Genomic DNA, 72089 nt, shown 5'->3' on the forward strand with positions numbered 1-72089 from the left:
TTGCTTAGGCAAAAGAAGGCACCATGTTCTCCAAACAATCACACACTGGAGTCTAATTACTGGGATAGGCAGGATTTACTTTATTTTCCTAGCTATATTCATCCCAGCACAGAAATAGTTGCCTTTGCAATAATCATCTCATAATTGCTGATGTAATGATAGTGAGGGGCCTTGTGATGGTATCTCAAAGATTGACAGGTTCTTGTTTTGCGAAAACTAAAAGCCGCTGCAGCAGGATGTATGATGTGCAGCTCTCAGTGGCATAGAATCATACACAGTGATCATGCTAATTTAACATTTGGAGGGGAAAGAAAGTCATTGTACTCCCAACTGAATCCAAACAAAATAGAATCAGTTTGGTTGAAACATTTTAATTTAATGCATAATGCATGTTGGAAGTTTCCTTTTCAATTTTTCAGTCATCAAATGCTTAGTTTTTAAGAAACTAAAATGTTCTCTCATAACTATCTTGCCATTTTGTTCTCTTTGTTTCTCTTTCAAAGCTTGGGAATAAGAGCCTCAGTATTCAGAAACTAACGGATTGGCTACCAGCAGTTAGAAAAAGTAATAAACATTACTTCCGTTAGTTTCCTGAGAAGGATTCAGAATTTTTGGGAAAAACCTGAAATAAAAAAAATATCACTGAATCACAGGTGTTCTATTGCCATGTCAATGAACACCTGAAAGTTCCCTTCTCACCCTTATGGGTGGTCTGTGTCTTCCTTTATCTTGGATGCTCTACTAGAGCAAAGGTCCCCAACCTTTTGGGCAACAGGGACTGGTGCCATGGAGAAAGGTTTTTCCGCAGACCAGAGGGGGTGTGGTTTTGAATACTGCCTGCATCCCGAGGATGGTGCTTTGCTTGTTTGTGCGGCCCGCTTGATGGCATGCTGAGGACCGGTGCCGGTTCCGTGGACCGGGGGTTGGGGACCCCTGTACTAAAGGGCTGGTAGTTTGAAGGTTCTGCACAGGATCTTAGTTAATCCTAGCATTTCACTCTTCTGGACAGAGACCTCCAATGCTGTTCCTGGGATCTATTGGAGCTTCTTTCCCAGCTTAGGAGTCATAGTCCCAAGTGCTCTTACCACGAATGGGACCAATTTGGCTTTTGTTTTCCATATATATATATTTCTTTCATTCAATCAGGTCTGATTCTTGGTCAGTGCCTGCACAGGTTCCCACAGTTTTCTTTGCAAGGTTTTTCAGAAGACTTTGCCATTGCCTTCTTCCTATTCCCTAGCTTGCTCAAGGCAGGACTAGAACTCACCATCTCCAAGCTTCTAGCTTGATGCCTTAACCACTACACCAAGCTGGCTCTAATTTCTTATATAGGCAGAGCTATATCAGAAATGTATGAACAGAACTTAAAAGAAGAAATATATCTCTAAAATGGAAGTTGGGATTTTAGGGCCTATTATGTTCAATGGACAATCTGCAGTTGAAATTTTTCACTTCTTACTGTTAAAACCCAGAGCCATCAGTTAAGCAACGTCTCTTTTTGTTAGGAAAAACCATTATAAATTGTTGAACATCTTTTATGCTCATGACTTTGAAGATTAAATGAAGTAAAATGCATTTAACTGAAAAAATATGAAATTGTATAAGAAAGGAACAGCAATTAGAGAAATAATCTTGCTTGAAAGAAATTGTTTAATAATACAATCTAGGAGTCCTACTACAACTAATAGGGCTTAATCCAGGTTAAATAAATTAAAGAATGTACTGCAGAATTAAATGTAGGGAGTCAATTGGATCCTGAATTCTCCAACTGTTGAACCACAGTTTCCAGCATTCTTCACTTTGTGCCATGCAGATTAGGGCTGTTGAAAGCTGGGTTTCAGCAATATGTGAAAGTTAGAGATTCCATGTGTTAATATTTTTAGATTGTTGATAGAAATATTGCAAATGTAAACTAAGTTAGGATGGACTTTCCCATAGTTACTTGCAATCCATTTTCAAAGTTCTGACATTCCTCCCCCCACATTGCATCACATGATTAGAATAGAATAGAATAGAATAGAGCTGGAAGGGACCTTGGAGGTCTTCTAGTCCAGCCCCTTGCTCAAGCAGGAGAACCTATACCATCTCAGAAAGTGACTGCCAGTCTCTTCTTAAAAACCTCCAGTGATGGAGCAACCACGATTTCTAAAGGCAAGCTGTTCCACTGGTTAATTGTCCTTACTGTCAGGAAGTTTCTCCTTAATTCCAAGTTGCTTCTCTCTTTGATCAGTTTCCAGCCATTGTTTCTTGTCCTGCCCCCTGGTGCTTTGGTGAATAACGTGACCCCTCTTCTTTGTGACAGCTCCTCAAATACTGGAACACTGCTAGCATGTCACCCCTATTTCTTCTTTTCTTTAGACTATCCAAACCCAAATCCTGCAGCTGTTCTTCATATGCTTTAGTCTCCAGACCTTTCACCATCTTAGTTGCTCTTCTCTGAATTTTTTTTCCAAACTCTCAACATCTTTTTTGTGATATGGTAACCAAAATTGGCTGCACTATGCCAGGTGTGGTCTTAATAGGGTTTTATAAAGCGGCACTAATACCTTGTGTGATCTTGATTCTATGCCTCTGTTTATACAATCCAGGATTGTATTAGCTTTTTTGGCTGCTGCTGCACACTGCTGGCTCATGGTTAAGTGATCGTCCACTAGGATTCCAAGGTCCTTCTCACAGTTACTGTTTTTAAGCCAGGTCTTGCCCAATCTGTACCTGTACCTTTGATTTTTCCTGCCTAAATGTAAAACTTTGCTGTTTTTCACATTGAAACTCATTTTGTTGGATAGGGCCCATTGTTCAAGTTTGTCAAGACCTTTTTGGATCCTGAGTTTGATCACATTTTGAGCACTTGGCAACCGACTAGCATTTATTTGCAGCATCCCATGGTCACATGACCACAAATTTCAGCATTTTTTTTTGCCAGTTTGTGATATTTACTTCCTGTTTCTGGTAAAAAAAAACCCAACAACCTCCCATTGGGGAAAAAAGATTTGCTTAAAAATTGCGGCATTCGCTTAATGACCATGGCATTTGCTTAACAACTGCCACAAAAATGTTTGTAAAATCAGGAAAAAGTCAAATGGTAGTATGCTTAATGACCACCAAGACTTACACACATAATTTACAAACATAATTATAAACATATGTAGTAAATCAAGGACTCCCGTACATCCAGCAGTATTTGCTTGCTTGGTATGCTCTGGAAGATAAGCCTTTCTTTGAGTATTTCAGTAAGAATGACGCGATCAGAGTTCTAAGTAATGGACCGTCTCTTTAGAATACCTCTTTAGCCCCAGTTCTATCCAAACTGGCCAAATGTATCAAGATTTGGCTTTTCCAGAAGATCTTGGGAAATATTGTAAGTTGTCGTCTCCTGGAGGGGAATTTTTGCATTAACTTCTTTCCATTGTTCCTTAACACTTGTGCCGATAATTATACTGTTATTGTTCATTATGTTATTATTTGTTTTAGCTGAGTGCAAGCCATTCATAAATGTTCTGATTTGTTGTTGTTGTTGTATTCTTCCAATCCTGAATGTGCAAAAAGAATGAGAAAACAGGTGGGCAGAGAAAGCAGGGGACTGGGCACTATGGGGTGAGGGCATTTGTAGAGACTTAAATGGAAGATAATAATATCAAAGGCATTCAATAAATAAATTCTAAGTTCTTAGAACTTAGAATGATGGTCAGAGCAAGGTGTGCCAACCGGAGCTTTGAAATGAAAATTTGAGCAAAAGAGAGATATAGTAATAGTACAAAGGTATTTCATGGAGCATATGGTATAGACATTATAGCAACACCAAAAGAGAGGAAGAGTTAAATTAAATACAGTAGATATTAAAAAAATAATGAAATGGAAAGGTAACCATATAGTTACAGGTAAGCCACTTGATGCTAAACAAAATGCCTATTACACATTTTTGTGGTCATTTTGTAACATTTAAAAAAATGTGAGTTGCTTGCAGCCCATATGGAAAAGATCTGTTTATGTTAATTGATAAGTAAACCTTTAAGATTTAAGAAGGCTCTGTGTAGATGTGTAGAAGGTCATGATGTTCCACACTAGATGTGATTCATATGTTTTTGAAGAAGAATGGGTGCTATTACTCCATTTCACTCCCACATCATTCCAGGAAGCTTCCATAGCAAAGAACTACACATGTAAGGTACATCGCCTGGTTCCTGTCCCTAAACAACAATTTCTGTGAAATGGAATTATTCATCCTTGCCTATAGAGCTTTCTGACAAAGACTTTGCTGGACCAACATGGGAACTGATAGGAAAGCAACCCCGTCAATTGCTCTGATAATGCATGAATCAACATTGAATCTACAGTGTGTCTGTTAAACAAAATACAGCGAGAAAGCCTGATTTGTGCTTGCAACATGGTACAAAACACTCTACTCAGTTCCTTAGAACAGAAAACATTTTGATACATTCCTTTCACTGTTGTTTGGTCAATGAGTTCAATGTGTATTGTTTCCTACAAACTTTTAAGGATAACATTTAACCTATTTCTGTAATATCTGGAGCTTCTAAGATCAATAAGCCATAATGGGTTTAGTTTGGGTCTGCCTTTTTTTTTTAAAAAAACACCCATAATGTTTTCTGCAGCTTCAGCTATAGGCAATGATTTCTTTTGAGCCGCATAGTTGATTTCATGGCTATATAAAAATAGATTATTAGGTTTCCCACAGCTTAAAGTTGCTCTGCAGGATCTGATGGAAAGCAATTATATTATTGACAGGTAAAAATCTTCTTTCTTAAGCTGATAACTCTAAATACATTGGAGCTCTATTTCCTGAAATCTAGAACTAGAATCTAAAATCTGGGTTTGAATTTTTGGAACCTGTAGTTTTAATGCATCTGGAAGGCATCAGGATGTAAGTGCATGGACTGGTTGCTAGGAAAGCTGGAGTTACTGTATACAGCAATAAATATTTTCATTGAATTACATGTTCCAGAATATTTATTGTGTATGCCAAGCAGTTCTTAAGATTGTTTCATACATGCACATATTTCATGTGTTTTCAAGATACTTGTGAAGTGACTCCATGGAAAAGTATGATATTTGATTTCAACAGAGATGAAATAACAGTTTGATCAATGCTGTGATTGTCCATTCATCAGTATTTACTTTCAGCATAATTCTACTTTTCTACTTAGAAGTAATGACGTGGGATTTATTCTCAGATAAACAGAGCAGAATTTGGAAAACAAATCACCCATTATGTCAGAGGTGAAGGATGTTGGGACTCATAATTGAGGAACATTTAAGAACTTTTTTCCAGCAGGTTCTTTATTCTTATGATGTGTTTATGATATATATGTGAATCTATGGCTCAGTCAGAAGACTGTACATTTAAATTTAGACAATTTCTCTTTTGTCATAAATTTGAAGCCTACATGGATGTTTACACAAGTCCTCCCTGCTGGCCTGTGTGGCACAAAGGGTAAGAGACCTAGGTTTCTTAGCCAAACATTCACTATACACTGTATGATGAACAGTTAAGGGAATTAGGAATGTCTAGCCTAACAAAGAGAAGGATTAGGGGTGACATGATAGCGGTCTTCTAGTGCTTGAGAAAGTGTTACAGAGAAGAGGGGATTGACTTATTCTCCAAAGCACAGGACAAGAAGCTATGGGGAGAAGCTCCTTATAGAGAGATACAACCTGAAACTAAGGAGAAATTTCCTGACAGTGAGAAAAATTAATTAATGGAACAACTTGCCTCCCAGAATTGTGGCTGCATCATCACTGGAAATTTTCAGAAAAGATTAGACAGCAATTTGTCCCAGTTAAGGTCTTTTGCCTTGCACAAGAGTTGGACCAGAAAACCTCCAAGCTCCCTTCTAGCCCTATGATTCTATGATTCTCTGGACTAATTGATCTCAGCCCAACCTAACTCAAAGTTGCTGTTGTGGAGTGGGGGGGAGGGGACTGCTATGTACTCCTTTTGACCCCTTGAAAGAAAGTTGATATATAAATCCAATAAACATTTAAGGAAAATGCACATAAAACCCTCCTCTTAGGATACCCTAGGGCAGGGGTAGGCAACCTTGGCTCTTTTATGCCTCGTGGACTTCAACTCCCAGACAAGCTGGCTCAGGAATTCTGGGAATTGAAGTCCACGAATTATAAAAGAGCCAAGGTTGCCTACCCCTGCCCTAGGGCGAAGCCTCATTCCCAAAGTACAAATGTTTTGTAAATACAATTAAACTACCAGTATTTTCAGCCAGGAAAATATAGATGCATATTTTAATAATTTACAGAAATATTAGCACGAGGGAAGTGTGTGTGTTTATAACCACAGCTGAATGAAACAGGCTGAAGATTTGAAGGAAGAAAAGAGTTGTTGCAGAATGAGAAACAAAATGATGGATCCTGAAAATGCAGGAAAAATTGCTCTACAAGATTTCTTTCTCTACAAGAAAACCTGAAGAAAAAAAAGAAGATACAGGTATAGGTAGTCCTTAACTTACAACCATTCATTTAGTGACCATTTAAAGTTACAACGGCACTGAAAAAAGAGACTTTTGACCATTTTCACACCTACAACCATTGCAGCATCTCCATGGTCATGTGATTGAAATTCAGATGTTTGGCAACTGGTTCACATTTATGATGGTTGTAGAGTCCTGGGGTCATGTGATCACCTTTTGTGACCTTTTGACAAGCAAAGTCAATGGGGGAGCCAGATCCACTTAACAACCATGTTACTAACTGAACAATTGCAGTGATTCTTGTTAAAACAGTTAACATGTGACAGTTAACAACTGTCTAATTTAGCAACAGAAATTTTCGGCTCAACTGTAGCTGTAATTCAAGGTCTACCTGTAGTTAGTATGTCACTATTTTGAAGAACTAAAATAAATGGATGCCAATTGAACTCACTAGTCTGTGAGTTATATCTGCCAGTAACAAATTTCAAGGGCATGACAGAACCACTTCCAAGACTGAACAATCATCTCATCTTGCTGATACATTTGGGGACACACAGCACCACAAAGAATAGCTATGATTATATCACCATAGACTTCAAAAATCTCAGAAGGAAGCTCATGATGCTATGTGATCAGGTAGTATTATTGTTGATCTATCTAGGCAATGAAAGAAGAAAAAACATACTGATGGTATTTAACCCAATGCTGATGGATGTTCTCACAGAATGGATTCATGCAGATGTTGAAAAAAGTGGAAAGGGAATGAACCTGTGAAGCACCTCACAAAATAGAAGGCTAGGGATAGGGAAGAAAAAGGAGGAGAGACACTGCAACATTGCTTCCCATTACCAGTCCCCTGATACTGTGGTTGATGGTACTGAAGGCTGCTAAGAGATCTAGGAGGAAAGGCCAGGAATAATGCATTGGCCCTTGGCCACACCTTGCTTTATATCCCTTGCCCCTTCCAGGGGCCCTCTTAAATGTTCCCTGGTGAGTGCCCTCCCCTTCTGTCTCACTTGTAGCACCCCAGCCTGTACCATACTATCAGCCCTCATCCAAATACAATGAACTCCATCCCAATTAACTTCACTAAAAGTCACAATCTTCAGTAGATAACTTAAGGGATGCCCTCACCTTGCTTCTGTTTCCCACCAAAGTGGGGAGAGCAATCAACCAAAGTCCCAGCTTCCTCCCAAACCTCCAGCCACCACTTGAAACCAGTTTGGAGGTTCATTTCCTTCCTTTCCTTCTTTGGAATGTGCGAGTGAAAAAGTCTGGAGCTGGGTAGGAAAAAAACAGACCAGCCTCCAACAATTATTGTCCAACATATGTTCTGAATTGCAGATGGGCTGAAATGGCATCATTCCACAAGACAAATCCTGCACAGCTTACAGGACAAGGGCTGTTTTTCTTGTAAGATCACCAGCCAATTCCCACTCCCATTGCTGTGTAGCACGGGTGCTGAGTCATCAGGTCCTACACAATGCTGAGGCCAGGCAAGCCCAGACCACCATTCTGCCTTTGTGCATTAAAAAAAATGAAGTGAAGCCTTACTAAGGCTTACTCTTACTAAGGTTCAATGCAAGATCTGCTCCCAGTGCTATTCCAGTGCAAACCAGCCATCCTGCGAAGACATGGTTAATACAAAGTATTCCACAATCCTCACACACAGGGCTACTGAGGCTGCCACTATGGGTTCATGGTTGTGGAAATTGTTGATTACCATACAAAGAATCAATAATATTCTATGTAATCTCCACAATCCAACAACACTTCCATGAACCAACAATGCATAAAACTCACACTCATAGCAGATCCTCAAACAATCCACTAGTCTTGGTACCATAATAACATTTTTCCTCACGTAATATAATTTCGGAATCCTTTAGGAAACTAAGTTTAAAAACCATTTGAAGTCACTTTCTTTTTGAACAATGACTGACAAGTATGACTTTAAATGCACACATTTAGTGTTTCAAAAAACTCAAAACTAGGCTAATACCCCTTGTGCAGCAGTTTCATTTGCTTTGTTCTTTGAACCACTGGAACACCAACACCTCAACATCCTTTTCCTGTATCTGACTGAAAGCAGAAAAGTTTATATGAAAAAAGGGCTGGAGAACATTGCTGTAACTCTACATTAGTTGCAATAGAGCAAAAATATCTACTTTATTGAAGGAACTGAAAGAATGGAGTGGAATGTGATTTATGCTTTAATTTATTTGCTGGATTTTGATTTATGCATGAAATAGCTTGCCCTCTTACTTGGAAGGCTAATTCCATAGTTACCTAGCCACGCATCTTGATACCTACAGTATATATACAGTATTAGGTTTCAATTGAATGAGAAAACATGGTTTCAAATATATGCTATTAAAAAGAAATAAATTTGTGAGTTATTTGGTTATCATTAAATAAATCACAGGGAATTATTTATGTATTCTTCTCTACATAAATGAGGGAGTCAAACTATTTTACAAAGCATCAAAAGGCAAGACAAGAAACAATGGATGGAAAATAACCAAGGAGAGAAGCAATCTATAACTAAGGAGAAAATTCCTAACGGTGAGAGCAATCAACCAATGGAATAGCTTGCTTTCAGAAGTTGTGGGTGCTTCCTCACTGGAGAATGTAAAAAAGAGACTGGGTAACCATTTGTCTGAAATGGTATATGGTTTCCTGCTTGAGCAGGGGGGTTTGGACTAGAAGACTTCCATGGTCCCTTCCAGCTGTATCATTCTATGTTCTAAATGAGGCAAGGCTCAGGTAAAACTGCAAAATTATAGATCTGTACAACAATTGACTTTGTAGTAGCTACTTACGGAAATCTGACTGCAGCCAATGCAAACCATGGAAAATTAACAATGGCTTTATATCATGATTCGGTTGCCCTTTTAATTTATACCTGGAATGAAAATTACAGGAACTAGATCAACAATAAGCAGTATATTTACTTTTTACCCACTTTATTATTTTCATTATGCAATTTCTAATTTTTCAATGTATCAAATTTGCTGGAGTTTAGATGTATCATTTATACACAAGATCATATTCTGGATGTATCAGAATAATAAAATCAGACTATGTACTACACCATTTGTCAGATTATTCTAGTCTACCTTTCCTGTTTATTTTTTGGACCCCACAGGTACTGAGTATGTTCTTTCCTCATTAAGCTGTTTGGATGGTAGGTTTCACCACAATAAATTACAAAATAGTGTAAGTTTGTTATATGCATGGCATTTAATTCTTATCCAATGTCAACTCTGCAACAAACCTGAATGAAGCCATTTGGCTCGTTTTCAGTTGCCACCAGAATGGGAGGGGTGGTGGTGGAATTTTTCTGCTAGACTAAACAATTTTCTGTCCCATGAGAACCAAGGTCATTTCTGTTCGTTAGACTGCGGGGAGGGGAGCTGAGCCTTCTGTCCTGTTTTTATTCATAGATCAGGAAAAGAAATAAAAATATATCTGCAATATTGCAGTTGGGATCAATTTTATTGCAATCAAATGGGCGAGGGAGGGGCATCCTTCCTCTTCACTTTGCAACTTTCCCATGTGACAACAAGAGGAGGAAATAAAAAATTTAAAGGAGATAAAAATGCCCAGAAAAATCCTATTTCTGTGGTAGCTCTCTATGGCTTTCAGCAGCAGGAAAGAAATACAGGGAGTACTCAACTTACGACCACAATTAACCCCAAAATTTATGTTGCTAAGTGAAACATTTGTTAAGTTAATGTTGACTCATTTTATTACTTTTCTTGCTACAGTTGTTAAGTGAATCATTGCAGTTAGGTTAGTAACATGGTTGTTAAATGAACCTGGCTTCCCCTTTGAATTTGCTTATCAGAAGGTCACAAAAGCTGATCACATGAGCCCAGGACACTGCAACCGTCATAAATATGAACCACTTACCAAGCATCCGAATTTTGATCACATGACCGTAGGGATGCTGCAACAGTTGTGTGAAAAACGGTCGTACTGTGTAGATCACTTTTTTCACTGCTGTTGTGACTTTGAATGGTCATTGAATGAACAGTTGTAAGTCGAGAACGACCTTTATTTAACCAACGTTAAATAAGTTGACTGAAATTTTTGCTTAAACAAATCCCTTTGACCCTCAAAAGTTGATTGGGTTAGGTGTTTGTACAACACCCATTTCTCCCCATGATCCAGTTAAGTGTGCCATTCTAGTATATTCTCACACATATTTTCTTCAAAAGCAGGTCTCCCTCTCTTCACAAATAACTGGCTTTAGAATTGCAGGTCTCCATCAATCGACATGGTAAAAATCAACTAAAAAAATGATCCAGAAGCAAAGATGTTGCTAAGATAAAATCCTCACTTTCATAAATTATCTACTTGTTGCTCTAAGGAAGGCCTGCCATCTAGTGGAACTAATATGTAGATACATTTTATTGAACAAAATGCTTTTATTGTTGAACTATTTCTAGTCTTTCTCCTGAATCATTATAATCTTTTGTAGTAGTATTCGTGTTAAAAAGTAACTGATGTAATGTAGTTGTATAGCTCATCCAAAGAAAAATAGGCACATATTGAATGAGTTTAATATATGCCTCTTAGCAAGCATTATAAGAAAACTCTGAAGAAATAAGTACTATTTGTTTACAGAAGATAAAAGGTAAAGGTAAAGATTCCCCCGCACATGCGTGCTAGTCGTTTCTGACTCTAGGGGCCAGTGCTCATCTCTGTTTCAAAGCTGAAGAGCCAGCGCTTGTCTGAGGACGTCTCTGTGGTCATGTAGCCGGCATGACTAGAAGCCAAAGGCGCACGGAACGCTGTTACCTTCCCACCGTAGTGGTCCCTATTTTTCTACTTGCATTTTTACGTGCTTTCGAACTGCTAGGTTGGCAGAAGCTGGGACGAGTAACTGGCGCTCACTCTGTTACGCGGCACTCGGGATTCGACTCGCCAAACTGCCGACCTTCTGATCGACAAGCTCAGCATCCTAACCCACTGAGCCACTGTGTCAAGATACCATGACATTATTATAAACTTTTGAAATACTAATATATGATAGTACCCAGTGATGAAAATGTGTGTTTTCAGAGTGCTATATTATTGGATATTTTCAATAGTACTATATATGAATAAAATGTACTTGGTAAATTGTATTTATCTGAAGGAATTGATCCAGATGCAGTCACTAATCCATTAGAGATTGCAGGCAACATATGGGAACAACTGTATCAAGATACAGTTCGGAATATGCCTTTGCTATATTAAGCAGGAAAGTTTTAGCATGGAAAAAAATTAAACCACAGAACATGGTTTCAAAATACTTCTATCATTCAAAGGATGTATTTAATTGTGCAGCTATAATTATTAGCAGATTACATTAGAATAAGATAATAAAAAGTGATTTAACATTCTGTAAAATAATCTCCAGTAAATATTATTTTAATCCCAAATCTTTTCTCAAATAATTCCTTTATTTATTTATTTAGCTTTATAAGTATTTACAGATACTTGTGCATATTTGACAAATAAAAGTTAAAGTTGTCTTTGAAATAAAATTATGGCAATTATTTCCAAGATTTGACATAGTGTTCTAGAAGAAAATGAAGAATTATATATTAGAATGTGTTTGCATCAATCTTTTTTCATGATTTCTGCTTTAGTTCAAGTTGGAATCTTGCATATTGTAGTTCATGTTGACCAGTTCTCTTCCTCCATATTTGTTATTGTTGTTATTTTGTCAAGAAACGTAGCATTATATGTTCCTGCCATTCTCCACATAGCCAACCATGACTTTTAACAGGATGTGGTATTCCCCGATTGCCAATTCAGTTGTTGGAGGTATTAAGTGGCAAGGAATTTTCATTGGATTTCAGCTGTGAATGCATTTCGTTTTTACATAGGCAGATCACTCTTCACCCAAAACCTCAACAGTGAGTTTTACAGAATTCTCATTTATTTTCTTTAGCCTGTTAATTTCAAGGCTAGATTCTGATGTACAGCTCACAATGACAACCCAAACTATGATTTATGTCCCTTCAGCCACTGTTTTATTGAGCAGACCACACATATTTTCACAATATACCAAGCCATGAATTATTGTTCATAAGTCTCAGTATCTGGGTTTACACAAACTAAACCAAATCAATCCATTTTATGGTTTAGCTATGTAGAAAAAATAGTTTATATTTGTGATTGCACAGCACATAATAATGAAGGCTGGAAACTTATTTGCGAGATGGACTAACTGGAGCATTTACCACTTGTTGAAAAATTAGAAATCAAGGTTTGGTGTAATGGGCATATATATTAGAAATTAAGTAACAGTTTTTTATTCCACTTTTCATTATCAGCTTCTCCTTTACACAGAGGCTAACCATTGGCTCACTGAGACAGAAGGCAAATGCAGTTCATGCACTGTGCTAACGTATAATATGATTTATTTAGTTTTGGCTTAGCATGTGATAAGGATTCACTTAAGCTTCCTTCAAAGGGAAAAAGATTCACTTTTTAATTTATGTTTATAGTAACTATAGGTGGTGAGATACATTTAGCAGTAGTTAGATATGAATGCCTGGGAGTGATACACGCAGTTGATCTGGGGGTCCCAAAAATTGTTTTCCCATGGAGCTGTTCCTAGATAGAAGAACACAGAACTGTTCAAAAAGGAAGACTGAATCAAATCAAAGCTGCTATTCTCCACCAGCAAGGAATTTCTTTCCTCATATGATAAGAGATAAAGAGTACTTTGGGGAGAGGAAAGCCCATGTTTCCTTATGTTTGATTAATTTCCTTGATGAAAACCAATCAAGGAGAGAAGCAAACTAAAATTAAGAAGAAATTTCCTAACAGTGAAAAACAAAACAAAACAACCAGTGGAAGGCTTGCCTTCAGATGTTGTGGGTGCTTCATCACCAGAGGCTTTTAAGAAGACACTGGACAGCCATCTCCAAGATCCCTTCCAGCTCCATTCTTCTGCATGTTTATACATGAATACTAGTGTAATAAACTATCAGTTTTAGTTTAAGCTGTAGAGCACCATTCATAAGATTAACCTCTGGCACGTTTAGGCGTATAGGGGCATTTCAAAGAAACCTTGCACTAGAAAAACGTCAGCAGCAGGCAATGGTCGCAAACTCAATGGGGACAAAACCCATTCCAAGTCCCGATCTTTATTCCCTGTACGCCTAATTCCGGCCTGAGGTAGGACTGGGGAACAAGGACTAGGAAATCAGCCTCCCTTCCGCCTTACCGGGGCAAACCAGGCCCCAAAACACACTTGCCCAAGACAACCGGCCAGTTCAAAGAAGGGGCACTTTCCGCGGAAGCTGGATTCCCGGTTTTGCCACGTGTGAATCTTGCAGGTGCGAAGATTTAGATTTTTTTTTAGATTTTAGATTTTATTAGATTTATATAATAAATAAAGGAAAAAAAGAAGAAGCAGCAGCAAGGACAGCGCAATAGCATCTGAAGCTGATTAAAGACGAGTAGGTCGAACAAGCCGCCGCCTTCTCGTCCTGCCTCTGCGGCTGACGGGATCCGAGCGCGACGGGGAGGAGCCACTGGCTGCTTTTCCTCTGACAAGGCAGCCGGCGAGGGAAGGAAAAGAGGTCGGAGGGACCGGAGAGTCGTTTCGCATGGGCGCGGAGGATGGCGGGACGGTGCCGGGGAAGATGGGCTCCCAGGACGTGCTCAGGGATACTGCCAAGCTGGCTTCCTCCAACGCCCTCTTGCAGGTACCCGCCCCAGAAGATGGGAAGGCGGGGATGGAGATCAGAGGGCTAGCAGCCGCCGCCTTTCGCTCTCTTTCCGCCTCTTTTCCCGACTGCCGGCCTCTCCTTTCTCGGACTGGCTCTTTCCAGGAGAGGTGGTGAATCTCAAGCTCCCGTCGAAGTGGAGAGAAGCCGTTTAACGTGTCCAGACACGTCAATAAGCTGCTGGCGGAGCCGGGAGGCAAAGTGACTTCAGTAGGCAAAAATCCAGTGGAGTTTCAAAAATCGATCGTAGCATATGTGGCCGAAATCTTTCCCTCAAGTTCTGAGGCTCGTGAATCATAAGAATCCCAAATGCTGGAAATGACTTTTCCTATTGCAACCTGCTGTCCACTGCAGGAATCCAACGCTCCAGCATCCCAGATAAATGGCTGTCCAGCCTTTGTTTAAACACTGCCAGGAAAGGCGAGTCCAAAACCTATAGGGCAGTCTGTTCCATTGTTGAACAGCTCTAAAAAATTTTCTTGAGGTTCAGCTGAAATTTACTTTGTAATCTAAGCCTAGTGTTACCTGTGTCCTGGAACAACTCTGAACAATTCTGCCCCGTCTTCTATGGGACAGCCTCTGAGAGACTTAAAAACAGATAATATGCCTTCCCAGATCTTTTCTCCAGAATAAACATATTGAGCACTTCCCACTGTTCCAGGACATAATGCCCTTCACATAACAGGATATATGTCTATGGAGATTCTCAATCACAGGTCATGGTAGTTCCAAAGGTGCTTTTTCCAAAAGAGAACTGGATTCACTCGGTTATTTTATTTATCCATCCAGCCATCCATCTATCAATCTCATATCCATACAACTCTGGGCAGCTTACAACAATCATTTCCCACCATTCAGTTAGAACTGAAGAAGCTTCTTGGATGAAAAGCGAAACATTTTCAAAGGAAAACACCCCAAGAAATTCCAGTTGTCTTTGGAAATAGCACCCTTAGGTCTCCTCTGGATACATTCCAGTTTTAAATATTCCTAAAATGATTCCTGGCTCATATTCTTGAGATTCATCAAGACACCAACTCCTTTTTTTCTATACTGCTGGCCTATATAGTCTCTGCATTTACTATATTTGTGCCTTTGAGGTTTTTACTTCCTGTTCAGCGTTGTTTTTCTATTGAAATTCATCTTGTTGGTTTCTGCCTCTTGAATCTTGATATTGTCCTCTAAGATGCTTTGTTTTCCCTCATCTCTTTGCCGTCTGTATATTTGACATTTGTCAGAAATTACCAGCATTTAATCTGAGAAAGTACTTCATAAAAACTATTTGTAGATCCAGTTATTTCAAGACATTTTTGGCAAGTGGCAGAATAAGCCTAAAAAAGAATGTATGCCTAAGAGAGATTTGCTTATCAGCATCACATTCTTTTAATAAATACTTACTATTGGATTTAGATCTCTTCCTGTCATATCTCTTCTTATACTCTTGTTTTCTCTATTTCTCACATTGAATAAATAATTCATTTAATCTTCAATTCTATGCAAAGAGTCAGATGGTTCGCATTTCAGAGAATTGGATAAAGTTCTTATATTACTCTCATATTACCATTTTATTCACAGTTCACAATGAGATAGGTACCATAAGTGGATTTGGTGATGCATTCAAAGGCTAAACTTTTCCCCTGATGATCTTCCTAGTGGTTCATTTAATGTCAAGAAATGTAGAGTGTATGTGCGAGTGTGTGTGTGTATACACACACACATATACATAAGGGCCTTCCAGTCACAGATAAATGTAGTTATTGATTTTACTTTAAGTAAGCATTTTAACAAGATAAAAGTGCAAATATTAGAAAAGAAACAAGAATAGTGGGAAAGAAAGAAAAGAATATAAAGATTATCTCATGATCTTTTTACAGTGGTATAAATGCCTTTATATTTACCCTCTCTAAGGTTACATCATAATTTCCTTTTTTCCATAAGCTATCCTTTCTCATCCTCAGTCCCATAAATCACAAGTTCATTCTTTTCTTTTTATAGCAGAAAGGCCAGAAGGGGTTTCCAGTCACTGATAAATGTAGTTATTGATTTTCCTTTAATTAAGCAAGTTGTTTTGCTGTCTCTGCAAGTTTTATCGTCTTCATCAGGCATTCCTCCATTGAGGTTATTTCAGAGTCTTTTCTTTTTTGTGCATTTAGTAGACTTGCAGCTATAATAGTCCTACAGCTACATTGTTGAGCTTCCATGTCTGGAATAATTAAATTGAGCAAAGACACTTGCATTTCCCTAAAACAACTGCTGCCTATAATTTGTAGTGTTAACCCAAAGGAATCTTGTTATGTAGAAGAATTCTTTGATACAAGTAATAGAGACAGACTCAGGATTGAAAGTGTTACTTGCGCTTTAAACAACTGATGGAGGATCATTCTGAAAAGGCTACAAGCATTGCCCTACAGATTAGTTAGGCTGTAATTGAAACAAACAATAACTATATGGCAATCAATAACTATATGGCAATTAAGACTCATTACAGCCAAGTTGTAATTACAATATGATGTGTACTTATTTTCTATTGCCATATATAGAATCTTATATAAAAATTAACAATAATGCTGATACCTTTTTGGAAAAACTTTTCATTATGCTCAGATTTTTACCATTCTGTTCTACAACCTACAATACAGTAGGATTGCTCTTTTCCATGCTGAAAGGTTTATTTGGTAATGCAAGCTAATGTTTTTATTTTGTAATGAATGTTAGTAATATTACAAATTAAACTAATAAAAGTTCTATACATTCCAAGTGTTTCATATGCTGTGAGTGTGATTGAATCTGAAGGTGAGAGAATGTAATTTAGACTTAATCCCTTAAAAGGGCTTGGTCTTGCATGTATAATCAATACATTAAATTTAAGTATCTGTAGAATTATTACTAAGTTTATAGCAAAAGTTTATAGGCAGCATTTTTGGAGTATCCAACTTCAACTACTGATATTAGAACAAGCGAATAATCCCTACATGTGTGTTGAGTAATAACGAATTGAAGGGTTTATTATTATTTAGTGGAGATAAGTTCATAGTGTTAAAATGAAGTCCTGAAACAAACAAATGTTGAAGTCTGAGTTTATTTACAGTTTGAAAGTTAGTGTTATATTAATTTAACTTTTCTTTTTGCAGGTGCTGTTCCGGCTAATTACGTTTGGCTTAAATGCTTTTACTTTACGTTACGTATCAAAAGAAATAATTGGTGTTGTGAATGTAAGGTAATACATCATAGTTATTTAATAAAAACATGAAATATTAATGGTTCCAAGTTATAATAGCTTTATCTCTACTTTCTGTCTGGAAGAAATATGGATAAATTACTTAACTTTCTGCTGTTTGGCATGTCTCTGCAAGGAGATATTCTGAACTGTATAGATGAATCAATGTCTGCACTGATGGTTAAATGCAAATTTGAGTTTGTGATTTAGTTTCTTGAATAAATGCCTTTTCCTCTAAATTATGTAAATATCTAGTGGCTTTGAAAATTGCTGTATTTCCAAAGTCGTTCCTGATTTTAATAGATATGCAGTAGTTCTGTGTCATTCTTGAAATGACAGTTTTGCTGCTCCTTTATTATTTCAAAATGTGAAATATACTGGGTTTAATTGTACACCAGGTATTGCCAAATGTACTAGTTTTTCTACCTTCCCTTAATTAACAAAAACTTTGTCTGAAAAATAATATGTCCAAAACTACACTTCTATCTTTCAAAGAGAGCTGTTGTGTAGCTTTGATGCCTTAATGTGATACCTTAATGTAATATTCTTTTACCTATGGTTATTCTAGAGCAAAATTACTTCTGACAGAATTTGACATTTAAAATTGATCCACTAAAAGCAATAGAACTCTATGAGAGACCTAAGAAAACCTTGAATAATATTTTCAGTGTGCTTTTGTTTTATGATTTTCATTTTGTGAATTTCTTGGTTTCAACTTTTATTATGAAACCCTCAAGAAACTTGTTTTCAGACAGATGAAAAATAAGCAATAGATAAATCTGTGGTATAAATTAATAAAAATCATTTCCACTTTTCTTGATATGATGTATACTCAGTGAGTTACAATTGCATACAAAATGGTAAAATATTGTAAGATTATTATGTTTTCTGTAATTAATAGTGTTACTAAGAAACTTAGTATAACATTTAAATATATATAACTTAGATAGGGTCCAGAGAAAAGAAACTTAAAGCTAAAACCTGGGGATCATTACCAAGCATGAATATATCTTCTATTATATTCTGCAGAAATGAGAGTTCTGTCCATTTAAATTGCATTATCTCCCCAATTTGCAAACTATATGTAATCAGGGTAAAGTAGAAAAAGTTTCACTGAAATTTTTGATATTACCGAAGATTTTCAACAACTAAATTTAAGAATTTTTAAAAAGCTATGTATTTATAAAAGGTTAATTAAAATAAGACTAAAATTAAATATTTTGAAACTTAAGTAATTTGAAGATACATATTGGGGCACTTCATATTTTCTCTGTTACAAAAGGGGAGCAGGTGGTAAATGATTTATAAGCTTATTAATATTCAAATGCCTAGTTTGTGTCTGGCACAACTTCTGTAAGATGTTATGACTGCCCCCGGTTGCATGTGTCCCTGGGTGAATGCAATTCACAATTGAGAACCCTAAGGTAATCAAATATTCTTTGATACATATTATTGATAGTTATAATGGTTATATAGTTAATATAACTATATTAATAACAATATAATAAAATTATATATAGTGGAAATTACCTTTTTAAAATGAAACTTCCTTTTTCTTTCTTTTTCTTCCCTTTTCCTCCCAAAATATTAGACTGATGCTGCTTTATACAACAATAGTTTTCTTAGCCAGAGAAGCATTCCGTAAAGCTTGTTTGAGTGGTAGTTCAAGAAGAAACTGGACACAAACATTTAATCTATTATGGCTAACGTAAGTTTAAATTACTCATTTGAACATTTTAGTTATTGAGTTCTGCAATTTTGCTTGCACTTTTGAAAAGGTAGAGGGGCTTGTTTTTGAAGTCATGATTGCATTGAGAAACAGGCAGTTGAGTTCCTCAAGATAGGATATGAAATTGTCAAGTCACTTGATACTTACCCAAATTACATCTTAGTTTACTTGTAATAGTTTCATTCTTATTGCATATATTTAATTACCTAACATTTAATTAGGTAATTTAATTTGCCTAATTCTAATTTAATTCTAATTGCATATATTAATTACCACATCACCATAAACCACATTTGAGAAATTGAGAAAAGCTGCTATTCAGGTCTTGGATGAGAATAATTTTCTTTGGAATAATTCTTGTCCCACTGCCTGGAATAGGAAAGCAATCTCCAATTTTCAATGCTAATGTTCCGAAGTTAAATAAACTTTGGAAAGTCAATGCTGATAGGAAAAACTGTGGATTTTTTATATAATACTGTACTCTGCTTTAGTTGAAGAAATGCAAGTGCCTTGCTTTTTTTAGTGAGTGAAGGAGCAAATAAAAGCTCTCTTTCTGTGTGTGTGTTTGTGTGTGTGTGTCTTTATTTGCACCCATGCATATTTGCATATAACACCTGCAAAATTTGCTGTTTGTGCTGTTCCTTTTTTGCTTTTAGCATTAGGTTATTAATTTCCAAAGAGCATTCCTACCCTGAAGCACTGGATGAAAAGTATAGATTTCTCAAATAAATATGTATGCAAAAAGCTTATAAGTTGTAATGCATTCCAAGAAAAAGTGTAATTAAACTACCGAGATAATTTATTCCTACAGATGTAGGAAAAACAGATACACACACTTTTGAAGTGTATTGTACTGACTCATGTTTTGCAGACGTTTCTAAGAATTCACATTGAAGATGGGAGAGAAAAGAGCAAGTTATTAATTTTGGCTTAATGGTTTATCTTAACTTTTGTAGAGTTCCGTTGGGCGTATGTTGGTGTGCGTTCTTCGGCTGGATCTGGCTAGATATACTTGAAGTTCCTAATGAAAATGCAATTCCTTACTATAATTTTGGAGTACTTGCTTTTTGCCTTTCTGCTGTGATTGAACTCCTGGGTGAACCTTTTTGGGTTTTAGCTCAAGTACATTTACTTATACGGCTAAAGGTTAGTGAAATTATATGAAATTGTATTTCTTGCTTCTTTTAAAGTTTTTTTTATTACATTTATATCCCGCCCTTCTCCGAAGACTCAGGGCGGCTTACAAGCTTAGCAGTAGCCTTCATTCTATGTATATGCCTGCTTGTTAGGGCTTTCACCCCCCCCCCAATTATTACAAAGTCAGCTTATTGCCCCCAACAATCTGTTATAATAATGAACAGATGTCTGAAGTTAAAATTTTTATTCTGGCATATATTCTGACATTTTCTTATTGGTAAAGTATTGATTTACTGATTAATCTAAATACATTAACCTAAATGCATTAATCTTATTGAATAACAACAACAACAACAACAGACAAGCACCTGCCACATAACACCCCAGACTTAACAATTGTCAATAAGAAAGACAGCAAAGTCTGGATAGTGGGCATGGCAGTGCCTGGAGAAAGCAGAATAGAAGAGAAAGAACTGGAGAAGATAACAAAATACAAAGACCTACAAATAGAAATAATACGACTCTGAAAAAGGCAAGCAAGGGTAGTAGCAATAGTAATAGGCGCCTTGGGTGCAATCCCAAAACAACTGGAGCACCACATGGATACCATTGGCATTGATAAATTCGCCATCAGGCAATTGCAAAAGGCGGCCTTACTAAGAACAGCTTCCTTCCTGCAACGATATCTGTAATACCATCAATTCAAACATGCACATCTGCCTATCACAAGTCCTTGGTAAGGACTCCATAGGTAGACAAAAATGTCAAATCCAGTCTGAACATCTGGCTGACTGTGGGATGAATAATAATAATAATAATAATAATAATAATAATAATAATAATAATAATAATAAATAATAATAATAATAATAATAATAATAATAATAATAATAATAATAATATATCTGAATATCTGGCTGTGAGTGAACCATAATACAAAGATACAAAATGATTACAAAGTACCACGATCTGAAAATTGAAGTTAAAGGATTATGGTATAAACTGCCAATGACGATCCCAGTGGTTATTGCACATTGGGTACCATACCAAAAAGTCTTACACTACATTCAGAAAATCTGCATAGAGATAAAATTTCCAAATGCCAGATACAAAAGCCACACTACTTGGATCTGTACATATAGATTATGATAGCCTAGGTTCTTGGGAAGAACATGATGCGAATGAAGGCCAACATCAGCTAAAGAACTGGCAGCTGTGATTTCACATGTATATGATAATACCACCTTTTATTTTTGCACAGTTCAAACCAATGTACATAACTGTTCTGTTCCTTATTTTCCCCACAACAATAACACTGTGAAATGTGTTGGGCCGAGAAAGTCACACCTCTAGACTCATGCTAAAACTCCTAGTCTCTTGGTTTCTAGCCAGCACATTAACCAGTGGTGGTATTCAGCCAGTTCGCACCAGTTCGGCAGAAACGGTAGCTAATTTTTTGTTGCCCAGGCCCAGGATGGACTTCCGGAAGCAGCATCCACACACAGAACCAGTTGTTCACATAGTTGAATCCCACCACTGACATTAACCACTACACTAGAACGGCTAAGCAGAAATGGTGGAAGTGCTATTACACTGACAAAATGAGGTTTACACAGAGGTAGTCTTATAGAAGCTACACCAAAGTATATAAAGATTCTTCTTTAGCAATTGTTTTTATTATTTTCCTTTCCCTTTCAAAGCTGATGATGGTGTTGTTTATAATACAGAGCCATCATGGCAGGCCTGGAAACATTTGGGACAAGATTTCTTCCATAGTATTGCTTTACTTCAGACATGTAAAACTCGTGACATCATGTGACATTGCGTGATTATATCAGGACCGTTTTGCCATTGCTGGCAATGGGGTGGGCGCGGCTTCTGCATGACGTGTCTGGCCCACAGGCAGGCAGTTCGACACCCCTGCTTTACTTGTTCATCACACTTGAGTTCACTGAAATCAATAGGCTTTTTAATCCTGATAACTACCTTATTTTCCTGAAACAAAGCAAGAATAATTTAACTGGGGTTCAGTTCATTATTTCTGGCACAGAGGATATGGATGCCCAAACAACGAAAAACAACTGAAAATATCATCCTAAAGAAAAATGGTTGTACTTTGAAAAGTTTCTGCTGTTGTAGAAAGTATTCATGGCTTTTCAGAGCTGCATATTTGTAGAAATGTTTCAAAATAAGATTTCTGGATTACATGCTTTTTGAATCTGACACATAAGTATTAGGAAGTTGTGTATCTGATAAGATCTTTGTGTGTTCTTTACAGGTGATAGCTGAGAGTTTGTCAATCCTTTGCAAATGCTTTTTAACAGTCCTTCTAGTAGTTTTGTATCCACACTGGGGACTCTATATCTTTTCTTTGGCTCAGGTACAGTTTTCTACCTGCTTTATTACCATTTATTGGATCTATCATATGAATTGATTGTAGAAACTGGAATGTTTTCTTTAAGCCACGTCACATTAATGGTGTTCCCAAGCAAATACATTTACATCCCAGTGCATGCTAGACACATATAACTTTTAATTTAGCATGATGGATAACTGTTATTGTCGGAAAACTAGTATATGCTTGTGTCTTGTGTAGAAGTGCCAGTGCTACTCTGCCAAGGAGGTGAGATGAACGTAAGGAGTGGGTTTCTCTTGAAAATAATTCAGCATTAAATTTCTTACTTATAGCATTTCCCTCATCATGTAAAATTTCTTGGCCCAAGTTAAGGTGAGTGCTCACAAATAGACCAGTACAAACTGAAAACTGAGGCTGACAGGTTCCCCCTAGAGAAAAGTCCTGTGCTCCTTGGCATCTGCCTCACCATGTTGATTCTTAAGCAGGATTGGAATGGATGTAATCCCATCACCGTTGAATGTTGCCGAGATTCCCTTTTGTTGCTGTTCAAATAAGAATGTTGCTGCACTGTCCTGTTGACTATAAAACCAATATGAATTATTTTTCCTTTGCAGCTTTTATACACTACCATTCTAGTATCATGTTATATAATATATTTCATGAAATTTTTGGGTTCTCCTGAAGCAACCAAAAAGTCATTTCCTATTACTAGAATGGTATCTTTTTTGCCTGCTTTTGGACAAAATGAGGTAAGTCCAACAACTTAAAAGAAAAATCCAGGTTACTTCTTGGCACAAGATGTTTGTTGTTGTTGTTGTTCATGAGTAGCCAAATTGTCCTAAGAAATTCGTAGACTAAGTATCATAGTTTAACCACTTAGCTGTTAATCAGTTTTAGTTTCACACTGTCATTTTTCAGGTTTTAGTTCATTACTTTCTTAATATTTACATGTTATTGTTTGAAAAAATAAGCACATAATACTTGATATTCTGTGTACACATTTTTTATGCAGTAAGATCATTTATAACTTGGATATTCAATATTAGTAAATAAAAAAATCAATATCTGAAATGGGCCGAGACATTTTTGCTCTTAGGCTTTTTGTGAGACCTAATTCCAATACTTAAAAAAAGTATGTATTTCTGTTTCCAACATAACAATCTTGCTACAAAAATAATATTTTTTATTAAGAAAACCTGACAGAATCTTGCAAGTCTGATCTGGCTGTACTTCCCCCTCTTCAGTAATTTAGGGAAGCATTTGCCTGATTCACTTCCATATGTTATCTGGCCATTCTGGATTTAAAAGTGTTTTGGCTAGGTAACATTTCCTGCAAATTTCTGTCAAGATCATCTTCCTTATTCTCTTCATGTGGCATATTTCTGTTGCATTAAGGTTTTTCTATATCTTAAGAAGTGACTCCCTCACAAGTAACCATCTGCTCAGCCTATACATATAAGATGGTAAAGAGGAAATATGAAGAAAATATTTTATTGGCTAGAATCAGAGGCCATTTGTTTATCAGCATTGAACTATTCTTGATTAGTTTTTGTAATAGTGGAGAAGTTATCTCATATCTCTGAGCTCTGTTTTTTTTAAAGTTTATTTTTATAATATAGATAGTCCTTGACATCTGATTGTTTAATGACTTTTCGAAGTTACATTGATCTTGTAAAGGGTATTTTATGGCCTGTAAAGCTCTTCAAAAAGTATTGCATACACCCCGCCTCTCCCCGCAGTTATGTGATCAGTATCTGGATATTTGGCAACTTGTACAATTTAGGATTAGTTGCCAAGTGCTTTGCAATCATGTGCTGCCTTCTCCAGAAAGTCAACGGATTTCCTCAGAAAGTCAGCGGACCCTCCAGACCTCCCTCAATGCCCAAGGCACCATGTACTCCTTTCCTGGGTTTCTGTCTGCTTAATGACCCAGGAGACTGCTTAATAACGGTAAAGGTAAAGGTTCCCCCGCACATGTGTGCTAGTCGTTTCCGACTCTAGGGGGCAGTGCTCATCTCTGTTTCAAAGCCGAAGAGGACGTCTTGTCCTCTTGTCCGAGGACGTCTCCGTGGTCATGTGGCCGGCATGACTAGATGCCAAAGGTGCACGGAACGCTGTTACCTTCCCACCATAGTGGTCCCTATTTTTCTACTTGCATTTTTACGTGCTTTCGAACTGCTAGGTTGGCAGAAGCTGGGACGAGTAACACGCTCATTCTGCTACACGGCACTCAGGATTTGACCCGCCAAACTGCTGACCATCTGATCGACAAGCTCAGTGTCCTAACCCACTGAGCCACCGCGTCCCTTATAACTGCAATATCTAACCCCATAAGCAAAAATCTTCCAATGATTTCTCTGAACTTAGATTTATTTTATAAAATGTGCTTCTAGTAGCCTGATACTTTAAATCCATAATGTATTCTTAATTATAAAAGAGTGTAACAAATTTATATGCTTAAATTAATATTCTTTATGCTTTGTATTTAAAGTTATACAAATATCATACATAATGCTTTTGTATTTAAAGTTATACAAATATCATACATAACGCTTTTGTATTTAAAGTTATACAAATATCATAAATGCGATGACTTCTGTGAATTCAAAATGACTTATCTAGTGCATAATGTGCTCAACAAAGTAGATATTAAATGTAAACAGAATTAAATGATGAAAATAAATGAAGGTCCATTGCTTTAATATTATTATCATTGAATTCATTCAGGTGCAAACTATTCTTTTGATTTTAATGAAACTCGACACTGACTGAAACTACTACTATTCAGAAATATCACTTCTGAAATGTTTCAGAGAAGAAAAGATTGGGGTTGCTGTAACCTTATTGAGCAAAATATGTATTGCTAATCATGTTGATATTAGATTTAAACTTCATCTAGTGGATTTTTATTTATGTAAGCAAACCTTTAGATCCAGAGATGATTGTAGCTTTTAGAAATAATATGTTACATTGTTCAGAAAATGGCTTTTGCTAATACTGTAGCTGTGCTAGCTCAATGATCTTATATGCACATCATTTTTCAGAAAAGTGTTAGTACACCTTATATTTTATCTAGCCTAGTTTATTTTACTGTGAAAACATATGGTTAATTCTAATACAAAAAACCTGAGTAAGGTAAAATGACCTCATTTTAATCTTCTGGTAAACAATTCAGATGTTATAATAGAAGACATTTCTATTAAAATATAGCTGTAAAAATAAAGAGTCTTCCACATTAATACTTGCAGAAAATATAACAGAAACTAAATCAGGAAGAGGCAAATATATGTGTGTGTTGTTGTTAGTTGCGAAGTCGTGTCCGACCCATCACGACCCTATGTGTGTATATATATTTAATTAAGACCTTATTTTCATTATATATTGTTTTTTAATTAGATTTTTAGAGGTTGTATCATGTATCATGTTGACTGGTTGTTGTTGTTAGTTGTGAAGCCGTGTCCAACCCATTGCGACCCCATGGACAACGTTCCTCCAGGCCTTCCTGTCCTTTACCATCTTCTGGAGTCCATTTAAGCTCACGCCTACTGCTTCAGTGACTCCATCCAGCCACCTCATTCTCTGTCGTCCCCTTCTTCTCTTGCCCTCAATCTTTCCCAGCATTAGGCTCTTCTCCAGTGAGTCCTTCCTTCTCATTAGGTGGCCAAAGTATTTGAGTTTTAGCTTCAGGATCTGGCCTTCTAAAGAGCAGTCAGGGTTGATCTCCTTGAGGACTGACCGGTTTGATTGCCTTGCAGTCCAAGGGACTTGCAGGAGTCTTCTCCAGCACCACAGTTCAAAGGCCTCAATTCTTTGGCGCTCAGCCTTTCTTATGGTCCAACTTTCACAGCCATACATTGCAACTGGAAAGACCATAGCCTTGACTATATGCACTTTTGTTGGCAGGGTGATATCTCTGCTTTTTAGTGTGCTGTCTAGATTTGCCATGGCTTTCGTCCCCAGAAGCAAGCGTCTTTTAATTTCTTGGCTGCAGTCCCCATCTGCGGTGATCTTGGAGCCCAGGAAAATAAAATCTGTCACTACCTCCATTTCTTCCCCATCTATTTGCTAGGAATTGAGAGAGCCGGATGCCATGATCTTGGTTTTCTTAATGTTTAGATTCAACCCAACTTTTGCACTCTCCTTCTTCACCCGCAACAAGAGGCTCTTTAGTTCCTCTTCCCTTTCTGCCATTAGAGTGTTGACTGGTATATCAGTGTAAAGTAAATTGAATCAAGGTTGACCCCTGGTGACTTCCTGGATATGGCCATGGAATTTTTCTGGATGGTGTATGAAGGTGCTTGCCACTGTTTTCTTCCAGGATTTCTTTTTAGCCTTCCTAGCCCTGGTATTCCAGAGAGGTATGAACTGGGGCCAACTGTGCTGTTTTTAAACCCAGACAAAGTGGAACAGGATATTTAATTATATGTAATTGTTTGTATATATTTCAGGATAGTGTTAACTGGAAGGAAGCAAGGCTGACTTGGAGTTTCTTTAAGCAGTCATTCCTCAAACAGGTTTTAACAGAGGGTGAGTATGAAACTTACTTCAACTTGAATTTTTTATTCTCAGTCCCCTTCTTCCAACAATAGCAAAAAGAATGTCATTGATTGACATTTCTACATTTTTTGGAATTGTTGGAATGGGTTTAGGCTAGAGGGCAATGAGAAGAAACATGCTGATTCCATGAAATTATTTTAATGGATCTGTTTAGTTCCTGTTCATTGCAAAAGGGAAGGTACAGAATTCTTTAAAGACTCTTTGATGAATCTTTGAAAAGTATTTGCTTACTACTTCAGCTTGCAGTCCCATATTTTTATCTATCTATGGATCAATCAAACAGCTGACTGATCTGCCTGGTTTAGATAGCCACCAATCTCTCAATAGTGATGCTATGTGGTGTATATAGGATTAAAATCAAACCAAAGGGGAAAAAAAGAAAAATAAGAAAAGTAATGGAGACTGAGGAAAAACCAGCTTCAATCATAAGAAAGATACTTAGTGAGGGGCATATCTTACTTACAGACCACCTGAAGAGGGAACCAAATCTTCAGGGACTTCTGAAATGCTAGCAGGGTCAGGATTCCACAAATCTTGGATTCGTGCTGAAGCAGAAAAGACATGCTGGATTCTGCCACATGGACATGCTCATCTGAATAGATTTAGGGACAGAAGGAACTAAAGAGAGGTAGCCCTACAAATAACCTTATCCCATGCCTGAGATATGTGGAATCGGGTTATTTATGGACATCTTGAATTGCACTTGGAGCTAATGCAGTTCATGGAGCAGTGGTGTAATTTTAGTTTCCAAGTGACTTTCAGGGGTAGCCCCTGTAAAGTGTGTTTCAATGGTCTACTCAGGAGGTACTGAGGCATGAATGACTGGGCAGTGCTCCCGATTCAGGAAAATATGCAGTTGGTGCACAAGTTGGATTAGTTGTCACCTGCTCTTTGAACAGGAGCTGCAAGTCCAGGAGGACCCCAAATTTGCACACAATTTTGATTAAGCAGTGCTACCCCATCAAGGACTAAAAATGGAAAACATCAGAGCTAATAACCCCAACCTCCTAGGATTGAACTGAACCTGTTCTTCCCTATTCAGTTTCTCTTAGCTTCTAGACATGAAAAATTAACCCCATCAATTGCTTGGGCTGGGATAGAGATATATGACTGAAAATTACCAACATATTGATGATAACGCTCATTGGAGACTTTGCAGACTATTTTGCTCAGCAGCTTCAGATAGATGTTGAATATAAATGGGGAGAGCATAGAACCCTGAGAGACCACACGAAGAAAGGAGCTTGGAAAAGATTTCTTCTCTCCATCAACACCAACCACAACTGGTCCTGAAATAAGGAGCAGAACCACTACAATGCTGTGTTCTTCTACTCCAACCCCAGAATGGTTTCAAGATCCAGAAGTATAGCATGAGTAATGGTTTTGAAGGCCACCGACAGTTCAAGGAAAGGAAGGGTGGACACATCTGCCTCCATCCTGCTCCAGAGGTCTTTCAGAAGGACAATCAATGTTGTCTTAGGCCCATGCCCTGGTCTGAAACCTGACTTAAAAGGGTCCAGATAGTTTGCTTCCTCCAGACTTCTCTCAACAACTTTCCCTAAAAGGGGGAAATAGGAAAGAGGATGAAAATTGTCTATATGTTTGGGTTCAAGTAAAATTTGTTAAGTAGAGTAGACCAGAGTTCTCTAACCTTTTCCGCTTTGTGGACTGGTGGGAGGGGGAGAGGGGATGATTCTGTGTGAGCAGCAGGCAAGCATGCGTGCACAGCTCTATTTGTACGAGTGCTGGGAATGTGCCTGCCACTCATACAGTTGGAGCATGCACACATGCAGTCCCCTGCTGCTCGCCCACCCCTTCTGCGGCCCAGTTCTGAAAGGCTCAAAATCCCGGTATTGGCTGAAGCTCGGGGATTGGGGACCCCTGGAGTAATTTAATTTTAATTTAATTTAATTTTTAATTTAATAATATTTCTATACCGCCCTTCTCCCTGAGGACTCAGGGCGGTGCACAGGGCAAAAGTGAAATACAAAATACAAACATTAAAAAGAAATTAAATGATTGCCCAAGTTAAAACAATTAATATATAATTATAAAACCCCAAGGATAAAATAAGAATGCAAAAAATAAAAAACCCCACCAATCCCCATCAGGCTAGTAGACCACTGGCTCCTTAAGCCTAGGCAGGATGACACTTTAGGAAAGAAATACTAATCTGAAATATTAATTTTATAGGTGAAAGATATGTGATGACTTTCCTGAATGTATTAAATTTTGGAGACCAAGGTAGGAAAGACTTTTTAACAAAATTCACATGCATGGAAGAAATATATTAACATCTAAAAATAGTCTAAAAGTATTTTCATCTGATTTTGACTTTTGATGATAAATAATAATAAGGGCTTGAGAGATTTTGTCAGTGTGTTTTCTAATATCAGCGAATCTGATTATGAGGCTAAGATTATAAAGTATCACAATGATCAGAAGTGTGCAGTACTTCAATTTTAAAATCAATGTTTTGGACTGACTAGATGCAAGTGGAGCACCTCTGTGCATCTCTTCAAAGTAATGATATCTTTTCTCTCCATAATGATATTCTGATATCAATATTTATTTATTTATTTATAAAATTATTTGCCACCCCTTTTCATCTCCAATGACTCCAGAGTCAGACCTGGGAATAAAAAAAATCCCTTTTTTTGGTGGCGGGTTGGGGAAGAAAAACCATTTAAAATGAACTAAAGGGAAGTGTCAAACTCCACTGCATGCATCATTCAACTTGCCTGCAATTGATACTGGAATATCTGGGTATATAGCAAATTAATAATATAGTTGTCAAGAAGGACTGTTAATGTCATATGGCATTAGGGAAGTATCTGTTATTAATCATAATAGTACAAGGTGTAAATTGAAGAAAAAAGGCTAACACCAAGCTAGGATATGGCTCTAATGTAATCACAGGAATATCAAATTTAGTGGGAGCAATTATTGTATACTCAGCCTCATGAGGGTCTCCTATTGTTTATTTATACCCAGTGATGCTCTAAGACACGGGTGTCAAACTCGCCACGTCATGTGACGTGTTGCGACGTATTGCGACTCTTTTTGCATTGCTGGCAATGGGGTGGGCACGGCTTCAGTATGATGAAACTGGTCCGTAGGCTGGCAGTTTTTTTTAAAATTCCATTTATATCCCGCCCTTCTCCGAAGACTCAGGGCGGCTTACAACCTTAGCAGTAGCCTTCATTCTATGTATATGCCTGCTTATTAGGGCTTTCACACACACACACCCCAAGCGGCATTTTTACAAAGTCAGCTTATTGCCCCCAACAATCTGGGTCCTCATTTTACCTACCTCGGAAGGATGGAAGGCTGAGTCAACCTTGAGTCTGGTGGGATGCGAACCTGCACTAATTGCAGGCAGCTGGTGTTACTTAAGGAGGCATTAGCCCACTGCTCCACCAAGTTTGACACCCCTGCTCTAAGAGTAGAGAAGTATAAATATATCACACATAGCTCAGGTTTCTTGGAAAAAGGAAATATGAAAAATAATAATGAAATTCAAGAGGGCTCCTCACTTATCATCTAGCTATGTTCCAGAAGAGGATGGAGATTAAATTGTGATAATGGAGGAATCAATATTAGGCATCTCAACTGATGGTCTGAGCAAACCATCTGGACCAGATAGGACTAATTGAATGGTGTGAGGATTAGGTGAACCAGCTGCTAAATAGTGGGAGGCAAAAGTTGTCCCTAAGTATTGATTTGTTTTGCTGTGGAATCTTCTGTGGATGCAGGTGAAAATGAGGCAGGAGTTTGTTTCCAAAAGAAAGAGAAAGAAAGAGAGAAAGAAAAAGAAAAAGAAAGAGAAAGAAAGAGAAAGAAAGGAAAAAAGAAAGAAAGAAAGAAAGAAAAAGAAAGTAAGAAAGAAAGAAAAAGAAAGAAAGAAAGAAAGAAAAAGAAAGAAAGAAAGAAAGAAAGAAAGAAAGAAAGAAAGAAAGAAAGAAAGAAAGAAAGAAAGAAAAAATCTAGCCAAGGGCCCAACTGGGGGACAACATCAATGGCTGTCAGTAAAGTAGCTGTTGATACTTCTGTGGAGACATCAGAATTGTGAGGAGTGATGTTCAGTATGAATCTATGAATAGGCGAGTGTGGCAATTTCTAATTGTCTCCTAGTGATGCCATATGTAAACATTAGTCATGCAGGGAACTGATTCTAAGTGTATACTTTCTCTTAATGATAATGTCATGTAGGCATATGATTCCATGTTAATGAAAGAACAAAATAAAATATGCTGTATTGGATAAATTGAGACAGCTGATTTTCTAACATGGCACCCTTTAAATATACTGGTCTTTATTGGTGAATAAGTTCACAGAACATTGAATTATAAAGATTTAATTCTAACACATCTGGAAAACATCACATTGGAGATTTCTGCTGTCGTTCAATGGATGTGAAACAAATGCAGAGTCTTAGTGTTTTTAAAATTTTGCACTTTCATTTTTCTTGGAATTCAAAATAATTTTCCATTTGTATGAACTAAGTTTGCCACAGTAATGGTTTGCTCCTTAGTGTGAAATGCAGTGAGTATTTCTGGCTGATTGTTAAGAAAATAAATTATATTATTTTTATTTTTAAACTGGGTTTAAAAATAGTCTGGGTTGCAAGTATTCACAATAATTTATGTGGACCATTGTAGAACATTATTTATAATACTTATAATACTTTTACTATCAGTGTAAAATGGAGAAATGTTTTTAGACAGAGACTAATTTATATTGTGAGCAGATAATAAGTTAATAATAAACATATTAACTGTATTTTTCTCCTCCTTTACTAAGGTGTATATGATATTATAAACAACCTTGGTTCTTTGACGGCTAGATTTATATTTTTACCAATAGAAGAGAGTTTTTATGTGTACTTTGCTAAAGTTCTAGAACGTGGGAAAGATACTAAGTTGCAAAAACAGGTAAGTTTAGTCGTCTCATTCATTAATTTAACATACTATAGAAGTAAAAAGGATGAAAGTACTGATCAGTGTTTTCTAAACCATTAATACACATTTTCACTAGAAATAGAGGAAAACTGATAATTAAGCATAGAATGGAGAATGTGTATAGGATTTTTTCTTCTCACGATGTAGAACCTCTATATCAGGGGTGTCAAACTGGCAACATCACGTGACGTGTCACGACATATCACAACTTTTTTTCCATTGCCAGCAATGGGGTGGGCGCAGTTTCGGCATGATGCATCCGGTCTGTGGGCCGGCAGTTTGAGACCCCTGCTCTATATTATCATAGAAAGCTATTTGGTGAAATTGAATGTAAGAAAATGAGTACTGGTAAGAGGAAGGAATATATTTGTTTCATTTTAGAAATGACTCTCTGAAGTTAATGGGAGGTCTAAAAGGCTGAGGGATAAGTGTATGGATGATATGGCCTCAGAGGCAGCTCCCTCCACCATTAGTCCCAGGGGAACAGCACCTGGGACTAATGAATGAATCGTTCAGTTTCTACTTTGGGAGTTCTCAGAAAGATTTGTTTGGCTGATTTCAGAACACAGTGCTGGTTTTCCATCCTTCCAAGAGACCTCTTTGTACGTTAATTAGTTCTAGAGTATTTTACAGAACTAAGAAAGAAAAATCTTGATGTATCATGGTTTTGAAAAAAAGTTAAAGGAGACACATTGTTCTATAAGGAATGTGTGTGCATATAAAGGTATATATACACAGAATATATATATAAATATGCTAAAATTATACTGGTATTTGTGATTTAAAACCAGGATGTTATTTTCAATTAATTTCACTGTAGTAAATAATTTTCAGTGAAAGTATTCAGAATTGGATTGCTAGCTCTTGAATAAGTATGAATATACATTTCATATAAGAGTTTGTGAGTAAAATGCAAAATGTCATGCACTGGAGACAAATTTCTTGTGCATCCAGTCACACTTCACCAATAAAGAACTGTTCTGTTCTATTCTGCTCTGCTCTGTTCTTGTTCTTGTTCCTATTTCCATTCCATTCCATTCCATGTAGAAGTAATATTAAATACACAGGACTCTTACTGTGCGGGAAAAAAATGACAGCGTGCTACATGTGCTGTATTAAATTCTGGAGAAAAGATCTAAATTTAAAACAAACAAAAAGTGCAGGATAATTAAGGTTTGGAAATCTAGGCCACAGAAATATGGAAGATCATTAAATGGCAACAAAGAGAATTTTCATCTGCAGTCATCTGGATTTTTGCAGCCTAGATAAAGTAGGCCTAAGTATCATGTTTATTTTAAGATCTGATAATTTGCTGTAAAAGTAAAAAAAGTCTGATATAGTTTACTAGGAATTTTGAATGTTCGTGCTTTCCCTATACTGCATTTGAAGATAGCTGTTAAATGTATTTATTTTCCATAGCAGATTTCCCAGTGAAATTAGGATATTTTTAATGAAGCAATTTGTACAGATCAATTTATATCTGTAACATTCAGCATATCATTACATTTAAATCGGTCTACTGTCAAATATATTCTATAAAAATGGTTTTTGCTTAGTAGTCATATCTTCACTGTGTCTAGAAAACTAAATGTAGCATATTATAAAGATGCCAAGAGTTCCCTAAACTTTCCGTCGTGACCTGAAGACCCACCTATTTGAAATAGCTGGTCTGGCCTGACGGGGATGGGTTTTAATAGTTGTTTTAGATTTGTTCACTGTTTTTAACTGGGCATGGGTTTAATCTTTTTTTAATTTTTGTATTGTCTTTTTTATATATGCCCTGTGAACCGCCCTGAGTCCCCACCAAGGAGAAGGGCGGTATATAAATTAAATAAAACTAAACTAAACTAAAACTAAACCTATTGCCCTATAAATTTAATACAAATAAATAAATGAATAAAATCTGATTATTCTGATTATACATTTAGCATAATAATCTGGAACATACAGTTTTGTTGTTTCCATTAAATAAATAATATTCCTTTTTAGGGTGAAATTTCTATGGCAGCTACTGTATTAGAATCACTGTTGAAACTAGTGCTTTTGATTGGCTTAACCATTACAGTATTTGGTTTTGCCTATTCGCAGTTGGCACTGGATCTTTATGGAGGATCAATGCTCAGTTCAGGATCAGGTAATACCTGTTTACTTTCTGAAAAGTACTTTCATAAATATCAAATTATGTTTTGAAAGCTTCATTGATACACTTTTATGTCCAAAAAAGATAGAGAAAATTTGGAAGAATTTATACATAGCAACTGTATTACAGTTAAATGTTATCAAGAAATGTGATAATTACAATAGGTCTATGGCAGGAGCTACCGGTTTTGGAATGGAAACACACAGATGTCACCATTAGATGTCAGCAAAAGAGTTTCCTGTATCTCTGCTGCCATCTCATAGTTGTCTAGATTTTTACTGCCCACATCTGGCAGCCTTGGATTTATTACATGTTGTTAGGACTGTGCAATGACCTGAATTCAAAGTAGAGAAATGACTCAGAGTGTGTGTAGACATACATTTTACACTTATCTGCATTTCTTTAAATCAACCATCTATTTTCTACAAGATCAGGAAAAGGTGCACACTCTTTCCCTTCAAATCTGGTTTTCTGAATAGACATGTATTGTGCACCTGGATTTGGTTGTGAGAAAATACAGTTATAATGAAGTTTCAGTGCTAGGAATTCTGGGATGGTTTTCTGGGTGCCATGTCCAGAAATATAATATCTTCCTTTGATGAAAAGATTGACAATCATTTTGAAAGCAAACAGAGTTCCCCAACCTTTCAGGGTTGCTGGCCCAAGGATGGAGGAGGGTGTTCTGTTTCAGCCTATGACCGGCCCTGTTTGTGTGTCAGGGACAACCCTGGAAAAACCCAACCCAAATTTATTTACAGTTCAAACAAAAAAGCAACAGGATATTTCCTTCAATAAATGAATCAAAATATCGAACAAGAGTCAACAAACAAGAGTTAAACAGAAGTAGCAAGAACAGACCAGGAATCTCTTAGAATGTCTCCAAATGGTTGCCTTCAGCAACCAGCCCCACCCACACCTTTCCCTTTTATTATCAGTCCCAAGGCGTGCTTCTCACTGCCTTCTCCTCTCACTGAGTTGCCTCATTGATTTTCTCTGCTCTGCTGGATTGCTTTCTGCTTCTAGCATCTCTGAACAGATTCAGCTGTGATTCTTCTGAGTCCAACACCTCATACTCACACAGCTGAGCCTCATGAGGAACATGACTGGAGGGGCCAGGCTGAGAGTCCTGCAGTGCATCAGAGCCTCCCTCTGACACCAAAGGCTCTCCAAACCCCTCCTCCTCAGATTCATCAGACTCATCTGCTGGGAGCACAGGCTGACACTGAATCACAACAGAGGGAAAGATGGGATGGTTTTGTGAGAGGGGCAGGCAAGTGCGTGAACGCAGGCATGTGCACGAGTACCCATTGCTCGTGCAAGTGGGGCTGAGAGCACCTGTGATGCTCGCTCGAGTGAGACTCCAAGCAACCAGCCAACTGCTCACATGGCCTGGTTGCAAATAGGCCATGGACCGGTAGTGGGCCACGGACCACAGGTTGGAGACTCCTGCCATAGAGGAAGTAGGAAAGGAAATTATGCCATGAGAACCAGTTTTTTTTAAAAGAAATCCTTCTGTATTATATTGTTAGTGGTTTACTTCTATGTTCCATTCATCTTGTATAATAGAAGGAAACCTCTGCTCTCTTAGACTTTGGTGAAGTAAAGCTTCCAGCTTCCTTCACCATTGGGTACACTGATTAAGGTTGCACAAGGGACAGTAGCCTAGTAGCATCTGATGGGCTGCAGGTTCCACTCTCATAATTTAAAATTCAGCAGCAACCTTTCCCTGAGGCATGAGAGAATTGCTAGAATTGAAATCACTATCAATTTATCAATTTATTTAGTTTGACTTTTTAGATAGCAGCTTGATACACTCTACATACATTTATCTGGCTTTCAATGAATGGCTCAATTTTTAATATAAAATTAATTTTGGAATAAGCAGAATGGATTAGTCAATTGTCTTTGGGCATCTGCCGCTTTCATGAAAAAGATGTATAATTCTGTTAGTGGAATGCACATTAGAAGCAGCCATCTGGCTTGCAATAGGCTTTTTGAGGCATTTAGTTTGCCTGGTAAAGCTTTCTCTGACATTGATGGAGACCAAGAAAAGAGCAGCCCAGAGCTGTCTTATCAGTGAAATGGAGAGCATATAAATTTAATAACTAAAAAAAGTAAAATGAATTGCAGCCAGAGTTTATCCCATATTCAAATCTATTTATTGATACTATTTCTTATACTATGTTTGCTTTGAAATTGAGTCCTGAATCTTTTTATATTATACAGAAAACTATTTTTTTAAATTGCTACATTATACTGTAACTTGTTTTATAATTTATTAATATTTGCATTTGCATTTGTGTACAAAATTAAGGTCATGTGTGATTAATTTACTTGTTTAATCAGGTCCAGCTCTCCTTCGTTGGTATAGTTTGTATGTCTTGCTGCTCGCTGTTAATGGGATAACAGAGTGTTTTACATTCGCTTCAATGTGTAAAGAAGAAGTGGACAGGTAATGTAAAATTTTAATTCTATATTCTCTGTAATTTTGAATGAGGAAGAGAATCCAGTTTGTAGAACCTCAGAATAAGTGATAACATATTAAATTTGATGGCTATTCTCCCATGGATAGAAAAAAGCATTCATTTACATGAGGAACTATTCACTGTGAATTATTTATAATATTATTATTTATAATAGGTTGCTGTCTAATAAAGGTAGTCCTCAACTTACAACCACAACTGAGCCCAAAACGTCCATTGCTTTCTTTGTTTATGCTTGTTTTGTCTCCAGCAGTCTCTCTGTTGGGTTCAACGGTGACAGAACTTCTTATGTTCTGCCTTCACTGAAAAATTGGGATACATTCAGATATATCTGCCTTGAAAATAACCCATGGTTGAACTGTACAGCACAGTCAAATATCAGTATAGGAAATTTTGTTATTATGTTCTAAACTGTTTTATGGTGATTTTTATGTCATAAAATGTTTTATAAAATTTTAGGTCTCAGATTTTGAATGCATTCTGTAAGTTATCCTGTTTGGTTCAAAACGTTTTGCCCTATGGTGCAGTGTTTCACCCAGTTAAAGGTTACAGGAAAAAAGAGTTTTAGTAGTATATAGCTAAGCTTTTCTGCCATTTCTAGTCACTATTTAGCTGAGTATTTCTTATATGGTAATAAACATATGGTTACTACTAGATATGGTCCATTATGTTCATTTTCATATGTTCCTTTTTCGAGAAAGATATAAATGTGACTCATTTTATTAGCAGTCAGTGAACACCTAACTGATTCATTTGCCTATCCACAGAGCTAAAATATTCAGATTTTCAAATATTCTCAGTGATCCCTCACTGACGTTTTTTTTATCTGTCTTAAGCAGGTTTTTAATCTGTCTTAAGCAGCTTTTAGTCATATTATTCTGAGTGGTAAATTATGTAAATTTACAGGGATACAATAAAATTCTAGTCCACATCAATAGTTCGTAAAATGGCATCAGGAACTTACTGATATTCTTATTAAATATATAAAGTACAAAGTCTTAAAACTAAGCATAGCCATTAATATTTACTCTTCCACCGTTCACTGGTGTGATGAAACATATAAAGTGCTTCTCTTGGTCACAGTGTTGCAGAATGAGCAAACTCATTCTGTTTGATCTTGGGTGCCCTGATTTTCATCGATATTGATCTTTAAACCTTATATTCACTCAACAGACTGCTAGAAACAGAACAATTATTACCGAAATTGTAAGTTTTAGTGTGAGGGTTAGCCTTTAAAATACAGTGCACCACCTCAGGAGAGTAAGCTTCATCAAAAAGGTCAGCCTTAGGTCTTTCTGTTATGGGTGTGAACTAATTTCAGTACTGCGGCTGGCATAATAACAGCTGCCAGTTTCCTGTTAACTTTGTTCTGACACCGCTATATGTTGTGGAGATCTTGTACATAAAACTTTTTTTTTCTTGCAAATAAAACTTTGCTTCTAAACTTTATAAGTGAGTAACACTTTTCAGTGAACCTATTCTGTTTTATTTCTGGTGAAAAATTCTGATGCAACATATGCTAACTTGACTAAGTTAAATTGACTAAGAATATGTATCATACATTTCAGTCAAATTTAACTTTATAAAAAACTTATCCCACTTAAAACATTAAACATTTTAACATTTTGAATTATATATTTAAGATAATATAGGCTTCTGTGCAAATTCCTCTCACCGTGCAGTGTCCATAATGTTGTTTTAACTTGACTTTTGATCAAGTAAAATACATTTAACAGAGTTGTAAGATGTGATTAATTGTAAATTCCCAGTAAAGCTATCCTCTAGTGTGAAAGGCAAAAACCTTGAAGATGTTCATTATAGCATTCTAGTTCAAGATCAGAATAATATTGAATTAATCCTCATTTTCATGAATTTGTTATTAATTCCCACTTCCCATGCATGGGAGTGTGTGCATTACAGAACTTTCTTAGACAACATACGAGTGCGATAAAAGCAGAGGCATTGAAATATTAAAAGGATATGTAAGATACTATTTAAGTTTGGTTTGATCAGTGGTGTTCCATAGCAAAACAGTTCTATATGCATAAAGGTGTGGGCAGAGCAAAAAGGTACTGTTATTAAATATTCCATTTTAAATTTGCATAAATACTTTCATAAGACCATATCCTCATAACAGAAATATTAATACTGACAGGCAATCCTTTAAAAACACAATTACCATTGAATGCATATTTGTCATTGCCTTTAGATTATCTGCTTTTCAGTTCAGTTTTTATCAGCTTTTCATTAAAGTAGAGTCTTTATTTTTAAAAAAATAAAAAAACCTTAATAAAACATGATGATTGCTTATGTGTTGTTATTTATATCATGCTTATATCTATCTCATTTTATATCATCTGGTTTGGACATAATGCAAAACTACAGTTTAGTATGACATACGCAGACATTCTCTAAAGAGAGAGAGACATCTAAAGAGATCAGACATTTTTAACCTCTTGTTTTATCATTATATGTAAGTCTAAAACTAATGTTAGTTTTTATAATAATACTTAAGGGACTAAGTCGGGATCAGCAACTGTGGTTGTTAATTGGTTTTCTCTGCCATAGCTATACTTTGAATGTAATTGTTCTGTCCCAGCCTATGTGAGTCCTTGTTAACTCACAAGGACAAACCCCTCTTTTAGCAAGTAGGCTGGAAATGCAGGAAAAACAAACCGCTTTTATTATTATTTACAGGCCTGCAAAATGTCCCAAAAGCAAAGGCAAACAAAACACAATGCAAATGGAGAATTGTTCAAAGCAAACAGAACACGATTCAAACGGAGAATTGTCCAAAGGCAAACAGAATACAATTCAAACAGAGAATTGTCCTCAGGCAAAGCATACAGAACATGATTCCATGAAACTTGAGTCCTTTGCAAATGGTTGCCTTCAGCAACCAGCACCACCCACACCTTCCTTTTTTATTTTATTTTATTTATTTTTATTTTAATGCCTTCTCCTCCGCCCTTGGAGTTGCCCCATTGCCTTCCTTTGTCCTACTCTTGTTGCCTGTCGGCGTTTGTGAGCATCTATGATGTCTTCCAGCTGTGAGTCCTCAGAGTCTGACTCAGCTTCCCAGCACAGCTGGGTCTCAGCCTGAGCATGAGTGGAGGGGCCAGGCTCTTCATCAGATTGTAAGTCCTGGAGCTCATCAGAGCCTTCCTCCGACTCTGATGGCTCTTCAGGCCCTTCCTCCTCCTCCTCTGATTCCCCAGACTCAGCTGCAGGGTCCACTGGCTGGCACGGAATCACAACAGTAATAATAAACTATGCTTAAATTGAAAACAAACCTGAAAGCTTCTAATCTTTTTGAGGCTGCAACAAAAGATAGAAAAGAGGGAAGAAAAAAAAGTTACAAAAGCCCATCATTTAGTATTGTGTCTCTGTGAGGTTCGCACTTATAATAAAACTGGAATATCTGGAATAGTGCTGCTCTCAGATTAGATTAATAAATTGTCTGGAATAGGATTGAACTAAAGGACGGTCAATGTACAAAAGTCTGACATATAGAAAATGAGCCAAACACAAATTCAACCCTTGAGTAAAATTACATGATTTAATTTACTTCCCGAGTTGGTCTCAAGGAAAAGAATTGGGACTCACCTACTACTATATCTACATTATAACATATTTCAAAAGTGACTTGCTGGTTTTTTTAGGTTCCTAGTCAATGAGATCTGCATATGGAACTAGTTAGAGGTTTACTTAAAGAAGCCTAAAAATAATTCCATCTCTAAGACCATAAATTGCTAAGATGCTGAAATGAGTAAAATGTTTTCACTTATTTCATTTTTGTTTTTTAGGTATAACTTTGTCATGCTGGCTTTGTCCTTTGCATTTTTGTGCATGTCCTATTTCTTGACCTCTTGGCTAGGGAGCATAGGATTTATCCTTGCCAACTGCTTCAATATGGGGATCCGAATTTTACATAGCATCCACTACATCTATAGGTACTTTGGATGCAGCCCTCACAGACCTTTGAAGGGCCTTCTTATTTCACGATTCCTGATGGTTGTTTTTCTCATCAGTGGAATGAGCACTAAGGTTTCAGAGGTGGGTGATATTTTTTTATTCCATTTTGTTGCATTTGGACAAAGCCGGTGACTAAACTAGTGCTAGTGAATCTACCGTTTGGAGAGTCACTTTGTGAAGTGCCCCTTTAACCCACCATGTCAAAATATCTGCATCCTTTGAATTTGTCAACTTAAAGACCCTTTTCTAGAGAGAAAAGTATCTTCTCTGGATGCCCATACATGCTCAGGAGACCTGGATGGTGCCTTGAACAACTTTCAACAGAGGGGCAGTCACTTTAATGGTCTACGGAGACCTTAGAAGTCTAAGTCAATCCTATATACATAGATAATACTTGCAAATAAATCTGAATGAATGTGGTGTCCATTTCCATGTAGTGTGTCTGCATCTACCTGTGAATGGCACATGGTTCAGGGTTTTTAGTCCATAAAAGGTTCAGAAATAATGCCAATAGGAGATCAATTACCTTTATTCTTAAAATGAGGAAAGTTTTGTACAAAGCTGCAGTGTTTCTAACGGCTTCTATTCTGCTAGAGTTCTGAATGGTTTTGGATCTGACATTACTTTTAAATGATACCTGAACTATCTAGGGCAGGGCAAATTTGCAAGCTAATGATTAAGAAACAGGTTATAGTCTGCAGGTGATATTATCTTTCCTTTGCCTTTGAATCAAAACATTAACTTGGTGGTAGGTTGGGTTTGCTTTCTGTGTCATAGTAATTTCAGTTTCTTTTCTTTGTAGGTGTTTCTGTGCTGTGATAAAGGGTGGATGGCCAGATTAATTCATGTCACAGTTGGAGCACTTTGCCTTACAGCAACTCTCACTACAATATTTTTCACAGAGACAGACCTAATCCATTTTGTTAGAATGCATATTTTATCAAGATATTCCAAAGAACAATTAAAATAATGTCAAGTATGTATTTACTGTAGGGATTTGTATTTAAATGGACAATTATCCATGGTAAAGATGTAATGTTTCTGATGATTATCTGACTGAAATATTGAAAGAGACATACAGGGAATCCTCGCTTAATGACTGGTCACTTAGCAACCTTTCAAAGTTACAATGGACCTCCTCAGAACTAATTAAAATATGATTTTGAAGTTCAGCTGACTGTACGCTCCTCTGGGTTCATGGGATTGCATTTCAGGTGCTTGGCAACCAGCTCACAATTATGGCCATTTATTGCATCCTGCAGACATGTGACTGCTATTTTTGGCAATTTTTTTTTCTGGTATTCTGGTTTACTCCTGGTTTCCAGCAAAAATGAAAAATCTCCATTGGGGAAAACGGGTTCATTTTGCAACCATAGCATTAACTTAATGAACATGGTGTTTGCTTAATGACGACCACAAAAAGGTGGTAAATACAATCATGGTCACATGGCGATCCTCTAAACAACTACCATGACTTAATCATTATTCTGTGCTCAATTACCTTAATCAGTTGAAGACTACCTGTAGTTGGTGACAAAATTAGGTTTTGAGCTGAAACATTTCAAATTGACAACTTTGCCAGGTGCAAGCAATTTGTGAATGAAATTGTTTTCTAAGTATATTTTATGTTGGAAGACTACTGCTTCAGAGGGTTCTGAATATCTTTTTTTTTTTTAATCCCATTTATATCCCGCCCTTCTCCGAAGACTCAGGGCGGCTTACAATCTAAGAAGCACAAATCAATGTGCTTAGCAATAGCCTTCATTCTATGTGTATGCCTGCTTATTAGGGCTTTTGCCCCCACCCAAGTGGCATTTTTACAAAGTCAGCTTATTGCCCCCAACAATCTGGGTCCTCATTTTACCTACCTCGGAAGGATGGAAGGCTGAGTCAACCTTGAGCCTGGTGGGACTCGAACCTGCACTAATTGCGGGCAGCTGGTGTTACTTAAGGAGGCATTAGCCCACTGCTCCACCAAGGCTCTTTTTATATTTTTTAAATGATATACATGGAGGAACTTAAATATGAGCCAGTCTGGACTAGGAGACGGAGTGGGGAGAGTCAGATCCTACTCCTCTCTTAGGCATGGAAGCTAGCTGAGTGACTTTGAGCCAGTCATTCTCTCTCTCAAAAAGTCAAAAAAGTCTACTCACACCAGATCAGTGGGGAAGTCAAAAAAATCTACTCAAACCAGATCAGTGGGGTAAAATATGGTCCATAACCTTCAATAAAGAGGATTTCATTCTTCAAGAACTGATGAATTGATCTGAGCTGATTTTAAAAACATGGGGGAAATATACTTTTATTTGTCTGATGAAAACTGTTTTGTTAGTGGGAAACGATAACTAGATATTATTCAGGTGTTAAAATAGTAATTTAACTGTACTGCTAAAGTAAGCATAAATCCAAGCATATGGGAATATTTTTTTTAAAAAGTCATAAGACTTTCATAGGAATTTTACTTCATTTTTACACAAAACTTAGTTATAAATGCAAATGTTAATATAGTTTATAAATATTTGAAATGCTTATAGCAATTCTATTTTTTTTAAAAAATAATTCATATGAAACCATGTTAAAACAATGTTTAAGGGGAATAAGAAAACTTATTTGGAAAATTAAAAGAAAAGCGATAATAAAGTGTTAAAAAATAAATATGGAAAGACTGACACATTGTTATCTATAACTAGTGTAGAAAGCATTAGCAATATAACAATGTTATGATTGTCTTGCATCTGTAAATAGAGCACAAATGTAAATGTTTCTATAAAATATGCAGCTAATATGTTTCCTTCAATTTCAGATATTACATCTCAGTAGCAAAGCTCAGGTAAACCATGCTTTGTTAAAGTCAATAACAATTATGCATAATTAAATCACTTGGTATAAATATCGTTAATCTTTATCATGTTCAAACTCCAAGAAGCCTTGGAAGATGCATTAGATTTGTTTTCTTGAGTAACTAGTGAGCGGCATTTTCAGAAGCAATGGGAATAGCTGATTTTCCCATGCTATATTCCTATTCAGAGCCATAAATGCTCTGCAATCTCTCACATGAGCTACTCTGCCATTCCACAGCATCCTTAGCTTGTAGGGATGCAAGGACATCTAGGCTCAGAAGGACCCAGTAAACAGTTTCCTCTCTGCCTATCTTTGCTGGTAATACAGGAGTACTGGATCATAGGAGCCAAGTTTTTTACTTGCTATTTATAAATTTAATTCCAGTATTCTGAGTTCGTAACTGTTACATTAAAATGATGAGCTTTTGATGAACTGAAAGCCTTTTCATTCCTGAAAAATGTTTCCATGTTCCTGTGAAAGATTGGCATGCACAGGATGTATTCGGTCAAAGGTTGGTAGAAATATTGGCTTCTGTTTCCTACTATAGAATGTATTGCTGCTGCTGCCTGCTAAATTTATGACTGTCCTTTAAACAGCCTTCCCAAAGTTGGGTCTCTCTAAATGTGTTTGATTTTAATGTCCATCATTCTCAAGAATCTGTCTACGTGATACATGTAAGGGTGCATAAGACTGAGACTCAGTTTCCAAGGATCAAAACAAAGTATTGCAGATTAGTTCTCTTTTTTTTAATTTGATAAAACAATCTGTGTTTGGAATTGAAATATTTTAGTAACTCTGTATTAAAAACAAATCCTGCAAGGCAACACTCTAGTGAGTTACCTTCTTTGGACAGGGTAGGAATTCTAAGGAATTACTTTTACAATTATGCTTTGTGGTCTGATCTAAGCAAGGCATTATTAAAAAAGAGACTCCAAATTTAAATAGATGTTATTAAAGTGTCAGTGGGACATAAGCACAGACTAACATGGATTAGTCACAAATATTCAAATGCCAAGAAGGGTATAGATTGGTTATATATGTGGTCTTGAAATTGGGGAAACAAAAGATAAAGGCTTACATAACCAGCAAGCATTTTTGAATCTATTGTCAATTAAATGAAATAGCAGTCCTTTATGTATGCACAAATCTGTCTGTCTGTCTGTCTGTCTGTCTGTCTGTCTGTCTGTCTATCTATCTATCTATCTCATAGGTTTTATATATTTTTTATAAAATGTTTTTCAATAGTGCTAAAAGATGAAGAGAAATATGTTTTGTGAAATTCAGAAGGGAGGCAATTGCTGATACTAAATTGCATCCTCTCTTACTGTTCATTTACTTAATGATAATTAGTTCTAATATTTCATTTTAGTTTTCAAATAAAAAGCCATGAAATATCAGGGGAATGCAGCAATAATGAACCAAATCGATCCATTAATGAAATATTATTTTAATAGTATATTAAGAAGCTTGCTTTAAAACCAGTAACAATGAAGGAAATTGATTCAAATGATTCCTATTTTTTTTATAAGTAGTTCTCTTTCTACATGGCTAATTCATGAAGATGTTTACCTTTATTAACTTTTGCCCTTGGCAAATGTAGTTCTTGCGATGATCTGCAAACAAATCATTTGGCAATGCTTACACGGCTGAATGAATGCTAAGGATAGAATTTCTAGTGCTTCTCCTCTTAAAAATTCATATGGCCATGCACTTTTCAAAAGTTAATTTGGTTTTGAAATGAAGCAAATGGTTGTCGGGCTCACTTGGATATTCTGGTACTAAAGAGATTAATAATGCAATTAAAGGTAAAGTAAAGGTAAAGGTTCCCCCGCACATGTGTGCTAGTCGTTTCCGACTCTAGGGGCCGGTGCTCATCTCCGTTTCAAAGCCGAAGAGCCAGCGCTTGTCCGAGGACGTCTCCGTGGTCATGTGGCCGGCATGACTAGACGCCAAAGGCGCACGGAACGCTGTTACCTTCCCACCGTAGTGGTCCCTATTTTTCTACTTGCATTTTTACGTGCTTTCGAACTGCTAGGTTGGCAGAAGCTGGGACGAGTAACAGGCGCTCACTCTGCTACGCGGCACTCGGGATTCGACCCGCCAAACTGCCGACCTTCTGATCGACAAGCTCAGCGTCTTAACCCACTGAGCCACCGCGTCCCTTAATAATGCAATTAGGAGGATCTTTTTCTTGGCTGTTGTGATCAGTTCTGCCTACTCAAGGTTGATGTAGTAAAACCTTTGTACCTGAAGCTCATAGTTGCCAGGGGCTTTGCTAATGACAGCAAAGAATTTGGCAGACTTGCTTCTCCTTGCTTGTGGATTTTGATAAATCAAGAAGTCACTGCCATGGGTAAGTAAAATCTGGCCCACATGTCCATATATCTCTCTTCCAACTTACCTTGACTATGAAGATCATGATAGCTCTATAAAACACAATGGCTTATGGGTTCAATACCCAGCTGATATTGAGTTCACCAAAGACAGAGTATAAGAGGGTTCCAGCTTTATCTTCCTCAAACTTAACTCTGGAAAGCTGACACTGCTCTGAAAAGAAATATTCCTTGTGAACTGACTGATTTTACTTTCCAGGGATTTTCTCATTTCCTCCCCCCCCTTGTCAATCACAGGGTTGATAATGGTCATTTGTCAGAACGTCAGGTTGTTTTTCTGCTAAGGCATGTTCATGCAATAACAAAGATCTGTATGAAGCGATACACAGTTTGCAGTGGACTGTAACAAGAAATTTGAAAATCCAGCTTAGCCTTTCTCAGATGTCTTAAACCACATTGTCAGATATCTTAAAACTACATTTTTTAGATTCCTCTATCTCCTGGCTGGTTTGCCACAATGAAGCACCTGAATAAGTGTGAATAAGTGAATAAGTGACTCTCATGCTGCTCATGGCATCCCCTCCCCCAGAGCCCACCAAGCCAGATATGTAAAGTAGGTGAGGACCATATGCTGGCCACTTCCAGGTGATGGTGCATTTCTTCATTCCTCACGAAGGATGACACTTCCCCAGCTGCGTTTCTGCCTCATCTCAAATATTTTCCCACCACTCTTAGGAAGGAAGGAAAGAAGGAAGGAAGGAAGGAAGGAAGGAAGGAAGGAAGGAAGGAAGGAAGGAGAGGGAGGGTCTGAGGGAAGTCCTGCCTTAGTCCTTCCCTGCTGCCCTTTCACCATCCCCTTGCCCCCTCCTCCTGGCCTATCCTGGGGGGTCTCCCATCCTATTGCTAAGAAAGCTTTGGATACAAAGTCAGGTCTCCTCACATGGAGAGGGAGTGGGCCTCCCTCTTGACTTTGCCTTCGTACCCATCATGAGCAACCTGGCTAAGGAGAGCAAGCACAGCAGCAGCAGCCTTGAGGGGGTAAGTGCAGCTGCACGCCCCCTTGGGGAAGTGGGGCTAGGCTTAGATGCTTGAGGGCTGGGCTGGGCATTTGACCTCCGTGCCACCATCCAGCCCCCCCCACATGGCCTGAGAAGAACAGTGAGGCTCCTCCAGTGGACCATGCCTTGGCACTTGCCTCGGTCCCATCTCCTTCTGCCAGAGACCCTCAGATCTATCCCACTCCTGCCCAGGCCCCCATAGGTACCCTTGACACGAACGATGTAGAGCTGACCATGCCCACCCAGTAGGCCACATGCACTCCAGCCACACCCACCCAGTAGGCCATGCCCACCCTGGCCACACCCACCTGGCCCCCTGATGGCAACTGCAATGCTGATGCGGCCCTCAATGAAATTGAGTTTGACACCCCTGTGATAGAGGGCCAGAGAACAAGCTTAATTGGGCTTGATTGGTTTGATGCCTTGGGCATTCATGTAACCAGGATCCACCGGGCATAAGTGGCAAACTTGGCATCAGTATGTGAGGAATTCACTGATGTTTTTGACACAAGCCTGGGAGAGTACAAGGGCCCTCTGATAGCCTTTAAGCTTGATCCTTCCATAATGCCCATTAGGATTAAGCCCCATCGAGTGCCTTTTGCACTAAAACACAAAATCAATGCAGAGCTGGACAAGCTAGTCAGTCACGAGGTACTACAGCCTGTAGATGGGGGTGAGTGGGAAACTCCCATTGTCACGCCACTTAAGGCCAATGGGGAGATCAGGATTTGCGCTGATTATAAGTGCACCATTAAGCGGGCACTGCAGCAGCATGTGTACCCGGTACCAGTCATTAGCCACATTTTGGCATTGCTGCAAGGGGGTACCGTGTTTGCTAAGTTAGATTTGGCACAGGTCTATCAGCAGTTACCAGTGGATGAGGCCACATAGGCTGCACAAACAATTGTGACACATAGGGGGGCTTTTAGGGTCATGCGCCTCCAATTCAGAGTTAGTGTAGCCCTGGGAATCTTCCAGGGAATTATGGAGCGTACACTCAAGGGTATTCCAGGGGTCTGCCCCTATTTTGATGATGTACTCATTGCCAGTGAGTCCACTGAGGTGCTAGCAAGGCAGCTCAAAGCCGTTCTTCAGTGGTTTCGCACAGCGGGACTCAAGCTGAAAAGGGACAAGTGTAAAATTGGGGTTCCTTCCACTGAATTCCTGGGGTTCTATATCAATGCTGAAGGCATCCATCCTGCAGAGTCCAAGCTGAAGGCACTTCAGCTGGCACCAAGCCCCAGATCCAAGGGAGAGCTCCAGGCATTCCTGGGTCTCCTGAATTTTTACCATCTGTTCCTTCCTAACAAGGCCACAGTGGCAGTGCTGTTACACAGGCTCTTAGACAAGAACACCCCATGGAAGTGGACCAAGGGTCAGGAAAATAATTTTAAGGCAGTAAAATCACTACTATCCTTAAATTCAGTGCTTACACACTTTAATGAAAACTTGCCAATCTGTATTGCATGTGACGTATCCCCTTATGGGGTGGGGGCTGTACTAAGCCACTTGTCAGATGATGGGACTCAATTCCCCATTGCTTATTATTCAAGGACATTGTCCTCAGCTGAGCAAAATTATGCTCAGATTGACAAAGAGGCTCTGGCCATCGTGGCTGGGGTTAAAAAATTCCACGATTATTTGTATGGCTGGAAATTCACAGTCTTCACTGACCACAAGCCATTGTTGGGGTTATTTACCACTGATAGGCAGAAGCCTCAAATACTTTCCCCCAGAATGCTAAGGTGGTCCATTTTTATGTCAGCCTACAGCTACAGGATGGTTCACAAACCTGGCAAAGACATGGGTCATGCAGACAGCCTTAGCAGGTTGCCATTGCCACACCTGGAGCCAGATCTGGCTCCAGCAGCACACATCTTGTCAATTCAAGATTTGCCTGGACTTCCCCTCCATGCTGGGGATGTAGCTGCAGAAACTGCCACAGACAAAATGTTAAGCAGGGTGTTGTTATGGTTCACACAGGGTGGCTGGAAAATAGCCCGGGACCAGAGTTCCAGAGCTACTTCACACGTAGACATGAGCTTTCAGCTCACAAAGGTTGCATTCTATGGGGGAGCAGGGTTATTGTCCCCAGTTCATTAAGGCACCATGTGCTCCAGTCTCTGCATGAGGGCCATCTAGGCATAGTCCGGATGAAGGCACTGGCACAGAGCTACCTTTGGTGGCCAGGGTTAGATAAGGCTATTGAGGCCCAAGTACACGGGTGTTAAACCTGTCAACAGTCCAGACCAGAGATGCTGCAGGCCCCTGTCCACCAATGGGAGGAGACTTATACACAGTGGTCAAGGATTCACATTGACTTCTCTGGGTCCTTTCAGGGACAGCTGTTTTTGATAGTGATTGACAGCCACTCTAAATGGTTGGAAGTAATTCCAATACCTACTATGACTACTGCTAGGACCATCCAGGTGCTTAGGAAGCTTTTTGCTACACATGGGCTGCTGGACATCTTAGTCTCGGACAACGGGGCCCAGTTCACAGCATCAGAATTTCAGGCCTTCTTGAGGGCTAACCTCATAAGGCAGGGGTGTCCAAACTTTTTTCAAAGAGGGCCAGATTGGATGAAGTGAACATGCTGGAGGGCCGAACATTTTTCCGAACATTCTTTGAACAATTACAATTAAATGCAAATGAATTATTTTATGCCAAGTTAATTGCAAATGGCATACTTTTCATTTTATAACATAAGATCAACTGACAGCTGAGTTTTCACAATGTATTTTAAATAAATTTTAAAAAAAAACTTACTGTGTGAGCTGTTACCAGAGAGTCTGACCTTGTGAAACTTACTTTGACAAGGTCAGACTCTCTGGTAACAGCTCACACACTTCCACCACTTCACAAATTCTGCTAGGCCAGGGCCCTACCTACCCCTGTCCAGCTCCCCACATCCCAGCCCATAAAATGGCTGTGAAACACAGAATGCGCGCACGTGCACACACACACACACACCCGCCCTTCCCTGGATGTCGCCTTCGCCCAGGGGAGCCAGAGGGCTTCGAAGCCGGGGCAGCTCCGGCAGCAAAGAAGGCGCGCCCTCGCTGCACCGGCACAGACGCCGCGCCAAGCCCGCGGCGGGGGGAGGAGCGTGGCGGTTCGGCCAGACAGGAAAAGGTGCGGGAAGCGGCCGCCGCCTGGTAACGGCACCCGGGCTCACAACGTGGAGGCGGCGAGCAAGCACGCGCTCAGGGCGAGGCGGCCGCGGTCCGGTGAGGGAAGACCGCCAAGGGAGTGGCTGGCCGGGCTGCGCTGCTGCCGAGCAAAGCTCGGCCGGGGTGCCCGCTCTGCTCTGCCTGGCGCCAGCTCAGAGACTCCACCCACCAGGCCCTTCTCCCACTCAGCCAGGCCAGGCGCGCACCATCAGCCTCGCTGCACCGGCACAGACGCTGCGCCAAGCCTGGGGCGGGGGGGAGGAGCGCGGCGGTTCGGCCAGGCAGGAAAAGGTGCGGGAAGCGACCACTGCCTGGTAACGGCGCCCAGGCTCACAACGTGGAGGTGGTGTAGCGAGGCTGATGGTGCGCGCCTGGCCTGGCTGAGCGGGAGAAGGGCCTGGCGGGCGGAGTCTCTGAGCTGGCGCCAGGCAGAGCAGAGCGGGCGCCCCAGCCGAGCTTTGCTCGGCAGCAGCGCAGCCCGGCCGGCCACTCCCTCGGCGCTCTTCCCTCACTGGACTGCGGCCACCTCGCCCTGAGCGCTCGCTTGCTCGCCGCCTCCACGTTGTGAGCCCGGGCGCCGTTACCAGGCGGCGGCCGCTTCCTGCACCTTTTCCTGCCTGGCCGAACCGCCACACGCTCAGCCAGGCCAGGCGCGCACCGTCAGCCTCGCTGCACCGGCACAGACACCGCGCCAAGCCTGGGGTGAGGGGAAGGAGCACGGCGGTTCGGCCAGGCAGCCGGCCCTTCAACCCACCGGAGGAGCGGCAGATCGGCGTGGCTGGAGTCGGGAAAGCCACTAGAAGGGGGAGGGGAGTCACCTCTCCCCGCCGGGGGGTCGCCCAGCCCGTCCCGGAAGGCTGACATTTCTGCAGCTGAAAAAGTCGTCTCAGATTCCATGGTGGAAGGTCACCCCCGGGACTCCAGCGCCAGGCAGGGCTGAGAGGGGGAGGGGGGGAGAAAGGGAGGGAAGGAGACAGGGAGGAGAAAGGGCGAATGGGGGGAGGGAGGGAAGGAGAAAGAGAGAAGGAAGGAAGGAAGGAAGGAAGAAGAGAGAATGGATGCAAGAGAGAGGAAGAAGAAAGAGAAAAGAGAGAGAGAGAGAGAGAGAGAGAGAAAGAAAGAAAGAAAAAGAAAGAAAGAAAGAAAGAAAGAAAGAAAGAAAGAAAGAAAGAAAGAAATCGGAAGCTTGGACAGACCCCCGCTCCAGGCTCCGGGGCTGCCACCACGGAATGCCCAGCCTCGGGGGGGTCTTCTGCAGGCGTGCCCTGGCCCCCTCCCCTCCCTCCCACCCGCGGCCCGTCCCCAAGGTGGCGCCCACGGGTCCCCGGACTCACAGCATGCAGAGGGCGAAGGCGCCGGCCACGCTCTCGCTGTCGCGCACCAGGAAGCTGCCGGCCCGCCCGGCCCACGCCAGCAGCTCCTCGGCCGCCGCCCAGCTCAGGTCCTTGTGGTACCAGAGCGGCCAGCCCGGCACCGCCGGAGCCCGCGCGCCCCAGCGCCGCCGGAGCCAGAGCTGCCGCCATGGGCAGCCGCGGCGTGCAGGGAAGGTGCTCAGGGGGATGGGCGGGCAGGCCGAGACCCCCGCCAGCCACCCCCGCCTCGCCCACAGTGCCTCATGGCCCAACCGGAGACCCCCGGCCGCTCAGGGCATGCCCGGCCCAGCGGCTCCTCCTCTGGGCTGTGCTCCGGCCAGGATGAGGGCGCGATCCGCTCTCCGCGTGCTTCCCCTGCGCACTGGAGCCGCCCCGGGCCCCGAGCAGGCCTGGTGGAGGAGGAGGAGGAGGAGGAAGCCGCGTGGAGCCCCGGAGCCTGGCTGGCGGGGTGGGGGCGGCAGCTGGGCCGGCCTGCACTTCCTGGGGCGGCCCCTCGGCGGGGGAGGCGGGAGCAGCTCCCGAAGGGGCGGCCCTCAATCAGAAGGGAGGGCTGTGGGAGGGCCGCATTTATATACAGCAGGGAGGGCTGTTGCGGGCCGTATTAAACCGCCCCGCGGGCCGCAAATGGCCCGCGGGCCGGACTTTGGACATGCCTGTCATAAGGCATGCAACGTCGACTCCTTTTCACCCCTCAACTAATGGGCAGGCTGAATGCATGGTACGTACGACAAAAGAGTCACTCAAGTGCATTGTTTCAGGGGATTGGCATCATAGGCTGGCTGATTTCTTGCTTTGCCAGCACTCTATGCCTTGCACAGCAATGGGCAAAAGCCCAGCAGAGCTTCACTGGGGAAGAAGATTAATCATGAAACTGGACAGGTTGCATCTTGACCGGGTAGCAGCAGACACCGTATGCCCAAAGGCACCCAGGGGGTTGGAAGTGGGTGATGGGGTGTGGGCCCGGAACTATGGGCATGGGAACTTGTGGGTGTCGGGTAAAATTGTTAAGGTCTCAGGACCCCTCTCGTATGAGATGGTACTGCATGGGGGGCAACGAGTCATTTGCTGACATATTGATCAGCCGTGAAGGCATTTTGTGGAACGGCCACTAAACGAGGACCTCACAGCGGATCCGCAACAAGAGCCGGCAGCTGGCAGCCTATCAGAGCAGTTCACATGCTCTGAGGAATCATTCAGTTATTACAACGGGGAGGTGGCCATAGATGGACACAGTCCAGGAGTGCAACTTGGGTCTCCAGATGGGGAAGGACAACCCGAACAAGGCAGCAGCTCTGCTGACCCAGGTACCACATTGGACTTTGGTTTGGGCCGACCAGGAAAGGCCAGGCAAAGGGACTTGAGTCAATTCAACTCATGTGAACCCAAGAGTCCTGGTCTACCCAGCCCGGCAGGTAAGCTGGTAGACCGGGAGTTGCCTGGAACCCCCAGGCATTCTGAACAGTCGCGTAGACCACCAAAATATCTTCAAGATTATGTTATTAAATAATGTGTGTACATTCTAGGTGGGAGGGGTGTAATGTATTGGGATTTTTACTTGTACTAATTCACGTGTCTGTATGCTGCTTAAAGGTTGCTGTGGAACAGTCAATGTCTAAGCCAGACTTGCTGTCTTCAAGAAGATCATTGGTTGATTTGGGGCAGGAATGGGTTCCTTTAAACCTATTGGCTGCCACCTAGTGGCCAACCGTACAAGTAGCTGCACAGCAGCCACTGTTTCAGTTCTGTTCCTGTTTGCCTCTATAAAGCATGTTCCTGTTTGCAACCTTCCGTCTCGCTTATTGCCTGCAAAGAACTGGCTGCACAACAGGGAGACAGAGTCTTATCCCATTTTACCCACAGTGGCCTTGGATCAATGTGGCTTTTAAAACAGTTTTAAAGCCACAATGTCTGCTTCCTAGCAAGCTGCGAATTGGCCTTGGTTTCCTAGATCATCTAGCATCAGATTTCAGGTAAGTATCATATCATGGTTCATGGTATACTAGACTCTACGTGACAAACATGTTTATAGATTGTAGCAGCCATTATTTTTGTCTAATGTTTTGGTAAATTTTGGAAGTTTAAAGTAAAACAGGACAAAAAATATTTAGCAAAAGCACTAGTAAAATAATTTTTACCTTTCACTTCAGTTGTATAAGTAATCCCTTGCAGGTACTCAAAGCCTCTTGACTCAACTATTTTACTTTAAATAAAGCCAGTTTTTCAGTCCTGCAGTCTGCCCATCCTTGCTATAACTATTGGCATTGTACTAACATTTCCAAAATCCCACAGGGTTGTTTCTGAGATAAAATGGAGGAGGGAATGCTCTATCTGCTGCTTTAAACTTCTGGAGTGATGTATGTGTATATGTGTACAGCATTTATATATTTATTTTATACCTATAGTAGAACAAGTAGTGGTAATGTTTGACTTTTTTAATGATGGGTTCACATTTTCCTTGCCATCCTTGCAGCACTAATAAAGCATGCAAGATGGTTTCTTAAAATTTCAGTGTGATCCTTCCATATATGGACCCATGAGCAAGGTTTGGAGTGAACCAGTCTGAAAATATTTCATCTTATAATGGTCTTTCCATTTTTCTTGTCAGAATTAGTCCTGATCCTTTCAATTTTTATGAACTGATGTTACCCTTAAGTGCTGCCTTTCAAGATGAGCGAGCCTGCTGGTTTGGAAAAGGGATGAAACCCAACTAAGGCACATCATCTCTGCAAATATTTATCTACTTCCAGTCTATATGTTTGTTTGTTTTTATTTGACAAGGCAATGTTTATGTAATGACTGAAACGGAGACTAAGAAAATGATGTGCTGTGAAGTCAAAGGGTGCTAAGCATATACACTGTTCTGATAACAAATTGGTTCACCCACCAAGATTGAGGCATGATGTTTAAGAATATGTGCCCAATCATTTTAATCAATTTCATAAATTGCTTCTGTAAATTTTTTTATGTTTTTCTGCACCAGTGAATTAGGTGTGAAGAAAATGCAGCCACTGAATATAATGTTGCTTTGTTGTGAAAGAGTTGATGCTGTCAGTGAATTCTGGATTGAACAGGAAAGGAAAAAAAAGATAGATAGAATGCCCTGTCTGCAATATGGCAATATTTGGCTGGAAAAACTACTTCCTGGTTTAACTGTTGATTACAGTATGTTTTAGAATATTGTCTATTAATCAGATATTTTAGTTTTGCTTGGCAAGGGAGGCAGGCAATACAATCCGTGAGTTATAAATAAGTTTGCACAGTTGTGTTTGCAATATGTGCAAATTGCCACTAATCATACATATCGTTTTCAGTGTGCGTTTACAGTCAATTCCATGCTGCTATCAAATATAAATATCAAGTGTTAAAGTTCAAATTTTAAAATACAATATATGAAACCTATCAAGTGTTTATCTGGTGATAATTTGCAGGAAAAAAGGGACAGTAAAGATTTGCTTTAGATTGGTTATTGTGCTTCTTCTTTACCCGTCTTGTCCCCTTGACAGGACTCTCTTTCAAACAGCATTGCCTGAATACTAAGGCTAATTGTATTGTTATTATTGTTCAGCTCCAGGAACAATATCATCAGGAAATTGGGAGCTCAACCATCTACATCAGCTTTGTACATCAGCTTTGGCTTTGAGCATCTGCAGCAGAATATGTTGCTCCAGTGTGGTGCACATCTATACACGTGAAACAATTTGACATTGCCATCAATGAAACAGTACACTTAGTGACAGGTTGTCTCAAGCCTACACCAATTGTGAAAATATATCGTCTGACTGGCATTGGCCCACCTAAGATCAGGAGAGCAGCAGATGCTGAGAGAACTAAGCAAGAGATTGATCCTTAACATCCTCTTAATGGACATTTGCCCCAAGCCCCACCAACTCAGATCTAGGAACAGCTTTATGGTCAATGATAAAGCCAAGAAGGGGGCTTCATTCTGGCAGTCTAAAGTTTGACCTAGCCACAAAAGAATAAGAACTCGTCTTGTATGTTTACAGGCAGCTAAAAACATACCCTAATCCCTGGCCAGCACAGCCAATTCCAGGACTGGCTGTGGTTTATGGAAGAATAGTCCATACTTCCAGAGTTCACTAAGTGAGGAAGGTGTGTGCAGAAGGACAGTAGCAAAACAATAGAGGTATCTTGAAGGGATTAACTTGTTTTACTACTTAGGAGGAAATGCTTTTGCCTTGAATCTGCTGTATTTGGTACTCTGCCGCTTCTCCACAATTGCTTCCTCTCTCTTAGGAGCAATGGCTCTTTGCCATCCTCAGTTCTCTTTTTGGCAGTAGTATAAATATATATTGATTACAGTCATATTTTTTCTCTTTAAAGTCAATAACCTTTGAGTAACATTAGCTGGGAAGTGTAACAAGACACATCTAATAATGATGGAATGTTTGCTGAGGTGAAAGGAGCACTTTATGTAGAAAGTGTAGATGTGTAAATGTGGATGAATCCTACATTCAGGACTGTTCCAAGTTTCTCCAAATAGCAAAAATGGAGAGGTGGGAGGTGGCTAAGATTTATTGGGATAGTCTGGCAACAGCATGCCAGTAATGCAGTTATTAGATCATGTGACTGGATTTGCTAATGTAGTTATTTCTGATTCCCCCTTTTTTTCCCTATACACTAGGTTAACTGCATTATGAGGATATTAAAATGACTTCCATTTCAGTGACTTTAGCTGGAGGCAAATGGACTATTTGGAGGCAAGTTGTGGCCTTGCTGGATGGAACATCTGGCTAATAGTTACATTTTCCTCATTGATATATTTCCTGTGAAATAAGAGTTACAGGTAGGACATTGTGGGCATTTTAATGTTTTGACTATGTCAGGAAATCTAACTGCTCTGGCCTGACATTCCTGTCGGCAACATAGCAAATTTTAAAGATATTCCTCTCTTACTATTCTAACATTTATGTCAACGCTGCTAACATTGAATGTTATTGCTTGACAAGAGATGAAGAAGTAGCCATTTCATATGTTAAACTTGTGTATTGCTTTAAAATATTAGTTTAAGGTTGGGAGGAGGGATGAGTAGGAATGTACTTTCAAGGCCATCTCTCTAACTAAAGAAGATAAGGCCTTGGTGGGTCTTCTAATGGAAGAGAAACTGATTCTTTAAATTAATTGAAGAATATGATTAATGACAAAATTAGAAAGGTGGAGAATTGTGTTTTAATATATTGTGCAAGGGGCGGAGATTTCAGATTCCAGCTTCCTTCGAGCAAGCATTTGCCAGTGTATTAGGCTAATAAAGGACTTTTAAGATAAACAATGCCTCAGAGTCACTTGAAAAGCCCATACGTCGGAAACTTGACAATTTACCTGAATATGCATATTCTAGCATAGAACCTATGCACATTCTGTAGGCATGTTATATATGCTTTGAACACGGGGATGGAGCAGAATATACACACCTTTCTCTAATCCAGAATTTAGCTCATTATCAAGTTATCAGATTTATTTTCCCTCCCCTTCCAACCTGATGCTTGTGTAATAAATGCTAAGAATGTGTGAAATTGCAGGAAAGAGATCCTGGCTTATATCAGCATGTTCTTTTCACTTGCTACTGAATTTTTCATATCCAGCTTGAATTGGCTTTTGGTGAAATTGTGATGTTGTCGCCAAGACTCATTCCAACATCTAGAGTTGGTGTCAGGGTTGGGTTTGGAGAGAGACCATGAGTGTTTTTCTTCAGCCACAGCGCAGCCATTGCTGCCTTTCAATCTGTAGCAGGCCTTGAACCTAACCCACATTGTGAAATAATTTGAATGTAAGAGTTGAGGAGGCTAATGGATAAATAATAGAGTAAAAAGGTATGTATTTGTCTGAGTGTGTATGTCTTTTTTGTTTCACCACTGTATGTTTCATTTACCTAGGCATGTATCTTGGCTTCTATTTAGACAAGTAGCATTAATGTTTTTTCTCAGAGAACCTTGAGAAAGGATAGCATTTTACCTTGATTTTGTTTTGTTTGTTTGTTTCATTGTTTTTGCCACCCAGTTGGATTGCATTTGCATAGTGGAAAGTTGATCATTTGAAACACAAAAGGAGCATTCTGTTTCTTCTTACCCATTCATTTTTTTAAACAAAGTTCATTTACTTCATTATTTAATTTCATAACGTAACTGCATAAGTTACCACAATAGGAGCTGCAATAAATTACGTTTACTGAAAATAACTGCAATTAATTTCCAGATGATTTGGCTGCAGTGTTTTCATATATATACACATACATACATACATACATACATACATACATACATACATACATACACACACACACACACACACACACACACACATTATTCAAACATCCACAAACATTTTACATGCTGTAGTAGAGTGAATTAGATCAATCAAAAATTAATTGCTTCCAAAACATCAGCACAGTCTTCTGGGATTTGTTGAATTTCAATAAGTCACAATAAAGTCATACTAACTGATGCAGCAGGGAATGCAACAATTGCCAGTTGCTCATAATGTAAGTTTCATTAACTAAGCAGACTGGGTAGAAAAATGAAAGAAAAGGAAAGAAAAATAAGGTAAATTTCAGGTAGTAGCCACTGATATTAATTTGATATAGTACATCATCTTTTATTATTTGCTTGCGATTAAGATTTTTGTGCATGGAGATGATTCATAAGGGTATCTATTCATTCATTCAGAAGCCTCTGAGTGCGAGTACAGCATTTGCACATTTTATGCTCACTGTATCTCTCTGCAGAGAGCTCTTTCATTATCTTTCATTATCTTCAGTGCTTCCAATTTGTTTACCCACAACCACTACTATGCAAAAAGCCATTGCTAGAAGCTTCCTTGTTTTTCTCTGCTACCACTTACCTGCTGAAGGATGGATAGAAGCGGCACTAGAGGATCTCTTTCAGCTATGCTGAAAAGAATGGTGCAATAAGACTCATTTGTAGGCTTGTATATTCACTTGAATCTATTACATCTATGGGATCATAGCTATAGGGCAGTGGTGGCGAACCTATGGCACACATGCCAGAGGCGGCACTCAGAGCCCTCTCTATGGCCATGTGCACCATTGCCACACCTTCCCCCATGGCCCCCTCCTCATCAGCATCCCCCCCAGAGGAGAGTCAATCCTGGGCATGGCCCATGCAGAGCTGTGCAGCCAAGGACATGGCAGCTGGGCAGCAGGGACAAGACTCCATCCTCACACCCTGTCATGTGCAGATGATGCTGCGGGACATGGGCAAAGGACGTGGCCGCCATGGCACTTCAGGGCTGCTTGGACAATCTACTGCGGCAGGCCATGAGGTAGTGGGTGGTGCTGTGGGTGGGCAAAGTGGGGAATGGAGCAGGCAGTTTTTGGGCACTTGATCTCTAAAAGGTTCACCATCACTGTTATAGGAGATCAATTACTACAATAGTTGGACATTCAATTTCTCTTAGCGATACATTTATTATTACTCACTTTTGGAAATGCAATTATGTGAAAGCTGTTCTGTATGAGACAAATCAAGAAATAATGCTGTAGATCTCTTCTAGGATTGAGTATGAAAGGACCAGCTGGCTGATCAATACCTTGAAAGTTGGGGAGTGTTTAAGATGTCAGACTGAACTATTGTTTACACCAGGGGAAATATTTATTTATTTCATACTTTTAGTTTTCCTAGAAAGACCTGAAGGAATATAGTCTGCATTTGACATTTGTCCACAAGGAACTAAACCTTGTGTTTCTTGTCTGGACTACCTCATAAGACTGAGAGGTATATTGCTAGAAATAGTACATTCCTTCCATAATCTTAATCCCTATATTAAACCCGGTTGTTCTCCGGGTGAGATTTAAGGTGCTGGTTCTTACCTATAAAACCCTACAAGGCTTAGGCCCGGGATACTTGCAGGACTGTCTGCTGCCAGGAACGACCTCCCATCACCCGGTGCACTCACACAGGGAGGGCCTCCTCAGGGTGCCGTCGGCTAGACAATGTCGGCTGGCGACCCCCAGGGGGAGGGCCTTCTCTGTGGGAGCGCCGGCCCTGTGGAATCAACTTCCCCTTGAGCTCCGGATGGCCCCAGATCTCTGGTCCTTTCGTCGCAGCCTTAAAACATTTCTCTTCCATCAGGCTGACCTCGACTGATGATAGGGATTTTTAAGTAGAATATTTTTAATATTTTATCATTTTATCATTGGGGCTTGTTAGTTTAATCTGTTTTAACATTTGTATTATTGTGTTTTATTGTTGTTAGCCACCCTGAGTCCTTCGGGAGATAGGGCAGCATACAAGTCCCAAAAATAAATAAATAAATAAATAAATAAATAAATAAATAAGTAAGTAAGTAAGTAAGTAAGTAAATAAATAAATAAATCTACTGTACTCTTAGTAATAGAGCCAGTTTGATGTAGTAGTTAAAGCATCAGGCTTAACCATTGCGTTAAGCATTTTGCTTAACCAATGAGTTGCCCATCCTAGCTGTGGTTGCTAAATGAGGATTACTAGTATAGTATTTTGTAGACAGTTGGTATTTTTCCAGTTATCTCTTGGATTAACTCTTATAGTTAATACAGATATTTGTTACCTGCAACTACTTATATTTAATTGCTGAGTCCAAATAGTTCATATTTATTTCCTGATTCCCATTAGTTCACTTGGCCAACCTCAGTAAAATTAAAATTCTATCCTTTTCTCATATGCTTTTTTGATAAAATTGGAAGCACTGGGAAAATGATCCATTCTATCACCCTTGCCACTGAACTAAAATGGTTTGGAAACTAATTCTTCTAATATGTTACATTTATTCAGAGGTCCATGGGTGAGTTAAGATGTCTTCACCATATAACTAGTGCTTCCTCTTTCCTTCCCTGCTCTGTCCTGCCCTTAATCATGCTGGGGAAAAGATAGACATTTTTGTGGTCAATTCATTAATCTCATTTTTGTCCATGAAAATTTGTGGGTCAACATATAAACATTGAGTTGGGATGGTCTCCGCTGCTTTTGAATCTTTTTGACTGAGTTCAGCACTGGACAGCTGCTCCTCCACTCCTGCATTAAATATCTATCAAAAGGATTGAGGGATATTTGTCTTCATTTGCATTATAATGGTTCCTAGCAAGATACAATAGCCATTTGTGGAATTCCAGCAGATTCCAATGGAAGCTGCAGGTGAAGGAGCCACGATTTAAAAAAAAAAACCACTCTGAGTGCTGGCAGGGACTTCATATGAGGACAATATTAGTTATTAATTATCAGATAGAAAAAGTAGTTTTCCCAGATAGTTGGGAACTGTAGCCCCAATATTTCTAAAACATACCCTGATGGAGAAAGCTGAAACATATAATACTGTTCAATTGTTAGAATTAAGTATTTTAATTTTGCTCAGCGGGGAGGCTGCCCAGGAACCATGCAGACGTCTGTCTTGCAGGAAAAGCTGTCTATCCATCCTATAGCAAACATCTACATGTATCATTGTATTGATGCTATTAAAAATAAAGTTCTTCATTTAATTCTTACCCTAAAACATCAAATGTATTCTGGCATTTAATATTTCATAATTTTATAGAGAGATAAAATCATAAAGTTGTCTGACTTGCATTAATGTTTAATGGAAGCCAGCCCTTCTAGTGGCATTAGGAAACAGTTTCCCTCGGTCTTGAGTACGTTCATACATTTCTGTATCATCTATCTGCCTGTCTGCCTTTAAATGAATATACTGTAGACTCTCTGTAGGGCATCAGTTGCTTGCGTGAAACATAATTTACAGGTCAGCCTTGACACTTCTTCTGCTTGCAAAGAAGTGCTTAGGTTAAGCCCTGATCACTGGTAATGTAAGAAGTAAGCTGCAGAGATATGATTCTCATGTCAGAAAAAGGTGCCAGCTACTTTCCTTGTAGCATGACTGGCCTTGGGTTATCCTCTGAAGGTCTGAGGTTGACATTTCTTATCACGAAGCTCGAAGTGGTGAGTTTTTCAAAGTGGTATTAAAAGACACAATATTTCGGATGAATTTTTTTTTTTAAAGAAAAGAATAGATTTGTCCTAGCTGCTTACTTTAGCAATTGCCAGAAGAATTTAGGTATTGGCATTGTGCACTATCATGTAGAATTTGAATAAACTGCTACAGCTGTTCCAAACTGCATTCTAGTTTATTTTCACAGCAGGATGTGCAGCAAGGCTTAAGTTAGGAGAAAAATGGTGCATTTGTTTTGGAGAATAAGCCCAATATTGATGTGGTTTCTCATAAGAATTAGGTGTTTAAGGCTATAGATTGATTAAAAAATTATTAAACATTATTTTATGATGCTATAAGTAAATTATTTAACACATTTAAAAATATTTATTAAAAAATATATGAAAATAAAAGCAGTTTTCAACATGCTGCTGGATACAGATTCTCCTCATGAAAAAATTTTTCTAGAGGGAAGAGCATTATTATTGTTGTTTTAAAGAGAAAAACTATTTAGTGCAACTATAAAAATTTTCTTGGTTTTGATGAACTTCTTATTAATTGCATGAATTATCATTCAAGCTGTCAATGCAGATGCCTTTTTAATGGGCATGTGAGACCTTTGAGCAGAATGTCTCTGCATCCACGAGAAACTAAAAATAGTTTGGCATATTTGCACTATCTGGGCTTTGACAATATGGGCTTTAGCTGCTGTTCTTTTACAGTTAATGAATTAATTCTCACCACAAAATGTAAGCATGTAAAAGACTGGCATAACAAATTATTTACAATATGTCATCCTTTTGTTCCTACCAGCATAGCTAACATTATGAGGTTGATCTCTGTTGTTTTACAGAAGACATAGTCCTGAGCAATGAAAAAAAATTATCATGGTAGGACAGATCATGCTTTCTTCTTGCCTCCCAACTGGCTCCTATCTATTAAGATTCCACATTTGTTTCTTTGTAGGCAAATTACTTCATTTTTAAAGACATAGTCATAAATAGTGTTTGGGTAAATAATATTAAGTTATTTGTATTTAAAGACAGCCATTGGCATGAAAGTCATCTTGAATTAATAAATCAAAAGCCATCAGCTAAAAAAAAAATCCCATTGTTTCCATCTACTCTAATAACAGCTATGAGATTATTTGCTTTAGCTTATGTATAAGTCCCAAACAGAGATCACCTCTTCATTCAGAAGCTGCAAAATATGTTTGGACAAGTTTCAACTGTTGTAATATATAGGAGTTTGGACTTGGCAAAGGCAGACAATCACACACATATTACCCAGTTCCGAAGTCACTGCATTGTCTGTTTTAGCAGCTAATCCTCAAGAATCTTGATATATGAAAGATTGAACGTTTGCGACCAACTTTTTTGAAAGATTACCCTCTGGAATAGGTGCCTGTGAGGTTGTGAAGATATTTAGAACAAGGTTCCCTAGTTATGCCACAAACAACTAAATGAGAAGAATCTTGGAAGCTGCTGATACCTACTTATTATAATACGCCCCCCTGAAATTTTAAAAATTCAAGGTATTTTCTGCAGCCTTTTCCTGCTTTATTTAATTTGGATTACTAATCTAGTGGGTTACATGTTTTGATATTAAATGTGATTTTTTTTGGAAATGTTTATGTTCTGTACTTTTTATCTTTTACTGAACTTTGCACAAAACATTATTTTCCTTTTATACTAGTAAATGGCATGTTAACAAATACTTATTGAAATGTTGGCTGAACTAACTAAAATATGTCTTTTCTAACTGGTATATATTAGATTTCTGTATGTGGGTGCACAGTATGTGAAAACAAATAACAACTTGGATAAATAAACTGCTCTGTAAAGTGTGGCATTGCTTCAATCTTGAGTCCAAGTCAAATTGATTCTAAAATGGCTAAAAACTAAACAACATTCATGAAGTGCAATTTACATCTTATTTTCATCCGGAACTGTTTTTTTATCTGTCTTAATTCATTTTAATTGATTTATTTACCCTCACTTTCTGATTTACATAAGATAAATAATTTATAATGCCAATATACAATTCTAAGGTGGGTTAAGTGAATAATTTTGACTTTTTTCAAAGTTGGCCGGCTTATCATTAATAGAAGCATTCATTTAAAATATTATAAAGTTCAAACCATGAGTTTCTGGGTTGAATAAAGTACTCTGTGTATGTTGATTCTGTCAGAAAGTGAATAATGGGTTTTAATTACGGGTCAGAGAAGTAAAACAAAAGAAAATATAACAAAACTGCTCTCCTCTCTTGTGTCAGCAGGTGGAGCTAGTAATCTATAAAAAGCTCTTCTTTTCTACAAAGGAAACCCTTTGTTGTGACTTCAGAAACCTTTTTTTTAAAAAAAAATCTTATGCTATCCTTAATATAATGAAACAACTCTTCTTAATGAAGTAGCTAAATTGATTGCTGACAAATGGGGTCAGGAAAAGTGTGTAATCTTTAGCTTCATTTTAAATTATTTTGGATGGAGTGCAGGAAAAGTACCTTCAAGAATAGACGTCAAACCACATCACAAGGAAAACACACACTTGTTGCTAAAGAGAGAATAAAATGGTTTTTCTGTGTACCTGGGGATTTAGGCTATGAGCGTGCACTTCCTCTGTCTCTCACACAGCAGTTTGACTTGAGTGGATCAAACCATTTCAGCATAATAAGAGTTTTTGTATGCTTTTATTTTTTTCCAGCAAGGCATATATGGCTTTAAAGCAAACAATTTTAGACCCAATCGTGCCCCCCCACCCATAAAAAAGCATGCAAACTGAAATAAGAATACTAGATAATTTACAAATTTAAAAGCACGAACCATGCCAGTGGCAGAGTCTTAGTATTTCGACAAGCGATTCAGAATGCTGTTTCCTCTGCTGTGGAAATTGGTTTGCATACTGCAAGCTAGCAAGAGGAAGATAACCTAGCCATTTATTTTTATTTCCGTAGGAGGTTTTAGGCATTTAGATCTTGGGTAGCAGGCCTGAAAGAAAGCATATATTTTCCTCTAGCATCACCTGTTAACATCAGATATCTGGCCCACTCCTTTTACACTGAGAGATGATCTCATTATTATCTGACCTGCTGCATTGTGGACTGTGATACTTTACCTTCCAAAAGATTTCCCATCTCTCTTACTCTGAGACATCCAAATGATCACAAGTTCTGTAACTGATATTTTTCCCCCTCTAAAACAGAGGTGGGGAACTATGGTCCCTTTATGACTTGTGGATTTCAACTCCCAGAATTCCTGAGCGAGCATGGCTGGTCATAAAAAGGCCATAGTTTCTCACCCCTGTTCTAAAAATAAAATATCCCAGTATAAGAGAAGAGAGGGAACATAAAACTACTTTTTTTCCAATCAAAATATTATTTATAGTGTTTTCTCTGTTAAATTTCTAATTACAGCTGTTTTTTTTCCTTCTTCAAATGCATGTGTAAATACTTGGAAGTCTACATGTGCTTGGTTGAATCTATTAATTAAAAATCACAGAACTGGGAGGGATCACAGATATTCCTAGACTAATTCCCTGCTCTGTGAAGCATCTGAAATGAAAGGAAATATAGAAGGACACTTGCCCTCCCAGCTTTTATTTGTATTCATTCAGGGAAGGAGAACTCAGCAACCACAGAATAGTTTGCCCTGGTGTCGAACATCTTTTTGCAATTAGAATCTTTTAATCTTTAACTGAAATGAATTCTTCTTAACAATTTCTCAGGGTGCTTCCATATTGCTAGCCACCTCCCAACCATCACCAGCAGTTTGCCACAACTCTAGTCATATTCACTCTGTTGACCTTGAAATATGACAGCTAACCTGCTCATAAACAACATGAGCCAAGTAGTAATCACCTGTTCTACCTGCATTTGATTGATAAGATTGTACAAAGAATATCATTCAATCAGTGCCCTGCCTCTTGAATTACCCGTAATCCCCCATCAACCATGGCTGTCTGAAACAGTGGAGTTTCTATTAAAAAAGCTATGTTGGTCAAGGAAAATTGACAAATTATGGAGCCTAGTTATTTGAGGGACCACTTATCTCCATTATTTCTATCTCCTGATATATTTGGGTAGAGTGGGTGTGCCCCTGGTCCCTTCAGTTTAAATGTTGTGGGAATAAGGAAGGATACTGTCTCTGGGTTTGCCCTGCCCTCCAGAACAGCATCGTCCCAGAGATGCATATGGTGTCCACTCTCTTCGGGATCTGAAAGGTTCTGAAAATTAAGTCAGTTCCTGACTTGGTGGAGCAGTGGGCTAACGCCTCCTTAAGTAACACCAGCTGCCTGCAATTATTGCAGGTTCGCATCCCACCAGGCTCAAGGTTGACTCAGCCTTCCATCCTTCCGAGGTAGGTAAAATGAGGACCCAGATTGTTGGGGGCAATTAAGCTGACTTTGTAATAATGCCGCTTGGGGTGTGTGTGAAAGCCCTAATAAGCAGGCATATACATGGAATGAAGGCTACTGCTAAGCTTGTAAGCCGCCCTGAGTCTTCGGAGAAGGGCGGGATATAAATGCAATAAAAATAAAAAAATATAAATAAATTCCTTGAGTCTGTGCAGTCCCTGCCATTTTTTTAAAAAAAAAAACGTTATGGTTCTTTGTAGTCTGGGCTTCTTTTTTTAAAAAAAACAAACAAACATTTTCTGTTGTTTTAATTGTATATTTGGAAACTTTAATCTGCCCAGAGTGTTTTTTTGTAATGGATGTTTATTAATATTATTAATAATTAATAAAATAAACAATAAAGTAAATAAAATTGTAAGAAATATAAAGAAATCCATAAACATCACCACTACCACCACTATCACTGCAAATAATAATAATAATAATAATAATAATAATAATAATAATAATAATAATAATAATAATAATAATAATAATAATAATAATAAATCCCATTCTTGGTTTTTATGGTGCCATGACCTTTAAAATTAAGTAGCACAATGGCAGTTCTGCAATTCAGGAACCGTGGTTGCAGGCTGCCAGAAAAGCTGAATTGGGGAAATGGATTGAAAAAATAATATGTTCTTGGCAATGGATGCACTTCACAGGTGAAGCTTTTGGGGGTGGGGAGGGGGGGGTGAGGGACAAGTAACTGCAGCTGCTGCAGAATGCCTGACTGGAGACTGCAATACTAAGTGAGAGATGAGATAAAACAAAAATTGTCTCCAAAGGGACCAGGTCAAGTGTAGCGGGAGCTTTTTCAAAACTTCAAAAGTAAAGGATGCTTTGCTGCAGTTTTTCAATAAACTACAACAGAGTCAGAAATAAATCAGTTCAACTGACATCATGAAAACAATTGGGTGAAAAATTGTTACCCTAAAGGTAAAAACTTCCATCTGCTCTACTTCATTTGAGTAAATACAGTATATGGACTAGAGGTCTCACTACCATACCAGCCAGCTAATCATGCATGAAATGGTGGGATGGGGAGGATGCCAATAGGAGTAAATCAAAAGATTAGGAATGGTTGATTCCACTAAATTCAGGTTGTACTTAAAATTCGGTTTCTGGAGAAGGACACTGCTCCAAATATTGCAATGCAGTTCCTCATCAAGAAATCAGATACCAGAATATTCACAGAATAAAAAAGTTGGAGGAGACCTTGGAGGTCTTCTAGCCCAACCCCAGTTCAATCCAAACAGAAGACTAGAACTGCAGGGACTTTGGGTTGGGACATGGATGGCAAGGATTTGAGGGAAGGGGGGGCAACGGTTACATTTTGAATTAGGAGAGGACATTAGGGGAGATTTAATGAAATGAGCACCATTGGGATGCTTTCCTGTTCGTGAATTGACTGCCTGGTCAGAAAATCTGTCATTTACCTGGACTCCTTCCTCTGTGATAATATTTCTTATCTACCTAAAAGAGTAGCCTAGAAGCATCTTTGGAAATGCAGTCCAGTGATACTGATGGGCAAACCTTAACGTGGAGGAAATATGGCTGATAGGAAGCAGCATCTGTCATACATTTCAGCATCTGTTTGGCCAAGAATGACTTATTGCAATAGTTCTCAACTTTTTCTTCACCATGGAACCCCTTTTAAATACCTTTTGTGCCACGGACCCCCAAGACTTAATATTTAAATCTTCAAGCCTTTGCGGACCCCTCTGTGATGACATTGCAGCCCCTCAACTACAGGCTGAGAACCACTGACTTAATGTATGCACTTTACATTTAGAGATTAATCTGCACCAGTGTTTCTGAACCTTGGCGAAGATGTGTGGACTACAACTCCCAGAATTCCCCAGTCATACACCTTCAAGTTGCCAAGGTTGAGAAACGCTGCGCTGAAGCCTAAGAATATCCAGGTAATCCTTATGGGGGCCATTTAGAAAGCTAATTAGTGGGGGTCCTCCAGCATACATACAAGTGAAGAAGTCACCTGTTAGCTGGGTGGTGACTTTTTAAAATGTTCTTTTAATCGGTACCAGTCCATTCTATTGAGCCATATTTACAAAATGCTACTTTAGTAATTTATAGAATTTCAGAAAAGGTCTTTAGGATGCAGTTGTCTATTCTGTTTCCAGGGAGTAAACCTCAAAGAACTCAGTGGTATATATCCTTTCAATAGATAAGTATAAGACTGCACAGTTTACCATCTAAAAATAGATAAGAGACAAAGGAAGTACAGGTGGCCAGAGAAGGAATAAAAATAGTACGCAGCAGTAGGCATTTTTAGATTTTTGAAAATGAAGATATTAATTATATTTATGGGGGATTTACAATTAGTGTAGTTGTTGAAAATACTTATCCCTCAAATATGTTGCAAAACATAAAAGGTTGACAGTGGGCTTATCAAAAACTTCATATTTTACAATGAGCCTCCTGAAGCTGTCCCTTAGAAACCTATTAAATGTGAAGAAGAAACTAAATCCAGAGTCCCTGGGTAGAATTAAAGGGCTGATCACAATCCTACTTTTTGCTGAATATCATCATCTCAGACACAAATATTATCTTACTGGCACCTCCTGGCTCCTAACAGTTCTGGCTATCCTTTTTATTTTGAATAGTGTAACGTTTTGTCATTACGGAAGAAAAATGTGGCTAATATTATTAAAGGTCTAAATGTTTGAATACAACCCACCATTGTTTTAAAGCCATGCTTTTCAACCTGGGACCTTTTCAGTCACATTGATATGATAGGTGCCAAATTCTTTTGCATTTTTCAAAAGGTCCAAGGGAGGGGTGATTGCTTTAAAGTTTAATAATTATTATTTTCTTCTCGCTTTCTCTGCACTTTGTTCTAGGACAGTAGATCTAAAGGAACTCTACACAAAAAAATAGCACTTGTATTTCTCTACATGTGTATGTTTTCCTGCAAGGTACTGCATTCTTTGTGAAACTACGCATGATATTTTCAGACTAATTTTACTTTACTTTAGAAGAGATGCACACTGATCTCTAGAAAATCCTCAGCTTTTCATACAATTGAGGCTAAAATTTGGAAAATGTTCTAAAGACGATTCAAAGCCATCAGGTCTGCCCTGATACAACAGCTACAGCAATTCCCAGGATGAAAAGGACCATCATATATCTCCCTGTCATATAGCTGTTAAAAATAGTCATAAAAGAAGATGTATCTTTCTTTTTTTAGCATTGCAAACATAGCGAATACCTTTTAAGAACTAAGCATTCAGAGCCATCAACCATAGATGAGTGAATGTATCGGCTTTTCTTTGCTTCACATTTATATTACTTAAACATTATTCATATTCTGCTTAATAAGACACTTGCATTTTAGTAAGTTCTTATGAAAAAACAGTCCATCCCCAACATAAAGAATGGAATTTGGTTAGATTTTGCTTTAAGAAATCTTGGAATTTATTTAAATGGAAGCAGTTCATCTTTTTGCTCATTATGGTCAGGAGTATTGTGGGAAAGAGTCCTGGAAGATACTGGCTTTTAGGGAGCTTTGGGCTTTGTTGGAAATCAGGGGAAACAAAAATCTTTTGAGGTATTTATGCTGTGGCTCCTGATCTAATATTCTGTCTTTAGAGAAATCTAATACTAAAGTCTCAAATGACTCTCTCTTAAGAAATCCAACTTTACATCTTCACTATTGACTTGGAGTAGAGAAATATAAGAGGGTAACTCCATGGAGATGACTTCCAACATAAGGAGAAGAAAGAAAATTTCTCTCTCCCTCCCTCCCTCTCTCTATGTATGTGTGTGTGTGTGGTGTGTGTGTGTGTGTGTGAGAGAGAGAGAGAAAGAGATACGTTCAATATCAAGCCTTAATAAATAAAGAACAGAGCCTAATATCCAAATATTTTTCCAAATATTCAGAATGTAAGTCTTGTTTATATAAAAAGGCCCTTGATGGTTTATTGTTTTTTATGACCTCTTTATCATATGCTACTTGAGACATAATAACAATGTTCCAATTTCTGTAAAATTATGAGATAGAAGTATCAGCTTTTTCCACTAACAGGAAATTATGAGCTTTGCTACCTTTAATCAGCTGATGACCATTTCTTAAGCATTACTAGCAGTCAAGTGGGAGCATTCAAATTATATGTAGAAATTCTGCATTAGGTTAAAAAATCTGCTCAGACATGAAGGTCAGTGGATCACCTTGGGACAATCATGTGCTCTCAGTCTAATATACCTTGCAGGCTGGTTGTGAGCATGAATTGGGAGAGTGAGTTTTGTCTACATTATCATGAGTTGCTGGAATAAAAGAAGTAAAGATAGAAGCTGTTCTGTTCCAGCCTGCGACTGGCCCTGTTTGAATGTCAGGGACAACCCCTTTTTATAGTCAACAGGCTGGAAAAACCCAACCAAATTTATTTACAAAGAAATCAAAAGTTCAAACAAGAGTTAAACCAAAAGTTCAAACAAGAGTTAAACAGGAATAACAGACCAGGACTCTAGCAGAAGATATTCAAATGGTTGCCTTCAGCAACCAGCACCTCCCACACCTTCCCCTTTTATCAGCAGTCCCAAGGCGTGGTTTCTCATTGCCTTCTCCTGAGTTGCCTCATTGCCTTCCTCTGTTCTGCTCTGCTGGATTGCCTCCGGTTCCTAGCATCCCTGAATAGATCCATCTGTGAATCATCTACCATCCAATACCTCATGCTCACACGGCTGAGTCTGAGGAGGAACATGATGAGAGGGGCCAGGCTGAGAGTCCTGCAGTGCATCAGAGCCTCCCTCTGATATCAAAGGCTCTCCAAACCCCTCCTCCTCCTCTTCAGAATCATCAGACTCAGCTGCCAGTATCACAGGCTGATGCTGAGTCACAACAGAAGCGATAGACGATATGCTTTTTAGGCATTAACAGTTTTCTTGTGGAAAGGTAGTCTCTAATATATTTCCAAGGAACCCATGTTTTTAAACAAATACATGGCCTCTGATTTAATCTTCCACCCTCGCTCAGGCACTCAACCAGCTACATGTTGAAGAAGTTCTGTATTAGAATCAGGTTTAATTGCCAACCACCTCACTTTAATCTGAAGGCTAGTGTTTTACAAGATCCACAAAATGAATATTGAAACCCTGTCTGAACTCACAAAGGAAAATGCCATGTTCTGCTTTCTTCTATAGTTTGAGTAAGAGCCTTAGGAAGTCACATGAAGAGAAGTATCATGTGGGGAGGAGAGTTAGACATTTAGTGCATTATTTTCCTTTTACAGTAGGTTAGCAAAATGGTATTAACTGAAGAAGAATTATAAGAGGGAGAAAATTCAAGGAGTGCTTAGTGACCTTCATACTTAATGTTTGTGTCTTAATTCTGGCCAAATCACACACAATGTTAGTGGAGCTGCTGCAAAACTTGGCAGATGGTTCTGTTCCTTATAGCATCACCATTTAGACCTTTTCACGAAAGTCTGTCTTCCTTAGAGGGGGATTTTTTTCTGTTGTTGCAGTATTTCTGCTCTATTATTTATTTTTTCCTGTAATTTTCCTATAATGTGGGAACAGAGTCTGATATACAGAAATAAAGTGTATATAAAGTATGAAGGCTCTTTTGCACAAGTGTTATTAACAATGTCTTGAGGAAAGAAAAACAAAAAAATATTCCAGTAGAAGAAAATATATATAGCTTATAATTGAAATGTGGAGTCCTTGATGTCTTCCGAGCTTGGTTGTTTGCTTGAAGATGTTTCATTACTTAATAAAACATCTGCAAACAAACTACCAAGCTCAGAGAGCAGCAAGGACTCCATAAAGAAAAGTATTGTGGTGGTGGTAGAGGAGGAGGAGGAGGAGAAGGAGAAATTGAAGAGTGGCCAACATCTGGCAAAACCTATCTGATAAAAGATCCAGCAACTACAATTACCTGCTTACCAACAATTTTCAAATTACTAAGTGGTGTGATAGCTGATGCAGTCCAACAACATCTAAGCTCTTTTCACCTGAGCAGAAAGGAAACCACCCAAACAGCAAAGGAACAAAAGATCAACTTCTAATTGAGAAAATGATTCTGGAAAACTGCAAGAAAAGGAAGATCAACTTGAATGTAACATGGATTGATTACAGGAAGGCATTTGACTCCCTGCCACATGATTGGATAATCAAGTATCTAGAAATAAGAGGAGTCAGTAGAAACATCAGCAACTTTGTGCAAAGATCGATGGCACAGTGGAAGACATGGTTGCTGATCAATGATGATAGAATGGGAAAGATTAATATCAAAAGA

At 38.9% G+C, this 72089-nt stretch overlaps 1 protein-coding gene across 2 annotated transcripts; it reads left to right on the forward strand.

Moving 5' to 3' along the window:
- Window positions 1-14011: 14011 nt before the first annotated feature.
- On the forward strand, window positions 14012-41896 carry RFT1 (RFT1 glycolipid translocator homolog). 2 transcript variants are annotated; one of them, XM_083352104.1, is made up of 13 exons: window positions 14012-14158; window positions 17308-17393; window positions 18985-19101; window positions 20079-20268; window positions 22538-22639; window positions 23230-23364; window positions 27064-27142; window positions 29366-29416; window positions 31976-32106; window positions 34123-34267; window positions 36620-36725; window positions 40563-40812; window positions 41534-41896. In XM_083352104.1, the coding sequence occupies exons 1-13, from the start codon at window positions 14060-14062 to the stop codon at window positions 41699-41701; spliced, it is 1659 nt and encodes a 552-aa protein (XP_083208230.1). In that variant the 5' UTR covers window positions 14012-14059; the 3' UTR covers window positions 41702-41896. The 2 variants fall into 2 exon arrangements, with proteins under 2 accessions (XP_083208230.1, XP_083208231.1); XM_083352105.1 differs by having other exon boundaries at window positions 14039-14158; window positions 17308-17388.
- The last annotated feature ends 30193 nt before the right edge of the window (window positions 41897-72089 follow it).

The sequence above is a fragment of the Vipera ursinii genome, assembly GCF_947247035.1.
Source record: "Vipera ursinii genome assembly, chromosome: 2".
Classification (NCBI taxonomy): Eukaryota; Metazoa; Chordata; class Lepidosauria; order Squamata; family Viperidae; genus Vipera; species Vipera ursinii.

Bases quoted from the DNA above. Each gene is read 5' to 3' on its own strand.
- RFT1 (XM_083352104.1), top strand. From the start codon at position 14,060: ATGGGCGCGGAGGATGGCGGGACGGTGCCGGGGAAGATGGGCTCCCAG. The intron at 23,365-27,063 runs GTAAGTCCAACA...TATATATTTCAG, and splicing joins CTGCTTTTGGACAAAATGAG to GATAGTGTTAACTGGAAGGA. The intron at 32,107-34,122 runs GTAAGTTTAGTC...ATTCCTTTTTAG, and splicing joins ATACTAAGTTGCAAAAACAG to GGTGAAATTTCTATGGCAGC.